Genomic DNA, 72089 nt, shown 5'->3' on the forward strand with positions numbered 1-72089 from the left:
AGATCTAAAGTTTTCTATAAGACTCAGAGGCGATATTGCACACCCTAACCTCAAATGCTGCTCTGCAGTGCTCAGTTCTTTGATACCAATTAAAGAGAAGCAGTGGGTCTAAACCATTCATTTCCTTTATGATGTTTATATAAAAAATGGAAAGATGTATGTATTCCTAGTTTTGACAAATAAATGCATTGTACATCAAAAAAGTGCCACATGTATGCCAGAAAAAAAACTCAGTTTTCTCCTACCTCAACGTCACTTGATTTTATTTTAAGCGTAAAACTCGAGTTTGTACAAAGATATTTTTTGCGAAGATAGTATCAGAATCTTCGGTCCTCCGACATTTCACTTCTAAGGACTTGAGACCACGGTAACTTATTCATGTTTTCTGTGCCTAAGGACAATAAGGAGGAAAGAATGAACACATGTTTCCGTCCTGTGTCAGAATTTTTTTCTTTGTAAGAGTAGTTTTTCTAGATTCAATTTGCTTGTTTTTGCTTCACTGTGTCTTTTCCAAAAGCAAAATCTGATGCCTAAGTTATTCGAGAGAAGTGAATTCATAGATTATTAACAGCTAAAAGCAATTAATTTTGAATCTTAAATATTCTCTATTATTCTCTATTAATTGCCTATGGTATCACGTTCAATTTCATTTTATGAGTTATCTTTAGAAACTTGATAATAAACATGATATACTTGTTCTTTATTAAACAGTCTTGAATTAATATTTTCTAATACTCATATCGAAAGTTTGATTTGGTCAAATTTATAAGTCTCATGCACTTTCCAATTCAAATATGTTCATTGCATGTAATATTTTTTTTTATCATTCTCGTTGTCATCCCATTAGGTTACATCTGCTCTCACTTCTACAACAGAGTCTGCATCATCATCATCATTGAAATGGTTATACAAGTCCACACAAAGCGATGACAAAACGGAAATTTTATCAGTAATAGTTAAAAAAGTGTGACTAGGTACCATTGCCTGTCACAGCTGTATTCTGATGCCCATGTTTACAGTCTCAGGCTGATATTGGTGTTCCTAGCTGTTTAGGGATGTAATGAAGACAAGGGTATGTATTATTATATTTATTACACACTTATTAATATGCAGAACACTTGTGCACAAAACCAATACAATTTAATAACCAACGACTTAATTTGCCATCTACACAACTTATATCAAATAATAAAGAATATATATAAACTGCAAAACGATGGCTAGAGTAGTTGCAGTTTTTCAAGGCTTAATAAGTACTTCCGATATCGCAGTGAAAATTGAATAGGTAAAACAACGATGAATAGTTTTCTTATTAAATGGACAGCTGTTGTAATAAATAAAGTAATTTTTACGTACACAAGTACTAGTATTCAATTTAACATAACAAGTTTTCAAATTATGAACCAGTTTTCAAATGTTTCTAACTTTTTCTCTTTTTTGAGAACATCTTTTGTTCTTGATTGTTCATCTTCACAAATGAAGCGAGAAAAATAAGTGGAGTTATTAAATTAATAAATATTATATTTCTCAGTGCAATTGTATTGCGGATCCATATAAACATTATGGGATCTTCATCAGCCCGGGAAACTGCATCGGCTGTTGCATTATAAGTTGACCCTCCGCACTGAGTCTCATATCAGTTGTTATTGCAGTAAAATATAATGTCAAATAGTACGCCAAAGAACAAGGAAATAAATGCACACCAAAGCCAAAGGAAAACTTGGAAACTATTAAAATAAAACTGCAGATAAGTAATTATGAGGATAAAAAAAAGTCATTCATGCAGTCAATTACAATACTTATTTTCAGCAAAATATCAAATCCGTTATGAAAATTGTCGCATTAAAATAAAAAATGTTATAAACGCATGTGTAGCACTGCTAATTACAAAGGTTTCATTTGTAGTAAGTAACTAAAACACACCGATAACAACTTTAAAAATCAAATATCAACTTGCAAGGAAAAATAACAAAGAATTCATGATAACAATACTATGTCCTTGAAATGAAAAACATTTTGTGACATAAATATTTATACATACTTGAAAATGATATCTTCACGTTGAAAATTTGAATAAAATATGAGAAACAAAATTAGAAAAATCACCACGAAACTTCACTAACGTGTTTCTTCATTGCTACGCTTAAAAATACCCTTAATTGATTTTTTTCTTCTTGAAAACGCCAAAACATAAAAAATGACTACAGATGGACTTTAATTATTACTTGTATGATTGTTATATTTTGCCCGATGATTAATACATTACTAGGCTAGTGGAAATAATATATATATTTAGACGACTAAAATTACATTTAAATTCTTTTTTATCTTACGCCATTAATTTGGTTGAAATACAGGTAAGTAACAAAGGATATTGTAATTAGTATCAAGTGAAATTCCAGCATTTGAAAATTTCAATAGAAATATCAATAGACAAAATGTACATTTTTTTATATTGTTTCTTTTTCAGCAGGAAATGTATACTTAGTTTTTGAGAAGTGAAAGTACTCATCATGCAGTTCGATTTATCTTAATATATATGTATATTCTAACTTTGTACTACACATAACAGATATTGATATCGAGAACACAGCGATAAAACAAAATAAAGTTTAGATTTTCGAAAAAGATAAAATATTATGCACCCATTGTGTAATAATCGAAACCATTAATTCGTAATGTAGCTGAATGTAAATTGAAAACAAAATACAATAGTGAAACTTTCTGTCATATTCTCATTGAGAAATTACAACATACCATTTCCTACTAGGTTCACAAAAAAGTACATTATAAGCGATATATGATTCTGTGCAAAGAAATCATGGGTCAGCCTTATCCTGATCGGGGGATACTCCAGCCTGTTGAACAAGATCTTTTGGAAATTGTCTGAAAACCTTTCTCAAACTTCTGATGACTTTTGCAGAAGAAGCAAAGCTTAAAAAAATAATAAATCCTTGGGAAGATGTAAGGAGGATTGTCAAGAAAGAAAAGGTAGAAATGGGTAGAAACCCATCGATAATCTGTAAAATCCATATCAAACCAGTGGTAGTAAACAATTTTAATATAGGGAAAATATAAGATTTATTCTCTTCCGTAGATTGTATCCTCTCTGAACATACAATAGCAATGGCAGATGTTACAAAGAAAACCATGTTGGTGAGACAGGTTAGAGTAAGTGGTAAAATGAAGGTTAAAACGTTTGAAATCATGTTCTCCACAAAACAAAAACTGGAACCATACCCAATCTCACCGCTGAAGATGTAACTTATACCAATGTTTCCTACTACCAAACACATAGGGAGTAAATAGGTGATTACAATATTTCTAATCACACATTTATGAGAACCTGTAGGATTAATTTTGAATTTAGATCCAAAAGACTGAAACATGTGAAGACAACAGAAGAACTGGCCACAACAAAGGCTTAACCAGAAGTAATGAAGGAGAATCCCAAAACTTAAACAAAGTGCTCGAATATACTGAAATGTATTTGAAATGGTGTAGGACAACTGCATAAAGAAAAGAGAGAAAAGAACATTCATCAGATTAATTCCTGGTATAGTTCTCAACTCTCGCACAATAATAAAAATCATAAATAATGCTGCTATACATATCATGCTTACTAAATTGCATATAGTCGTAAGCATTTCTAACCTATCTCGAAGAAACGAAAAAGAGAACGTTTCAGTGTCGGGGTGCATCTCGGAGCAAATACTTATTTTGCCATCCGCATGGTAAACATACTCTCCAATAAAGTACTCTAGATCGTCGTTGATTTTTAGAGTGAATTCCCTGAGTATCAGGAATCTCCCCCTATATCCAACAATTATATGGTGGCAAAGAAGAATATCTGAAATATGATTTACAACAAAAGGGACCCTGGCGTACATTTTATACTCAATTTCACAATATCTTAAAAATCTGACTTTTTCCGATTCAAACAATGTCGAAGACTTTTCTACCGTTTCCCTGAGAGTTGCTGATGATTTTCCAACCAGCTTGAAGGTGGTATTTGATATATTTTTGTTGATGGATAACAATTTATAAAGATCCCCAAATTTGTCTTCCACGGTCTCACGATCAAATCGAGAATAAAAATAAAGTCTATAATGAACATATGCCGAAAACTCATAAGCTAATCTTCTTTTGGAATCTGTAGTTGACAATATACTTCTTGGTGCAGGGAGAAAAAAGACATTTGTAATCGTTCCATCTTGTGCTTTATAAATTTCTGATAATTTTGCTAGCACACAGTCCCGGACATCTTTCATCCAAACATCTGCTTTCTTCTCCCATGTGCGTACTATCACATTAACCTCAATATTACCAGCATAGTTCATAGAAAATCCAACCGGTAAAAACAATTTGCATTTATCGCCAACCATTTTTCTTCCTGGGTAACATGTTCGATTTGATGTCTGAAATAAAGAATGAAAATCAAGCATTTTTGATTGATATTTAACCCAGGACCCCTTATTTGTATTATCTTAAATTTCCTTTCATAATGTTTGTATTCGCAGCAACGCGTAAGTAATGTATTTTTCATCTCTCTCTTAAGCAATAGGGCGGGAGATTATGGTAATATCCTTGTTAAATCTCTTGATCAACAGTCCACCTGCAAGGCAAAGTTTTTGAGATTTGTATGGGTGGCGAAAATGGTAAAAAAAGACCATTCATGCAAAACGAACAATTAATTTGCAAAAGCATTCTAAAATACTTAAACAAACAGCTTAAAACAATTAATGCACTGAATTGCAAAATGAAGAGAACGATGCAAAACCAACATTCAAAAGATAACTGAATCAACGATAGATGGCGCGCAAAATAAAAAAAAAAACAAAGTTGGATAGGTCCACAATAAAAAGCCGAGGATCAACAGGTTGACATGTATACATCTAGGAAATTCACATAACTCACTTTAATTGAAAATAATAGCTGACATATTGATGATATTTCTTGGGTATAGAATGAAAGTTAATTGACTTGACTATTCTATGCATTAAGATGGATTTCAAACATGAATTATACATAGAAACGTGTATGGGAATTCAGGTATTTTGGTGTGTTTACAATTTTATGTTTGCTAAGTGCAATTCTGAGGACTTGACGCCAGAAGCTTATTAATTATCAGCTGCAGCGACTCTACTTTTTAACACATATTTTTGAATATGAATATTTAGTTGACATACTACTCTTTCAAAAAATTGCAAGCCATGTGAAATACTTAGTTTGATTGATTAAGTCTCTATTTTAGTGACCTACGGATGTCCTACAAACGAGTGTAACGTATGGAAAGCCATTTACACGTTTATGTATAATTTGATTTTTTAACTTTCGTAGGCACCTGGCACATAGTACCAAAGCCCCCTTTTCTTTTATACATAATATTTTCCTGTTAATTTAGTATGAAAATATCAATTGAAAGGTCAGCTGTCCCCTCCTCTTGTAGTATAGTCAGTTTTTCCCATGTTAATGTATTTAAGAAAAACTCTGGTCTAAAAGGTTAGAACCTACTGCCCCCCCCCTCCCCCCCAAAAAAAATCATTCTTGAGTCTGGTCCACCCCCTGTTTCGCTTGTTAAGACCATTTAGGTAGGCAAGTGTTTTTCCCCCGACCCTCTCTCCCCCACTTTCAAAAACGATACCGCGTGCCTGGTAGCTATTGAGATAATGTTTTTTTTTGTTTTTATAAACTACTTATAAATATGTAGAATTATATGCAAATGGAAGCATTCTATATAGTTTTAGATTAATTGTTTTGAGTGCGTTTTCCTTTTCTTATCTTCAAACTCATTCAACACAAAAGACTATTTTTGCATTTATGAAATAAACTTCGTAAGATTCAAGGTTTACAAACAACCGAAAAGGAGTAATGTCATCTTCGCAGCCCTCAAAATTCCGCATCATTTTATTGATCTTTAAATATTGCATAGTAGGTATTTGAAAAACTTGTCTTTACTCTTTCAATATTTAACAGCTACATGTATGTTGACTATCTGATTTTTTTTTTTTGCCTTTTTTTTAATCTCCATACCAATATCTGCCTTAACATTTCATTTCATACCAAATCGTTTCTGTAGCAAGAGTGGTGTCTTTGAACATGAAATAGCATAAATTTTGAATTTCTTTTCATTTTATTTGTATTTACAGGACAATAAGAAATAAACTTTATCTGAATACCTTTAACATCTTACATAATATTACCTCGATACATCAACAATCTATATACATTGTTGCTACTTACAGATGATGCTGTCGACAAAGGCAAATCGGGAAGGGACAACTTTGGAAGAAATAATTCTTTCATAAGAGGAACTTTGAATATGATTCCGACACTTTTCTTAAACTTGCACATTTCAGGAAGTCCGGAGGAACATGTTTCACATTGTACGCAGTCATCTTGGTATGTCGAACAATAAATATAATCATTTACAAAAAAGAACCGGTTGTTTTCTGATTTTTTCAAGCTGCAGTAACAAGAATGATTTCGATCCTTTTGTGTAGTATTCAGGGGATGCAAGCCTGTCGATTTGCAACCCATTAATCTATTCAATGTTCGTAATTGTCCATACTTGTAACAATTATTCATGAATATCTCCTTCTCAGGACAAAGAGGCAATTCTAGTGTTCCAATCTGTATTATGCAGTTCAGCGATCTAGCAGCCTCAAAAATGTCGTCAAAATTAACAAAATACATGGACGGTATATGAAGTCCACATGTTAATTCTACAGTAGCTGTTTTGTATTCATCCATCATGAACTCGCTGTCTAGGGGATTAAAATTGTTGCAAAGAAAGCAGAAGATATTTTTGTAAGATATGTCATGATACATGACTGGAAAGGAATCGAATTTTCCAGTATAACTTGTGCAAAGCACGTTTAGTTTCTTGAACGTTGTATCATTCCTTATTTTTATGTCATTATTGAAGCAATGACTTATGACTGCAATCGGATTGTGCTTGACACCATTATATTCCTCTAAACAACTAATTGGATTTTTCAGTGCAGTATCAACACAACAATTACAGATATTGTGAAAGAAACATGTCGGAGTGCAATCACAAGAAACTGGAAAACTTGGGTGGCAAACACGCTCAGGATCAAGAGAGGTTAATATCTGAGTTAAGTGATTGAAATTGATAGTTTGCTTCCTGTCATAATCGGACGTATTCATCAGCAGCTGAATGCTTTTAGAAATAAACCTGGGATGGATTTTTATTTCATCAAAAATATGAAAAGTCTGTGTTTCTGAAATTCTTCCGTCTCGAAACGATGCTGAAAAATCACCAAAAGTAACTGTGGTGTTTTGAAACGGCATACTAGGAGTAGATGCGTTCAATAGCGGCAAGTTACATCGATAGCAGTACACATTTTTATAGGGAAATGTCACAACCGACACTGGATTCTCAAGACATGCTCTCTCTATTGATGAATCATAACTGTACCACAAAGACGTTACATTACACTCTGAGATCACTAAATCGAAATCAAATTTCTGATTCTTCATAAGATAAGACAGGTAGCAGAAAACATTTTTGTGTATTCTATAACGCAATCCATACGAAGATCTACATGCAGTAATAATATCGTCATTTCCGGAGAAAAAGTCATCAGAGGAAGACATATCATCATATTCCGAATAAGTTTGTCTTATCATTACCCTGTCCATTAAATCATTCGGGGGAGAAAATATGGCAGTTGAAATTGGCAATGATAATAGTTCAGAAAAAGAGGTGATGTAATTCAGATACGCTGATTCACCGTTGGTTAAATCAATTTCCCATTTTCTCAATTTATCAGACGTTTCATGGTGACAATCTGCACAACGACGGCTAGCATAAGAGTAATTTGTTAAGATTGACGTCACTGGAAAAATATCGTTGTTATTTTCATTGTCTGTAGAAAGTTCAAAGTTTTCACAAAGGAGTTTTGTTTCCAAATCTGCATCGGGGGGACAATAGGAGATCAAAGCATACTGGGCATAATCAGAAAGATCTGAATCCTTTTTAATTAGAAATGGAGTTTGAAATACTGAAATTTTCCGTTCGAAAAATTTATCAGGACAGCACCTGTTGTTTCTGAAGCAATCATATGAACAAGAACATGGAGAACATCGGTTTATGTCGGGATTATGTTGAGCTTTTGTCATACCTGGCCATTCTTTACAGAGGAATTCCTCCCCACACGCATTAATATAGATGTTGATAAGATTGGAAATGTTAAGGGAGAGACCCTGCACTGGCGAATAAACTAGCAGATGAACAAATAGAAAGAAGTGAATTATTTTCCCCATTTTTAGATATTCGTTTACTTAGATCCTCCGTCACTTTGATGCAATCAATTCCCTGAAATGTGAGGAAAAAATGTTTTATTATAATCATTTCCTTTATAGTTATTTTAAATTATTTTATTTTTGTCATTAAAGTAAAACAAAACCCTTTGAGATTATCATCTCGAATTGAAAGATGCTAAAATCAAGTGAAAGACAAATGTTGAAGAATACCCTCGTCCATAGTGAAACTTTCTACGAGACATTTGGCGGTGAAGTGAGATTTCCATCTGGAAGAAAACTAACTCTAGTGCAGGAGAAAAACCGAGGAAGTCTTACTCTTAACCACTCCTTCTGGAGGAATGATGCCCTTTGCCTAATCCTGCTCTATTAGGACTACATTTACCTCATAGTAATGTCACCCGCGTGGCGCAGTGGTTAGAGCGTTCGCTCTAGAGTCGCGGAGTAAGTAGTTGATCCTTACGTCGCGAGTTCGAATCTCATTGTGGGACGTGGAGCCCGGTCCTTCGGAAGAGACCGTGTCGCAGTAGGTGCTGGCACGAAAAGGATCCCTCTCTGCCGAATGGCAGAGTATAGGTAAAAAATTTGCAGCTCCATATGAGTGAAAAATTCTCGAAAGGAACGTTCGGAAAAAAAAACAAAAAAAAAAAAAAAACAAAAAAAACAGAAACCTCATAGTAAGTGTTTGAATACCCATACTTCATCCAACAAATGATTTTGCTTAAGTTGCTAATTATACTAAAGAAAAGGAAAATATCCATTAAATATAAAAGGTTGTTATCCTGTTTGCATTTGCTCATATTTTTTAACATTACATGTACAAAAGTTTTCGCATTAGTGCATTTTTCCCTCATAAGGGTTACAAAAATTTACCTTTTAAAATATATCTAGGAATTTTGAAAAAAATATAAAGTTAAATTATAGTCTAGGGTCAAAGAAAATATTTCTTCACAATTCTTCAGTTTTTAATGTTTTAAAATGAAAGAAGAATCACTGTGTGTGATTCATGAAAAGTAAAGCAATGAATGGAAAGAATCTGGGTGGAGGGGATAAGATGAACCAAATGCCCATCCTCGTTTTTGTGGCTATGCAAGTACGAATATCGGAAATATCTCAAATGTTCGAATTTACTTGTAAAAATGATGATATCTAGATTCTAAACAAGCTAAACAGTTGACCTTCATTTTCTGCCACAGAATGTCTAACATGGGTAGTGATTTCTTTTCTTTAATCTGTTTGTTTTGATTGTTAAATTGATTGTTGTATTGATTGTTAAAACCTATTGTGTATATATTATTAAAATTTGTACGTTCCATTTAATGATAATGGTGATCTTTTGGCTTAGAGGCAGTTGTATTAAAAAAAGATAAAAACGGGAATATTTTATCCATCCTTTTAAATAAATTATTACTTAAATTGGTTCGTTATTACATACATCTATTTTTCATTGTAAATATTTTATTCCTATAGCAGCATTTCAATTTAAATAGAAAGAAAAAATAAAATAGAATAATAATAACGATAGAAAACTTCAGAGCAGGTTTCGAACACTTTCCTCAATAAATGTCCGTTTTACTAGCCCCTCGCTGACCACTACACCATGTAGTCACATATACATTGTCAGTTAAAAAGCAAACAGTTCTCTGTATTTAGCACACGTATTTTGGCTTAGAAATTTCAAGACAATTGTGAAAATTAAAGTAAGTAAACTTACTATTTCATGTAGAGCGGGTCTTCAAACCAACTTTTTGCAAGTGTAAAAAGAAACATCTTTCCATTGTCTTTCATTAATCGTTCTCAAAAATATTGTGCAATGACCCGCTCTTTATAAAAATGTAGTTTTAACATCCAATTTATGTCATTTTCTATGAAAATTGAGCATGTTGCCATTTGTTTGTGTTAATCAGAATCGATTTAACGGTAACTGTATTCAGGTATTGTCAATTCTGTATGCAGATGGTCATAAACACCTAAATTTAAAAAAGTAAAATACCTAAATTTAACAAAAAGTGGAATTTGTGAGAAAAAAAAAATGTATTTATTTTTTTAAATCTGTCGTTATGTAGGCAGATGGCTAGGTTTTTCTCCCAGTTTCTTAATATACTAGCATTTGATCCCCACAGTTCAACTAATTCATTTCTTGTAAATCATTTGATTATATATATTTCGAAAGTTACGAATGAATCCTATCTTTGAAAATGGCTTACCTGCCTTGGTTTATAACTTAAAGTCACAACTCAAATCACCCTTTTGCATACGTATCAATAATCGGAAGAAACAAATAAAAGGACAGTAATTTGAAATAAATATCTTTTAGAAATAACTTAAAATAATCCCCAAAACATGAACACTTAATTAACTTCGTATTAGGCTAACCGTGAAGAAATAGGAAACTAATAAAGTGAATCATGTTTTACACTGTTTGATCTGCCTAGAAAGTGTCAAAAACATAATTATTCTTTTGTTAATCCGGACAAAATAAAAAAAAGTTTCAATATTTTTTTTTTAATTTTTCAGAAGTATATCTGTCTAGCGGATTTAAAAGCCATTACCTTCTCTCTCTCCCTCTGTGTGTGTGTTTGTTTTTGTGTGAAGCCTTTATGATTAAAATGCCTAAAAGGAAGATGTGAATTCTAACATACTAGTAATCATATATCCAGCTGTACAATAAATAGTTTACAAAGAATATCTTACCCTATTATGCTAATATGCAGTTAATATATTATCTCATCTGACAGTTGCAGCAGTATTATGAAACTGCATTTTACTCATAAGATATGTAAAATCAAAGAAAATGGTGTATTTCTATATGAAATTTGTAGGTAAGCCTTCACATGTCACATTTCTCAAATTATGATAAAAATTCCTCTGATACAATTTATTAATCAAGCCAGTACTCATGTTACTTTTTATCTTGATTTCAAATATGCCTGATATAACTTACCCCTGACTTTATTGTCCATCTATCTTAGAGACCCTTGAAAACTTTTATTCATATTTAGATCTTTGGAAGGACACTTGATTTTAGATATACACACTTCTTGTTCTTTTTTGTTGAATCAATATTTAATCGAATGTCACTGATTTCGAAACAATGTTTCTTTACCCTTGCGAAAAAAGTGTAAATTCTCTCCGTCATTTCTGGTAGTCAGAACATATTTTATAAAGAAATATAGTATATAAAAATTATATATATATATATATATATATATATATATATATATATATATATATATATATATATATATATATATATATATATATATAAATATAAATCACTAAAAACCAACAACACTATATGTCCTAAGTGTCGGATCTACTTAGTAGATACAAGGTTACGGATGGAAATTTATATAAAGCACTAAAAATGACCAACGACACGAACAATAATAATTGTCAAATTTTCGGAACGCCCTGTCCCTTCCTCAGGACGAAGAAAAAGTTAAGAAGTCATAAAAACAAAGGAAATAGAAAAACAAAAACGGCTAGCATTACTACTAAACTACCAAACACTATTTATTTACAATGTTACATGTTGAATTTGAGTTTTGTAATCAGTTGTAAAGAAATAAATCCGGACCGCTATGAAATACGTCCGGTCTTTCGGGTGTACTCAGGTGAAGTGCGATTTACATAATTGAACGAATTAATTATCGCTTATCAATTACGACCAATCAGTAAACTGTACACTGTCTTATTCTCTCAAAATAGCTTAACCTTACATGATAAAAAGAAACCAAAGAAAGATAATTTACATGTATTATAAATGTCATTTGGAAATGTTTTAGGACTGTTTATCGAAATAAAAGAAATAATAAACAAAAATGTAAGCAAAAAAGCTATGCGTGGGTTGTTCCAGAATTGATAATGCGAGTTAACGGTTAAGTTAACAGTCCTAAAACAGCTTTTCAGTAAAAAAAAAAAATGATCGTATCTTACAAAAATCAATATTTACCATACTAAAGTGTCAAAAAAAAAATCTCTCAGTTACTGTCATTTCCTTTATATCAAGATGATCAAAGGTTCCATCGATTAAATCTTACAATTATAAAACTTGGTCATAATGTAAGGTGATGTTCGCTTTTTTATTTAAAAGTGAGGTGATATAACGGGTATTTTGTCATTTATGACCAGAAATATTTTAAAATAAATCACTCACATGTACTCAATGTTCTCATATTAACATAACTTTGAATTGATACTTCTATCTAGATATACAAACATTTGATTAGAGAATCCTCTATTGCTTTTATGAAATTGAATTCATAGAAAGGATGATAGATATACTGTTCAAATACGGCAAAAAGTGTCGAATTGATCTATAATACTTCCTTACCTTTTAAATTTTTATTCATTTTGATTTTATTTATCATAGGTTGATGTATGATTATAGGCAGGTCAATTTAGGGCTACTAACTATCAGTAATATCAATTTGACTTTTATCTGGAAACTGGGACAAAGATCAGGATGACTGGGATGAGCAAAACCATAACGCTACATAACTGGAATGAAATCCCAATTATTGGACTGGGTACCTGGCAGGTTTGTAAGCTGTAATTATGAAAGGAGTGCTTTCTGGAGTCTTATGCTTTCCAGAAGACAATATTTTTATTCTATCCTTATATCAGCTACAGGATTATTAAGAATTGTCAAAGGTCAATGATCTAATTAAATAACGAACAGGGTTATATTTTCTCTTATTTTATCATTATTGCCTAGCTTGCCTTTGTCTAGATTTTTACAGAATGATGATATTTTTAGTTTCTATGCACTATGCTTTACACTTAAGCTACAATTAAAAGTATAAAAGAAAAAAAACCTTCTAAAGTGGATTGCAGTTTATTGTCTTGTGAGCAACAGTGTAGAACTTTTGACAAGGAAATAGGTGACTAAATATACTTGTCTTTAAAATTTACATTTCTGACATAAAGATAGTCATTAATCATTTGAAAATATATAAAGGGGTAACCTTTAGTGGTAAGTTTTAGGGAGATTCTTGTTTATCAAATAACAATTGCATGTATATTTTGGTAACAGACCCAGTTTACATTTCAACTTATTTCAAAATCGAGACTTGAGGAGGTAAAAGACCTGCAGATCACACGACTACTCCATGGAACCTCTTTTGCCTACTTCTTAGTGAAATCAATCGTCATTTTACTGCTCGCAAACTTCTTGTGCATTGTACATGTGTGTTTTTTCCGTCTAACTAACCGCTTCACTACTGGTCTTGTCACTTGTGATTCTTTTGCCTGATTTTACATTGTTTAATTATGTGTTACATTTTTTTACCATGATTTATTGTAAAACGATGCTGACCGCAGTATTTGTAGATTTTTACCTTATGATAACATAACTGTTGTCTTATTTTATCGATCTCATCGACGCACATAATTATGAAGTTACACTTCCATATTTATATATAATTTAGGAGGAGTCTTGATTTAAAACCTGATTTTTATAACAAAAACAACGTAATCTGTGATATTTTCATTTATTAAACTAAATGCATAGTTTTGTGTCCATATTTAATTGGTAATCCAGACAAGGCCCTGTACTGTTTAGCTTGTCCGGAAATCGGAAATTGTTCGGATTTTCCATAGGGCCGTAGAGCGTTTAGATTGGATAATAATTTTCAAGATAAAAAGGACAAACACTGATTGGTCATAGAAGGTTATATAAGGAATCCAGTCCCGGCATCTTCTCACTCTACACTCTTCATCCCTTTTGGGTTGCTTGATAAGATGCAAATCTTCAAAGAAAGCCTAAAGTATTCAAGATGATCAATCTTGTAGTAAATGACGCTAATCTTTTAGAGACTCTGCGCATTCGGATAGTGCAGAATACTAGTATAGAAATTTTTCAAGTTATATAGACCAGTAATTTATTTATTTATAGTTCGAGTTTAACTTATAAATCATGGCTTATGACTGTTACCGACTTTTAATTTTTTCGTTTAAGTGACGTTTATATATTTTAATAAATGTCTGGATTGCTTGTTCAGTCTCCAATAGTATTTCACTTAGGTTATTCTTTCCGAATTTTGTAAGTACTTGTTCGGATTAGTTTGAGCTTAAATGAATACATTTTAGAAACATACACTGTTTCAGAATAGGCTACGCATAATAAGTTAGCGATATCAGAATGTTCAGGACATTTTTGAAACAAATAGTTTATGTATATTCTGATGTCTTAATAGTTAGGACTGTCCCGATGGACGCATGTTAAATTATTTTTGGCGTACCCCCGTAATACTTTAAGTATTAAGCCTAAGAAACAACCATTTACAATAATTTACGGAAAATTGTTTTACTTCGAAATCGAGGATGATGGTCATTTGCAGATACTTGATAGAATACATTGATTATAGAACGAAGTCTGAACAGTCTGAACATTAACCTCCAAGTAAAGTTTAACCTCCACCCCCACCCCCATTTTTGTAATCTGTTTCTGAATGATCAGCATTTGCATGTCATTCCTTGTAATTGATGATTTTTCTTTCCATCATGAAAAAAAACTTGTTTTCCCTGACAAAGTTTTTTTTTTTATATTTTGTTACAAAGGCCAAAAAGTTGTAAACATAATTAGAATTAATTAAATGAAATTAATATCTATTATCTGAAATATATATCTTGAAAAAGTCACAAGGAGTCATGCTAGATATCTTCTTTAAACAATAATCAAGTGTTCCTTGAGTCAAAGGGCAGGTCATAAGATAACTAAAAGATATTCAACAGAAAATACATTAATATGTAATAGATTGCTATTTACTGTGATACATATATTACGTGTATATTAAAAGGCGTTTTATAAATTCAAAAGAATATCTATATCAGAGGAATATTCATTAGTTGCAAGATTCATTAGTTGTAATATTTTTAGAGGTCTTGTAACAATAAAACAAAACCAAAAAAAATATCCGAGATATGGCAATATTGCTTTTTTATGAAGTAGATTAAAGGTCGCTTCAACATTTCAGATTCACTGTTAAAAGAAATACACTTTGTAAACCTCGATTTCTTTCCAAAAGTATTGAAAAAGGTCACTGTAAGCCTAAAAGGATGACAATTTATTAAACAAATATTTTATAGGTCTTGTACATGTAATAGAAGCAAAACCTTTTTAAAAACTATTAGCCCAACTGGATAAGAATATTACTTTAAATGTAAAGGATTGACAAACAGGCAAACAAAACAATGAAGGATTGGAAGAGTGGGGGGTTGAGGGTTAGAATGATTAGTTAGTCTCCTTCTGCTTTAAGGAGATCATTTTTGAGACGAATCCCATAGAAAGGCTTATTTGTATTTCATTATAGGCCTGACAAAATTGAAAGCCTTATTAGAAGTTCTCAGATTTCAAATGTTGGGGATAAAATCCGAATTTACATAACGAAGTTCAACTTACAGACACTGTGATATATGTAATGCTTATTCCAGTATGATGGAAATGACAACAATATTTTCCCCCTAACTGAAGATGGACGCTGGAAAATAGCAGGAAAGTGTGACCCTTTGGGAACATGGAAGGTATATCTTACGAAAGCTTTTTCTCTCACTCTCATTATATTTATATAAATAAAATCAACTCAATATGGGTTTTACAGGCAATGGAGGAACTTGTAGTCTTTGGACTGACCAAATCTGTTGGAGTGTCTAACTTTAGTATCTCACAAATTGAAAGGATCTGCAAGATGGCTAAACACAAACCTGTTACAAACCAGGTGAGCTTGCCCTTACCTTTCTTAGAGTTTCACCATTCAGAAAATTCTCTCCAGTTAAAAATTTAGCTTTATAAGAAACACATTAAAAATGTATAGCAATGCTTAGGCTCAAACTAAAGACGAAATAAACATCACAAAAAAATCTCTAATTGAGTTTTTAGATAGGCCTTTTATTTTTCTTCTGTCAGGTGGAATGTCTCATATATTGTCCACAGAAAGAGTTATTTGATGGATGTAAGAAGCTTGAAGTTACATTGACAGCTTACAGTCCAATTGGTTCTCCAGGAAGGCCTGAAAATCTGTATGTATAACAATTAAACTTCCAAAACTGCACCCCTGGGAGTTGAGAATTTCAACCATTTGAAGGAAATCAATCAATTATCAAAATATTCAGATTTACCATTTCCCCTTCTTTCACAAATCTTACACACTTATCATTAGTTTTAACATAAGTTTGAATGTTGGGCAAATAATACTAGTTTTACATGTACCATGTATGTTTTGTGTTGGGTACAGAACGTTTCAGTCAGTTCATCCAATTGTAGTGTTTATTAAATAAATCAGATAAAAAGTCATAGAAAAGTCAGGGTTTTTTTTATTAATACATACACCAAACTAATTCTCAAATGTAAGAAATGTTTTGACACAAAACGGCGTTCCATAGGAAGAAAATCTTAAATCACTGGAATAGGAAAATCAAAAAATCTGAAAAAGATTCTATACCAAAATGATATTCATGGTATGCAAATACTTGAAGAAAGTGAACTACTGAGTGACATCCTATAAAATAAATCAAGAACGGCAAAAATGAAAAATAGCATGTTGACACCATTTCAACTGTAATTCATATGTTTGCAAATTTTGATTAGAAAAACTAGATGTAATAACATTCATATTTATTAACTGAAAAAACGTAATGATATCAATAAGATGACAATACATACATATGGGTGGTATATATACGGTTTCCAAAACGGAAATTTCCCGATGTATATATCAAAAATTTATATTTATATAATTAAGAATTATTTAAAAAAAATAATGTGGTATTCTTGGGATTCGAACTCAAACAACAAAAATCCTGAGTATCATTTTCCTTCGAGTCTCCTGTGATATGACCCTTGACTAAATGAACTTTTTTCTCGAAAAAAAAAATACGAATGTAGTGTCATAAAAACTTTTTTTTTAAGATATAGTGGGTCTTAGCTCTATGTTTTTGTTAACCAAAAATGCTAATTTGACGCATACTTTGAGGATAAACTTAAAAAAAAATGAAGCGAAGACCCACTCTTATTCAAAAATTGTTTTATAGTACTAGTATGAAGAAATGATCATTTTTGTCCTCTTTGGTGTATGTATGCTTTTTTATAGACAAAGGATTTGAATGTTTGTGAGATTTTTGCAAATTGTGGAGATTCTACATGATGGATTCTTTAATGTTAGATGAAGTATCAGAGAAAATTTTGTTAAAATTAAGATTTATTTTTTTCACTTTCATATTTGTCGCACAATAGAGATTTCTTTCGACCTGTTTGCCCAGTTTTTTGAAAAATTTTCACGTTTAGATGTATTTTGATATTCTAGAAAAGAGGCAGATGAACCTGTTGCTTTAGAAGATCCTTTCATCCAAAGAATAGCAAAGAAATATGGAAAAACGCCTGCACAGGCACACCAACAAAAAGATATCTCATACACTATATAGATAAGATAGGATAAGATTTATCGATACTAGTTTTGGCCCCTCAGGGCGTACAAGTAAGGAATAATATACATAAGAAGAAAGCTAATATTATATATGTACATTAGTAGAGATAATAAAGTATCATTCTGACGTTTAAGTGTAGAATGAATTAAAAAAGGTGCTTATATAGATAAATTGAAATTACTTTTTTTTTTTAAAATAAATAATGGAAATATAAAGTATTACCTTGTTCCGGATCGAGGTATAGTTTTAGATTAAAGTAAACAAATGCATATTAATAATGATTTCGACTTCTTTAAGTGAAAGAAATAAAAATCAAGGCTTTTACTATGGGTTCTCTATAAAATGCAATGTATTTCTTAACAGATTTTGCTTCGAAATCTCATCCAAAGAGGTATTATTGTAACTCCAAAGAGTGTGACTCCAGAAAGAATACGTGGCAATTTTCAGGTATCAGCAAATACTTATATTATCTTGATGTTATAGTTTTTGTCAACTTGTGAGACAAAAACTATCATTAATTGTTTAATTTTTCACACGGTTGGCTCTAAAGTGATTGAAGTTTTAGAAGAAATTAATCGCGTAAAGAAAACTTCTTTATAAATAGAGATTGGACCCATAGGACCGGGATCGGTTTTAATCTTTACATAAAGCTTTTCCACTTCTGTTCCGGTCAATGACTTTAGGCTAAATACATGTAATAATTCATTTTTAAAAAACATTTCAGTATGCAGAGATAGGAAGAACCATTCCAAAGACAATAACTATGAAGCATGAGTTTGTTATCTCGAACTTTTTATTTGATTTTTCCCCTTACTTTTCATTGTAGATAATGGTAATTTTTATACAGTTTCTTTTTTTCTTGATATGTGTTAATTTTATACAACGCATATCCGTGGATATAATAAAACATGACATTAATTTATGCAAATTATATAAATGAAATCCAAGGATATTTAATCCTACTGTTTGAAAACTTGAGATCTGAAATTAGAACATTGACTCAGTACATGTACATGTATATATTTCTTAATACATAAAGCTCAGATAATACAAGCAGTACGTATACCTTTCAGCGCAATAACGCAGACGAGTACTAGTAGATCAGACGAAATTAGAGAAATGTCATTCACTGAAGTGATTAAATTCTAAGGAATATATATAATAGAAGTCCATCGCAACTCGTTGCAGGCGAGAATACCTGTATCGAGTAGCAAAGAGTGGATAATTCTTGTCCTCGTAGAAAGTGTGCTATACTGAGGTATAGTTCCGCTTGACTGTGTTTTATGATTACATGTAGTTAAATGGAATTTACTATTTGCTTTCTCTTTAGTGTCTTTTATATCAAGAATGAAAATGCGTAAAAGGTAGATGATTTAACGAAATTACTCAAAACCCTATAAATGTAAAAAAAAAATAAAAATTAAATAGTCTTTGAAAAGACAAGAATTTAATACAAAAAAGTGTGGCACCAGGTGGATTCGAACAACGGCTTTAAAAAAGTAACTGCTTTGTTAATTCTTAGCTGTTTTACCAATCGTGCCATTCTGGCTTTGAAGAAAAAAAAATGATGCATAACTGTGAACCAGGTTTTTCAAAAACAGGATTCTTTATTTTTTTTTTTTGTAGTTTTTTTTTTGGTAGATTTAGACCCTAGGGCAGGGATGCCCCCAAACAAATCCTATCTTAAATTATTCCTTACAACACAACCTATCAAAATATCATAATTTTATATAGGGGCAGGCCTGCCCTGTAGACTTCTAGGCCAAAAGTCATGCAAAAATCAGTGCTTTAACGGACAAAATGCTGTTTTGGCCAACTTTGGGGGTTAATTTAAAAGTTTAATAAATTTGAGGTTTAAAATACAAATTTGAAAAATAAAGACATATATACAGTAGAAAACAACTAATGATCACTAATTTTTAAATGTGACTTTTCCGGAAAAGTTTTCTCTTCGATGGGTCAAATCTTTTGATATTCCAAATACATCCTTATCAGGATCCCACAACTTTACTTTTTTTACTTTAAAATCTGTAAGAAAAAATGCATTTGGATTATATTCAGAATTGCTCTTTGCAGGTTTTCGATTTTTCTCTATCTAAGGGAGAAATGGGATATATTGATCAAATAACAATACAAAGACGTTACTTTGACATGTCGGCAATGTGAGATATAAATACATTTTTTTTTCAAATTACAAAATCATTCTGTAAATCTTTGCGTTTGGGTTAGCTCTGATATCCTTTCCTTTTGTTTTTATGAGGCAAACGTTTACAGACGTTGCTATTGCAAATACGTACTTACAAACATTACGTTAAAAACTTTTTTTTAGGTTCAAGGATCACCCAGAGCGTCCATGATGAAGAAGTTAATACAAATAAAATATTGAATTTTTCTGATAGCCTTCATTATCTGTTAACTTATCATATCTACACTTACTCTAGAGAAAGCATATACATATGTACACTTTGGAGCCAGGCAAATATTTGTTTATGAAGATGAAGCAGCGATGTCATTTAGTGAATATTCAATTAAAAAAAATTAAAACCTATGAAAATTTCTATAGGCTAGGTTACATTTTTCTTATTGGGTAGTTTTGAAATGAATTGATTTATCGATAAATATTGCATTCTTGTAAGTACCGTAATGATGCAAACTGATATTGAACATTAGTCCTTCATTGTCAATACTAGTATTGATGAATCTGTATTGATATTGACTCAAGTTTGGTTTCCGAAGGCACACGTCTGAGAGTGTGTCTTAAACCCACCAAGTGCCAAATCGATGATCACCTATATAAATTCAGTAACTTTTTTTATGATAAGAGTTGAAAATTTCAAGTTGTATATTAAGTTAATGCCATTTTTAATTTTAAATGATTAACTGAAGAATAATTTATCTTTAGGATATCTCTGACAGATACTACTCAAAGTTACGGACCTCGTCAAATATCGATGCTTTAACATTTTGTAATATTGTAATATTTCAAATTCTTACAATTTACAAGAATTTTTTCAAACGACGATCGCATGTTACATTGTAAATTTTGTCAAATTAATTTAAGTGTTATAAAAAAACATGCATTATTAAGACAGTCGTTTTCACCATTCTGTTTGTTTTAAATGCGCAATGACAATTATAAACATTGTTTCTACCGTATATACAGACTTACAAAAAGCATTTTTAAGGTTAAATTTTGGTCCAAAAGTCCGACTTACCAGCTAGTCCTTAAAATATAATTTTGCCAGACCACAAAATAGAGTATTTTCTTGGAATGTCCAACAATTATCGTTGCCAAATATCAGGACATATTCTTAAGACTTTTTAAAGCATCTAATGTTACTATACGCAAATAGTACAGGTACTCACAGATTTTAATGATATCAATTTTGCTTATTATGTACATTATTTTAAACATTGTTCATAAGGAATAAAATACAATGTTTCGATGGCAAACCAAATAACACACTTTAATTTGAAACACAGGTACAGTACCAACCAGGCCCAACCTGACACCTAAGCAGTCCCAGAAAGCAGTCCCGGGACTGCTTTGGGACCGCTCTGGGACTGCTGTGGGACTGCTCTAGAAAGTAGACCCAGCAGTCTCTGGGACTGCTTTCTGGGACTGCTTTGTTCACTCATGCGTGAGAAAGGTTCTGAGTGACAAGATAGCTCCGTCTCTTGTGTATTCTGAATTTGCAGGCTCCCTGTTGTTGTTTTGTTTACTTTCTGCAGAGAGGTGTTTAAAAAAACAAGTATTTCTTACAAAATTTAAAAGTAGAGATAGTTATGCATGTAATTACTAAATGTCTTCAGGGGCTGTAAATTTACACAATTGTAGTCTAGAATTAATTTAAAAAAATGAAAGGAGTTAAAAAAGGAATTCAGGGGATGATATTTATCCCTTGAATTAAACTTCAATACAGGTACACTGTATTTAAAAAAAAATATCTAGGCCTATTTAATAAATAAATGCTATTAAATTATGTACTCAAAGTTTGCATTAGCACTATTAAAAAAAACAAACAAACAAAAACAAACTTGTCATTTCAGTAAGATATTTAGAGGGACGTACTGTACTGGATTTTTTTTTCCTTAATTGAAAAAGCTAATACCGTGCTTAAAAAGAGCACTCCATGCTATTTTTAACCGACCTCAAATAAAACCTAATAATTTATTAAATGACCATGAAATAAAATCATTCTACCATTCTTCTGTCACATAAACAATGTGAACAATTATTGGGAGATTTATTAAATATGAATTAGTTTTTAATTTATAAACAAGTTATTAAAAGAGTACATTTATTTAAAAAATAAACATTTGAAAATATCGGGAATTGGGACTTATTTCTTATTTGTTTTGTTTGTGTTTACCTGACCGATTAATAAAAAAGCAATACAAAATGGTATAAAATGGTTTTAATCGCCTTTGGGCATAATTAGCAGAGAGTCAATGCATGTTACTTGGGTATCAGTGTTACACATCACTGAACACGCTGGTCAACAATGACAATTATTTCAATCTATGTACTGCAAAAAATTTTTGTTTCAATAATTGTGTATAAATTCAATTTGGGATTAATTAATTTTGAATATAATCTGAGGGTTCCATTTACAGATGTACAATTGAGCATTTATATAATAAAACACTTAAAACTGAGAATCTAACTATAATTAAATTGGCAAGTCATTGAAAATAATCATGACTGAAATATAATACTCGGCAAAATTTTTCAAAGAATTTTTCAAAAGCTTCAATACTTAGTAAAATGCATTCAGAGTATAGTATGGGATCTGGCCTTGCTCTATAATTATAAGATCTATTTAAGGAGGTTGGATCCTGTTATCAAAAGTATTGAGAATTTTTTTTATCAAGTATATCTTTGAAATCTATACACATAGCTTAATTAAAAATCAAAACCAAAAATGAGGGTCAGTGCGCTTCTTTTGGCGCTACGGAGCATTTAATATGACCTTTTTGCACCGTACTTACGTCTAACACATAAATCAATTTTTCAAAGTTTTTCCTCTGATATCTATTTATTCAAATAAATTATGGGAACAAGCAAAGTCTTTTTTCATCTTGAATAGTCTCTCTAAAATGTCTGACAACAGAAAAAAGTTCAAATTATTTCGCATAGTCAATTATTTGACCTTTTTGCACTCATAAAATGTCATTTTTCTGGCATTAAAAATTCAACAAGCAATAGAATTATCTGAAAGTAATGTAATTTTTCTGAATTTAAGCATAATGGTTAAAATTAGCTTGTATATTCAGAAAAGAAAATTAAAAGTGGGGGTCTGTGATGTTAATTTTAAGATATAACTAAATTAGTGTTAATTCTTTGCTAAAAGTGGGCTATTTTTTCCCCAGGACTTTCACAATATGTTTGCTATATTTGTCCAATATGATGATAAAATTCATGACGGTTAATACATTATATTATTTTAATACCAGCATAAAACATTTCACTGCACAAAATAACTCTGTGTGCAGACTGCATGTAAAAATAGGAATCTAAACTTAACAATACTGTAAATATTTCGAAAGAGAAAAATTGATCATTTTCTTCTAAAATGCCTTCCGCTACAAAATATAGTTCCTCAATTAATTCTTTCGGTATGGAATTTACTCATGATGTTTTGATTAAATATCGTTTAATTAGCACTGTAGAATCCAAATTTACTGTAAGAACAAAAACATTATGCAGAATTTTTTGAATAGAGGTCAAGACAAAAATGTGCTCAAAAGCTCAGGAACGAACCTCGTTAAAGCTCATTCTGGTAGAAAATAAACAATTCAAATTCAATTTCTATAAAAAAAATAAATAAATAAATAAAAAAACCAATATCAATCACAGAAAATAAAGACATTGATTTATTTTGGTGAAAAATTAATATACCAAATAATTGTGTTTAAATATTCATGCTATGAATGGGTGTGAATGTCTTCTTTGTTCAAAAATTATTATTTATTTCTATACGCGCACTGTAATTTTCTTAACAGATCAGAAATGACTGTCGTTTAAGAATTGTAAATATTTGTTGATACTACTCAGAAAGAAATGATCATCAATTTCAACTGCCTTTTATAGGTACATTGTTTATTGGTAATCTCATTTCTGAGTAAGCTCCGCCCATTAGATTAATTAACCTCGCCCACTGAGACTGCTGGGACTGCTTTCTGGGACTGCCGGGACCGCCATGGGACTGCTGTGGGACTGCTTTAGCAGTCCCAGAAAGCAGTCCCTGGGACTGCTCTGGGACTGCTTTGTGTCAGGTTGGGTCTGGTTGGTACTATACATGAAAATACAAAAGAAGATTATTTGAAATTAAAAAATTGAGTTTGACAAAAAAATGTACAGACTTATTAGCGGATCAATGAGGAATTTCTGTAAAATACTGTCGATTGATGAGTTAAACGACTAATATGGTAGATGTATATACGGTATTTCAAAATTCCCCAAGATGCACCAAACCTGGCTCTATAATGTATATTCTCCATTCATATAATGTCCTCATATTTTGAAAATGTAATTTTTCCCGATTTTTTGCTCTTACTTAAAAAAAGCATGATAAAAAAGTCATCATTACTTTCTGAATCCATGTATAAAATGGTTGAATCAGATAACATAACAAATACTCAGTTTAAATGTTTTACATAAAAAAAAAATCAAATAGATCTCCATTAAGGATATTCATTGACCTGGTAGCACAACATGTGTGTACTGAGGGATGATAAACCTTATAGCATTTCTTTTTCACAAATAAACCTTTGTTGAACCTCGCAGTTTCCATCGCCCCATTTGAAGATCTTTAGGTTAGTAATCCAGTAGATCAGTACACAGCGTTCCTTTGGATACAGATTGGGCTGTCCAGGAGCAAAGTTATCATATGACAATATCTGACCGTTTGAAGACCACCTCCAAACTCCAAATTCTTGGAATGAGTTTGCACCTATGTAATATCTTTCTTTTTGGGCTACATTAGATAAATTGAAGAATATCGATTAGGAGGTTTTTTTTTTTAGAATAATACAAATAACGATATTCATAAAGGAATATAGATTCTTAAGATAAAATAGCCTTACAAATACAATTATGATATCCATATGATCTCTTCTGAAAAGTCTGTATTTGTATATAATTATTAATGGATATACGTAGTTTGCACTAGTTTTCTCACATCTTAATCGAAAAATTGGATTAATCAATCCGATTCTCTATTCTATTCGTAAAATATGCTTGATACTTACACAAATTATTTTTCGCTATATTTTCGATTATCCAGTCGTCTTCAACCTTGGAATCAATATCCACTAAATGTGCTCCATCGTTATTACATTTGTACTGATGAATAAGATGGGAGGTTACATGCAATAAAATTACATCCAGTAAAAGACAAGCTTATTTGATAAGACATTTAACTCTTTTCCCCATTTTGAATTAATAACTTCTTCAAATTAATGATATCATGAATATTTCGTAAAATAATGCATGACTTGCTAATTAAATTAGTTCTCTCTTCATTATTGTAACGATGCGTTTAAGATAAATAATATATATTTACATCCACTGAATATTATTTCCTTTATTTCTTATGAAAACGATTGCCGTTCATCAGTCAGTAAACACACTAAGCTAGCCACTGCATTGATTTCTTGAGCAAAGCCTGTTCCATCAATTATGGACACAACGACATCTTTAATACAATATTTAACATATTTAATTTCACTTTGAATGTTTTTATGCAGATATAAATATAAACAATAAAATGTCTTTCTTTGTTTGTTAGTAAGGGAATTAACGTCGCAGCTATTGTAGAAAAAATTTACATAACCCGCTTACGCGGGTTATTATCCAGTATACATTATTTGTATCATTCAAAAATAAAATCAATTTGCATATTAATAAGATTTGTTAAGACCATTTTTAATTTTAATTTTTTTTTAACTTTCAATAGATATTCATGTAAAACTCATGTATTATGGCGCCAACCTGCACCCAGGTGATCATAAAGTTTTATTTCCTATATACTCCCAAGGCATATTAAGGCTGCGCCATGATCAATATTTGGAAAAAAATTTTTTGGTATGTTTTGGTTACACCCAGATATTCTGACTTGACTAATAAGACGTCATTGTAAGCAATATGACTTGAACTACAGAGATAACGATAACCTAAATAGTTATATTTAAAGATTCTTTTTAAGTCCTGGAAATAAATTGAAACATGTGAAATATTATTAAACTAAATAATGACACAGCATAAATAACAAAGTATTTGTCACGGGGGATTAAATACCTAAACCATGACGTCATTGCTTTAAATCAAATATTCTCCGAGTGAAAATGAAACAAGACAAGAATTCATGTAAACAAATGTATGAAATGGGAATTTAAAAATGTACAGTGAATATCCCCTGTGTTTCATAAGGAATTTATGGTCAAGAATCAGGTATGATGATTTATTTTCATCAATTTTTCTTAGAATAAAAAGAGACAGTGTTTTTGGAATCCCTATCAGCCTTTCCCTTTCGTCCTCAACAACAGAGCTGCAAAAGTTCAACACTATACTGCATACTTTGAAACATGATTTTTGTCAATGTCTAAAACCTTTGTCCCATAGTTCTTGGAAAATGCTGCTAAAATCGTGTAGTTAACATGAATTCATGAAAAGTCTTCGATATTACGCGCAAATTGTAAAAGTTTTGGTTATGTTTTATGCGAAAGTTTGGAATAATTATTTCTGTGACAGGAGAGTAAAATTCTAGTAGCACTTTTCATCAGCAAGAGATGTTATAATAGGAATGACTCTAATCCTTGGCCAAATTATTCGAGTATAACCTGGTTTACCGCGAAGCAGATTATAAAACAGCGTAAACTGACCCAAACCAGGTTATACTCGAATAATTTGGCCAAGAATTAGAGTTATTCCTTATAATTTAATTTTAAAATCATTAATTAACCATGGGTGTAAAATTTCGTTGCTTTTTATTAGTTCAAATTTGCCGCTCAATAATACAATCGTAGTAACGGAAGTGATGGAAAGCTAGGGGAGGTAAAAACTGAAAAGCATATTTTTCTATTCATAGACGTCGCACGATGACTTCGTCGTCGTTGCTGTTGTTTAAGTCCCTCTCAGTAATATTTCATTCATATGGAGTCGTCACCACTTGCCAGTTGAGGGCTGCAAATTTATACCTATACTCGGCACTCAGGGTCATTGAGCAGTGAGGGATCTTTTTCATGTCAGCACCTACAGCGACACGGGACCTCGGTTTATACGGTCTCATCCGAAGGGCCGGCCTCCACGTCCCGCAGTGGCATCCAAACCCGCGAGGTAAGGATCAACTCCTTACACCGCGACTCTAGAGCAGACGCCCCAACCATGGCGCTATGCAGGCGACTGATAACGTCGTAGTAGAACTTCTTTTATAGCCTAAGACTCATTAATGATTATACAATGGATAATATAAGTAAATGTTTTATCTGTGGCTTTTCTGATTTATCAATGCTACATTTTACAAAAAAGTGTGACTTTCCCGAATAATGATCTGAATGCTGCCTTAACATATCTGTGTCGTTGTTGAAAATGTATTTTTGATCAATCAGCACTATTCCAAAATAAAACTATTATCAATTCTATAGACGTCTACGCCAAAAATGCTAATAGAAGCGCTCCAATCAATGTCATTATGTGACGTCTTAAAAACAGAAAAATAATCCTTAATGAAATGGTAAAAAGTTCGACACTACCCCGGAGTTAAGTCTTTTCTGTAAAAGTAAGAATAATTATATTAAAACTTCTCTGGCCTATAAAATGTGCAGCTAAAGTGGTACTGTCCTATCACAGAAATAATTATTTCACATTTCCTAATTTATCCTTACCAATTTCTTTTACAGTATATGCATATAATCAAAGAATTTTAACCGAAGCATGTTTACCTTTTTAAGTATATTATAGAACACAACTTTCAGATCTGGGCAAACACTGTGTTTCAAAATGGGCGGCGAGGTATTCAATTTTTGTATCTTTGTTTTCAAAGATGACAGAGAAATTGCTAATCAGGATTAGAAAAAATTGATTTCTTTAAAGAAATAATTGTTGAAAATAATTCAGCGTACCTGATTAAGAAACTTGAATTCCTTAAGAATCAAATAGAATATTCATGGTATATGCTTCTCAACCGATGTTTTACATATCTTTTTACATGTCGTCTTGACAAAATTTTCGATATTTCATTTTCATTGAAAAATAGTTTTGATAAACTGTTATAAAATCAATGTTTAAGTACTTTACCCCAATAAAAATTCCATCGCAAAATAACAAGACTTTGATTTGTATTATTTTTCTGAATGTTTCCATTAATTCTTAGTTCAGTAAACTCTTTAAAGGAGAATATTAGGAAATCGTTTGCTCTAGGGGTCACGTAATAAAGCTTACTGAGACGTGTAGATTTCGCCGTAAGAATATCTGGGTGTAGCCTTAACATTACCCCTGCATAAAATTTTATCCTCAATTGAAGCCTCACCCGTTACCCCAGGGTAATGTTTTGAACAAATTTTTTTTCTGCACTACCTAAGGATGCTTGCATTTATATATCACTCAACAAGTCCCAGATGCTCTTCAGGAGGAGATTTTTTTTAATTCATATTTTTTCCTGTATATTTCAATTTAAAACTTTGATCTCTTACTTGTACTGTATCTCCACATTATTCCCGGGTTGCTATGATTTTTAACAGTTTAGAATCTTCTCTGTCAGATTTTTTTCACAAACATCTTTTCTGACCCAGTTGTTTTTATTATATGATTCTTTTATGACCCTACCCAATTTTTGTCTACCCCTGATTATCTCCCAATGGAAGGAATCGCGGCCCTTCATTTTATTAATTTTGATCTCCCTTTATATAGTGCCACTTTTTGCTGGAATCGGCCGAGAGATTGTTCTAAATTAAAGAAGAAGTGAAAAAATATTAAGTTCACATACCGACAAACAAATAGGCACACAAACAAACGTGCGCCACACGGAGCCGGTGATCAGACAAGCTCACTTGAGCTTACAGATAGAGGTGAACGAAAAAGTTTAAAATGCTTTTTGTGAATTTGTATATGTAGAAACCTCATTATTGATTCCCCTTTAAGGACGTGTTAAAAGAAATTTCATAATACATAAAGAGTTGTGACTGCAATCTTTTCTATTTTATTTATTTATTTATTTATTTTATTTTATTTATTTTTTAAACTTTTTTCAGATCATGACCTCTTCAACAATTGGCAAAAAGGACAAACACACATGTAGATACATACGTTGTATTTTTATGTAATTATTGCTGAATTTTTCGTTAATGTGTTTAATTTATCCAAAAAGTATTGCTAGGAAGTGTAAAATTTACACATACTTTAGCTATAGTCCATTCCTCCAAAGTTTGATGGAAGAAATAGCAATGGTTTTCAAAAGGCATCCACCCATCTTCGCATCCTGTAAGACAAAATGATCATTAAAACTCTAAAGCATTTCGAATGATATTAATCTCACAGGAAATTAATATCGGCAGTTATTCACTTGCGAGAACATTGTTTCAAAAAATGTTAGAATTTCGAATGAAGCCTAACCTATAGCTTATCATTTTAATTAATGTTTATGTGTTAAATAAAAGTTGTTCATGTACATAAATAGAAACACTTGCATAAATAAATCGAATAAAAGTATGTACATACTTTAAATATAAGAAAACCTTCGACTAGTCATTTTCGTAACATTTTCAAGACAACAACAACAAAAAAAAAAAAAAAAACAAAAAACAAAAAACAAAAAAACAAACAAAACAAAACAATATACAGAAAAAAATTTCAAAACAAAAATAAGCAGAAGAAAGAAAACGAAGAAAAAAACGAATCAAATCCCGTACCCCTTGAACTTGAAACATTGAGACACACAGAAACAAAACAGAAAATATACAAAAAGATAAGAAAGCAAGCACGCAGACAAAATTATAAAAATCAGCTAAAAGATCATGATAATCATTATATGGCTAGGATATTTCAACATACTGCTTTGTTTTCTGAAATTTATCCATTGCATTTCTTCAGCATTGGGAATTTTAGCAACGTTGATATACATCATATAAGTTCGTAGAAGCTCACACCTCTGTAAGGACAAACTGAAAATAACTTCATTACACGCATTCTGTTTGCTGCATTGTATGGTGCACCACACCTTCGATACCTTGCTTGCTGTGTAAAGATACGCGTAAGTTTCAATGGGCTTGAAATTGTCAAATTTAGATTCCTTTGAATAACCATGTTCACGAAGTTGTGCCAAACAACTATAGCAAAACATACACAGCAATCCTATACATAGAACGCTCATCTGGGACATACTTTTGCTATTTAAATTTCATTTAGCTATAGCGTATTAAAACAACTTCGGAGATGAAATTTCCAATTTAGTTTGAGATTATCCAATGTTTCATTATTTGATTCTTTCTTCAAAGAAGCAATTGAACACATTATTTCGGAAACAGAAATACACTTGATTAACCTCTTTAAAGATTAAATACGGTCCGTATTAGCCTTAAAGTTAAAAAAGGAAATGAGATCTTTTTGAATGTGCAATCTTTCCAGAATCAAATACAGTATATTAAGTCTTTGGATAAGCTATGAAAGACTTATCAATGCTTCATCGATCAATTATAATTGGATTAAAATATGTAAATTACCGGTAAGTAAAGGTAACACCGGATGCCAAAAATATATACATTGATTTAAATGCAGTCGCCAATGTTATGAGATATTAGAAATATTTTATTTCCTGTACCAAATTATTACCTAATGTTGAGGCATTATACATGAAGTGCTTTTAAAATGTAAGGCAGGACCTACCTTTTTTAAATCCCTTATTAGTCTGCATTAAATGTACATTTTTGCTATTTGAATATTGCAAATATTCGTTGTAGAACAAATCATTCAACGGATGTCCTAAAAACCTCAGTCTCAAATACTGAATAAATGAATAAAGAAGACATGCAAAATGCTAAAAAAGTGTCTACTTTAACCCATCCTGCATGTTTTGAAAAGGTACTATTTTAAACGATTCAAAACCGTAGCTTTTAAATTGAAATTAAATTATGCTTTTTTGAATGTGTACTTTAAATATTACTAAAAACATAATGGATCCAAAGTCAAAATTCTACAAATTTGAATCCCTTTTATTGAAAAGCGATCAATCGATTAATAACATAACTATGGTAGAAATATTCTAAATGATTTTATGACTCATTAATTTTAGGATGTTTTGAAAACCCGTCACGGTAATAGAAAGAAAACAAGTCAATGTTGATGTATCAGGAAAGTGTTAATTTCTTCTTTTAAAATAAACATAGCTGATATGCTTCAAAAGTTTCCGAAGTGCTGAATGGTTCTTTCTCAGTTTTAACTATCAAGAAGTTGCAAGCATATTAGGAATACAATTAAAAATAATAAAGACTCCATGAAATAGAGATAACGACGCTATTCAAGCTTTAAGTTCATTAAACAATACAAATTCGGAGCAGAGAGCAAACGCAGACCTCTAAAAACATCATAGGTGGGATCACGTGCCATGGAGGAGTAAGGATCCCCTGCCGACTGTTCAAATCCACCGTACTCTTGTGCTCCTTGTCATAATCGGTAAAAACGGAAAAGTTCGTAGACAATTCAGTGTGTAAGTAATGGCCTAACAATTAGTATGAAAAAACGTCAGTCAGCTTTCCACTTAATGATTGATTGATTGATTGTATGTTTTTTTACGTCCCATTCGAGAATTTTTCACTCATATAGAGACGTCATAATATACCGGTGAAGGGCTTCAAATTTAGACCTTTACTCGGAACTTAGGGCCATTGAGCAGTGAGGGTTTTTTTTATCAGCCAACGCCTACCATGACACGGGGCCTCGATTTTTAAGGTCTCATCCGAAACACCCGCAACTTTCACTTCAAAGTGCCGAGCGCTTATCAAAAAGAAACGGTTGCTATCTATTTTTTAATCGACTTAGGTCAGTCGAGGCCGTGATTCGAACACACGACCTTCGATTACGGAGCGAGTGCTCTACCGACTGAGCTACCGTGATGGTTCATTCCATTTAATGATAGATAGCATTTGCTGACAAGGTCATTGTATCACCATAGAGCTTACTAAATGATGGCTTCAATGAGACTTTTGATATCCTTGCATCATCAACTTGTTTGTCAATAGCTTGTCTCGTTTTAGAAATTGTTTATACGTAGAGAATGCTCATGGGTATCGAATCAACTTGGAGACATAAACCCCATATGCGGGTTATAAGGGTATATTGCTATTATATAAGTAAGGGAAGTTGACAATAGAAAAAATGAAGTCATCATGTTCATCATAAAATATTGTTGTTAGGTTACCATTAACGCTTTTTTAATATCCAAAAATATGAAACGGATGTGCCAGACTCTGTGGCATCTTTTATTTCAAGTTCATTGGGATATATATGAATGACATATGAATGGAAGTAAATATGACATATGAATGGAAGTAAATATTGTTAATTGATAATACATCGTCGAAATTTTTAAATGTTGCTTTGAAGGACTCAGCAAGTGTTTTCTTCTTCTCATGTACAAGGTTTTGAGTAAATTCTGCTTCATATGAATATAAAAATAGGTCTGCTTATATTTTTGAATGAATATAGTAAAATTTTACGTATATGCAGTTTACATAGAAAGACCGCAAATAAATTTGAGGACAAGGACTAGAACCTTAATTTCAGTCAATTTCTAGCTAGCAACTAGTCCCGTATCTTAATTCACTTGATTAACAGGTGTGCTCAGACCTGTAAATTTGGAGCCTATTTTCTCCCCTTTAAGATCTTAGAAATTCTTAATTTAATTTGTGTTCAATAACAAAAAATTCAAGGATGTTTATGAATGAAAAGTATACTGGGATTGAAACTCTGAAAATATATTTTTTTTATTTTTATTAAATTTCTTTCAATATTTTTTTTGTACATGAACATACATGATTTTTATAGTGCAAATGTATCATTACAAATGTTTATCAAATCCTTCTTGGTTTTCTAAAGCCATTCTTATAAACAGGATTATGCTTTGAAAGAGAGCTATGGTCTTTTGTTTTGATTTGCTTGTTTGTTTGTGTGTGTGTGATTTTTTGCCGCCGTTATTGGTTTACAATGGAGCTTTCGAATTCCCTTCCCATGGACATTCTGGGTGATTTTGAAGCCTGAAAATATATTAAGATAATGTTGACATTCTAATGAAAGAAATTGATACTGTTGATATAAATGTTTCGCAATGAAAAAAGACATACTGCTGGAAAAAAATTATTTTAACTTTAAGTTATTCTTTAATATGTAAGTAAATATGACATACTTCGGAGAAAGTGTTGTTTTTCATGATTAAACAAGGACACTTACCCGGGTGTGAAATCAACAAGCTTTGGATACTGTCTAATGGCAGCTATTTTCTGCATATCCTCTTCACTCAAAGAGAAATTAAATACCTGCAATTAAGAAATAAGATAACATACACATACGAAGAATAGAATTTCGTAGAACGGTTGGGCTACATAAAAGTAGACGAGACCTTATTTATTATGGAAATATTACCAATGACATCACACAAAAGAGCACTTAGATAGTAGAATCTTATTTATTCTCACAGCACTTTCACAAACTACAAAGGATGTTAAAGATATTTATAAATTAAACTTAGATCTTTAACTTGGTTATGACGTAGCAATATTGGGATTTATAGATAACTTAAATACTGCAAGTATATTTGCATAAATCACGAGACAAGTAGAGATTCTTATCTCCCAAAAAGTAGTTTTTTTTTGCCAAATTACATTTGTCTGGTAAGAACTCAAAGAATAGCCCATCCTTGTAAAGAATGCATTTTCCATATTTTGAATAAATCGCTGATATTTTATTGTGCTCCTGAACTGTTCTAAGTTATGGCATGTCATTTGTTAATATTTTCCTCAAAAATTACTGTTAACATCGTGTGATTTTGTAATTACAGATATGTATTCATATGTTGTGCGTAAATCTTTTCCTGGAGAATAAACACAGTAGTTTGAAAATGTTTCCGTTTTGCATGTTTTTCTCAATTTAAATTTACAGGTGAAAAGATAGAATAGCTTATGCCACCACTTTTAAGGAGTTATTTTAGTAGTGGCTGGATAATCTTTATTTGAATATATACTCTGGTGTAAAGAAAATATCTCCAGTAACACTCAACTTACATCAAAATTACTTCTTATTCTCTCAGGATGTACGCTCTTTGGAATGACTACAATTTCTCTCTGCATAAGATTTCGAATTAAAATCTGAAATGAATTTATTTTACAAAAATATTTCTGATCAATCACATTACAAGTCTTTTTTATGGCAAACCTTAATTTTTTTTATATCCAACAATTCTCACCCAATCATTTGATGACTCTCTATGCATTAAAGATGTATTTTTATGTAGTTATAGAGATAAAATAAATGGAAATCTTAAGAGTATTATTCAATTTGTACTCAATTCAATTATCCTTGCCATTTAATTAGATAAATTAATGGAACATTTTAAAATGTGTTTTTACTATTCACGTTATTAATTGATATATGTTTATTAATACCTTGTTATCCTTGAACATTTCCTTGCATTTAAACGACTAGTACTATAAGTTATTTAAAAGAATATACCCAAAAGTTAATTTTTTTAATGATATATTTTTCTCAACGTCCAAAAAACTTTTAATTTTTGTTATTAGTGAACAGAGGATCCTTAGGCAAGCTCATATTAAACACTGATATTTGTTTTACCTTGAGAAAATTATGTTATATTAATGTGTACTAATTACGTAAATCTAGTTCATTTTCAAAATAGGATACCTGCAATATTTCTCCAGGAAAATATTCAAAGACATTGAATTATTAGTGTTTACCTATAGTCCTAAAATGTATATATATACAAATAATGTTTTAAGTTACTTTTGTATTTCTATGGCCTTGGGTAAGTAAATTACAATACAAGTATTGCTGGGTTAATTCTTATTACCTTGTGTTTTCATTTGTTACATACGTAAAACCCCTTTATTATTTGTCTTTCTAACTGTAAATATTTTTTTATGCGTAATTACGCGAAAATTTCAGTCTCGCGTATGTTATTATTGAAGATTATATAGAGCAATGACCGAAATTTGTGAAAATTTTGTATCTAAAATAAATACCAAATAACAATTAAGCGAAAATAAGATATCGCGAAAATTAAATGATCTACATCAAGTTAGACCATATGTTGAAATTCCACATGTTTTACTTTATAAACAGGCAGTGGCGTCTATGTCGGCATTCTTTTCGTAGCATATTGATAGCTGTGTTCTGTTTGGATAAGTTAGTTATAGGATCTTCGATATGCATTAGTTTTTATTTTGGGACCTATTCAGGATAGCTAAAGCCGTGATCGCATTGTTGGTTTGAGGAACACCACCTCATAATTTCCTCTTTACAGTGTTAGGAAAACCTCCTAGTTCTCTACTCAGTACCATTTACTCGTCTAATAAACCCACCTAGTTTAACAGCATCTAGGTCTTAATTAAGCGGCACGTTTTTCACCGGCCTTTGATAGTGTAAGGCATAAGCTACATGTAAGATGTATGCTTTATAGAGTTAACTTAAGTTTCCCCTTTCCAAGTCCAGTCTTGTCTGTGGAAATTTACATGTACATGTAGGTAACAGGTGTATATTCTGGAACCACTAATCACTATTTATTATATACCCTTCACATTTTTTTTGTGTTAGTTTTGTTAAGAAATAGTCAAATTCAGTGACACTTTTCATAGTTCAACTCTAGAGTGTTTTTAATGTTTATAATAGAGTTCATATTAGGTGATATAGTTCATTTTCCATATATTTTCCATTTCGCTGTTATATATTCATAGTATTCATTATTTAAAAGAAAATGTTCATTCATACTTTGAAATATGATCAACATTCCTACATTTTTTTTTTCACTTTTTCATATACTTCTTGTTTTTTAATTGAGAATATTGTTACTCACTTGCCAAATCAAATTATATTTTAAATAAAACTTTATCTATTCCTTTTCAGACTTTACTCTCTGTTGATTTTTTTTGTAATTTATTTTTACTACCATTGACAAAGGTTAATTCTTACTTTAATTAATTTCTAAAACTTTTGTATATTGCTGCATAAGTAAGGGAAGATGACGATTGAAAAGTTAAATTCATCAAGCTTATAATAAAGCTTTGTTGTTAAGTTACCTGTACCACTAACGTCTTTTTCTAATAAGATATCCAAATATGAAACAGATATGTCAGACTCTGTGGTATCTTTATTTCAAGCTCACTAAGATGCATCGTGTCGACATTTGAATGGAAATAATTATTGTTAATTGATATATCTAATACATCGTCGATATATCTAAATGTTGAATTGAATGCTACAGCCAGTGTTTCTATCTTTTCATGTATAAGATTTTGAATAAATTCTACTTCATACAAAAAATACAAAATAGGATTGCTAATTAAGGAGCGCAATTGGTACCCATGGGAACTCCAACAGATTGTTGGATGACCTGGCCCCAAGACCATAAACTGAGAATAGACTTAAGTCAAAATTTTGATTTTTAATATCTTGAGTTTTCTTTAATGTATTTGCTCAATACTGTGCAATTTTATATAACGTTTAAATTTAAATATATGATGAAAATTTTGGTTCAATATCAAAATTATTTCAAAAGTTATATTGGTTTGAAATTTTGACTTAAGTTTGTTCTCAGTTTATGGTCTGGGGCCTGGTCTCGTCAATCAGAAACTAAAGCATCTTTCCAATATCAATTTCAGAGTACTTGTGTGTAAAATCAGAATGATTTTTAACAAAACAATTTTGCAAATGACCAATGACAAGGTAAGTAAATTAACGAGTTCCATCTTTAATGAAAAAGCAGCTGTCATTGATGTCAAAAAGCCTGGACTTTAATTTATCGTGGGGAATGGTTATATATAGAGTTGAAATGTCGTGATTTCAAATTTTCCAAAAGTTCCTTGGAATTTTCGTGTATCCTCATCTGATTTACGCGACTTCTCGAATGTATTGTTGCACAGTACTCCTGAAGCTACTCTTTCACTGCTGTTAATATTTTAGTGAGGAGTAAAGAAAGAGGCTTGGTAAACATTTACTGGAACCCGCTATGTATCTTTTTTTTTTGTGAGGGTTTTTATGAAGTTTCGGAATCCAATATAAATATTTTAATTAAAATTCAATTTTATTGTTGGGAATATAAAAAATCATATGCATATGATTTTAGATATTTACCTGAGCTGGTGTTTTTCCATACTCTTTTGCTATTTCTACTATGAGTGGATCTTCGAGGGGAACGGGATCGTTCGCTTTTATTCTTAAAGAAAAATCAATTAGTTTAAAACACGAAAGGCATAAAAAAATTATTTGTTCACACCTCATTACTATCATCTATAGCTAGAGTGTTCCAAAGAACGCATATAGCTTCATTAAAGATGTAAAAAAAAATCTAAGTGTGGTCAATTATTTATATGCTACTAGCATTATAGTTATGCCTGCAAAGAAAAATAATATCCACATGATAAGACTGCGATATAATCTGACAATCAAAAGAGCTATAGTTTCCCAGCCCTCAAAAATTAAAAATAAAGAAATTATCATAAATAATTATTTTATCATTGTATACGTATTAATACGTGTTTTTAACAATCCTTCAAGCGAGGTTTCAGTCTGTATTTACTGCAATAGTCAGTCTGCAGGAGGATTAAACGTATGCTCAACTAGGACCTCAGGTCACCCGCAAAAAGTTCGTCATTTTGCGTAGTAATAAAACACTATATGAACTCTTCAGGCATTAAAGGCACAAAAGTAAATTCATCTGTATCAATATGGTGACCTCAGGTCACCCTTTATTTTGATTGAATTTTATTTAAAAAACAGTTTTCTCTGTCTTACTCCAATACAATTATATTAATAACTTTATATAGATCTTTCTAATAGATTAACAGAGATGTGAAGGTATGGTTTTAAACATTACAACAAGTTGATGTCATAATTAAGGCTCGGTGTCGGACGCCCCCTCCCCTCCTTTCACAAATGTTTCACTGGTCAACTTTATCAAACAATACATGTATTATTATCAGCAGTTTGAGAACCAATGTCTTTGTTACTGTGTTAAAATTTACACACAGGGAAATTGAGACTTTTTCTTCATTCGTTCACTCATAGACCTAAAGTGTTCAATTTAGGTCAATGGTTCAGTATTATCATCAGTCATCTACGATACTTAACTCTGCTTAACTAAAAGACAACGAAAAAAAAAAAATAAAGGTAAAAAGAATGAAAATATTCCCTTCACTCTATAATTTATCCTATCTTACATTTGTTCCTATAGAAAAAGGAAAAAGGAAAATCCACAGACTTTAAAAACTTTAAATGAGAATAAAATAAAGTCCAAATTTAGTTTTAATATCCTGAATTTGTTTTCAAATTAACTGATTTTCAACTACAAATTCAAATAAAAAGGTTGAGATACCAAACAGAGATTGATCTCAAAAATCCTATCAACAAAGGAATTTGAAAACAGAGTATAAAACACAGATTCCTAAATTTTTGAGATAGGATCAGATGCATGGGAGGGATCATCCCTGGTCACATCAAATTTATTGTCACAAGCCTGCTTTGAGCAATATCTTGCATATGGAAAGATAAAATAATGTGTCATATCAATGCGGAGACCGGAGGTCATCAGGTATTGTATATTAATAAGGAGACAAGAGTGTGCAAAACAGTCACCAGATACCACCAATGTGGAGACTAGTGGTAAACTAATGTTTCACATCAAAACAGAGACTAGAGGTCACCTTATATTGTACATCAATAGGGAGACCAGAGATCACCTTCTATTGCACATCAAAACGGAGACCAAAGGCCACCTTATATCGTACATCAATAGAGAGACCAGAGGTCACCTTTTATAGTACATCAATAGGGAGACCAGTGGTAACCTTATATTATACATAATTAGGGAGACCAGAGGTCACCTTCTATTGAACATCAAAACGGAGACCAGAGGCCATCTTATATTGTACATCAATAGAGAGACCAGAGGTTACCTTTTATAGTACATCAATAGGGAGACCAGAGGTTACCTTCTATTGAACATCAAAACGGAGACCAGAGGCCATCTTATATTGTACATCAATACGGAAACAATAAGACACCTTATATTGTACATAATTAGGGAGACCAGAGGTTACCTTATAATGTACATCAATAGGGAGATCAAAGGACTCCTTATATTGTACATCAATAGGGAGACCAGTATTCAACTTATAGTTTACATTATTAGGGAGACCAGAGATCACCAATTATTGTATATCAATAGGGAGACCAGGGGTCACCTTATATTGTACATAATTAGGGAGACCAAAGATCACCTTATATTGTAAATGGTACATCAATAGGAAGACCAGAGGTCACCTTATATCATACATCAATAGGGAGACCAGAGGACACCTTATATTGTATAGAATTAGGGAGACCAGAGGTAACTTATTTTGTACATCAATAGGGAAACCAGAGGTAACTCATTTTGAACATCAATAGGGAGACCAGTGGTCACCTTATATTTTACAGAATTAGGGAGACCACGGATCACCTTCTATTGTATATCAATAGGGAAACCAGAGGTCACCTTATGTTGTATATCAATAGGATGACCAGAGGTCACTTATTTTGTACATCAATATAGAGACCATAGGACACCTTATATTGAAATTAATAGGAAGACCAAAGGTTACCTTATTTTGTTCATCAATTGGAAGACCAGAGGTCATCGTATATTGTACATAATAAGGGAGACCAGAGGACACCCTATATTGTACATAATGAGAGAGACCACAGGTCACCTTATATTGTACATCAATAGGGAGACAAGAGGTCACCTTATATTGTATATTGTACATCAAGAGGGAGACAAGAGGTCACCTTATTATATACATCAATAGGGCGACTAAAGTTCACCTTATATTGTACATCAATAGGGAGACAAGAGATCACTTATTTTGTACATCAATAGGGAGACTAGAGGTCACCTTATATTGTACATAGATACGGAGACAAGAGGACACCTTATATTGTAAGGAATTAGGGAGACCAGAGGTAACTTATTTTGTACATCGATAGAGAGACTAGAGGTCACCTTATATTGTACCTAAATACGGAGACCAGAGGACACCTTATATTGTAAAGAATTAGGGAGACCAGAGGTAACTTATTTTGTACATCGATAGGGAGACCAGAGATCACCTTATATTGTACACAATTAGGGAGTCCGGAGGTCACCTTATATTGTACATTAATAGGGAGACCAGAGGACACTGTATATTGTACATAATTAGGGAGACCAGAGGTAACTAATTTTGTACATCAATAGGGAGACCAGAGGTCACCTTATAATTGTACATAATAAGGGGGACCAGAGGTCACCTTATATTGTACATCAATAGGGAGACCAGAGAACACTGTATATTGTACATAATTAGGGAGACCAGAGGTCAACTTATATTGCACATCATTGGGAGACCAGTGGACACCTTATTCTGTACATAATTAGGGAGACCAGAAATCACCTAATATTGTATATTGTACATGAATAGGGAGACCAGAGATTACTTTATATTGAACATCTTGTTTCCCTATTAATGTACTTTATAAGTTGATCTCTGGTCTCCATAATGATATCTTTCAGTTGATGCAATACGGAAGAGCATGTTCTACGTATGAACAATTTTTAAAACGAGGTAAGTTATTGACAAAGAAGTTGATGAAACAAGAATATCAGTAGTCTCGTTTAAAGTTATCATTTCCTAAGTTCTATGGTCGATACAATGACCTTGTTGGCAATTAAGTCAAATGATGACTGCCTTTTTTCAAACTGATTGTTAGCCCATTATTCACACACTGAGTTGTCCTCGGATTTTTCCGTTTTTTCCCAAACATGATAAGGAGCACACGGCGGGTGTGACCGGTCGGAATGGGATGCTCACTCTTCCATGGCGCCTGATCCCACCTTTGATATTTAGGAAGTCCGTGTTTGCTCCACTCCTATTTTGTAATGTTTAATGGACTTTTGAGCTCGAATACTGTTCGTTATCTCCAAATATTTCATAATCTTTATTTGTGTTATGATATAAAAGAACTGTTGCAATCTTTGTTTATGTGAGATATGAGAAATTATGGAGTGAAAGAAGTGTTTTTTTCTTCACATGATTAAATGTTCAGAAGCTTATTTCCATAATTATTGCCTTTATTTTGTTTTTGAGTTGTCTTTTAGTTAAACAGAGTCTAGTATCGTAGAAGCCTCATCTCTGCATCCATATAAACTTTTTGTGATATCTGGTCTCCCTATAACACTGTAATGTACAATATATGGAGACATCTGGTCTCCGTATTCATTCAAAACTTTACGTGACCTCTGCATTGTCTCCCTAATTATGTTTTATATAAGAGGACCTCTGGTCTTGGCATTTGAATAAAATCTATATGACCTCTTGTCTCTCTAATGATCAACATAAGGTAACCTTTGGTCTCCACAATGAAGTACAACATAAGCCTACTGATATACAACATAAGGTGACCTCTGATCTCCCTAGTGATGTACAATATTAGGTGACCCCTGGTCTCCCTAGGATATAAGGGGATCTCTGCTCTCCCTAATGATGTCGGATATAAGGGGACCTTTGGTGTTCCTATTGATGTACAATATAAGGTGACCTCTGCTCTCCCTATTGATGTACAAAAATAAGTTACCTCTGGTCCCCCTTATTATGTACAATATAAAGTATCCTCTGGTCTCCCTATCGATGTACAAAATAAGTTACCTCTGGTCTCCCTAATTCTTTACAATATAAGGTGTCCTCTGATCTCCGTATTTATGTTCAATATAAGGTGACCTCTAGTCTCCCTATTGATGTACAAAATAAGTGTCCTCTTGTCTCCCTATCGATGTACAATATAAGGTGACCTCTGGTCTCCCTATCGATGTACAATATAAGGGGACCTCTGGTCACCCTAATGAAGTACACCATGAGGGGACCTCTGGTCTCCGTATTCATATTATACACAACCTTATGTGAGCAGTGGTCTGCAAATGATGAACAATATAGGGTGTCCTCTGGTCTTCATATTCATACACAACTTTATGTGTCCTCTGGTCTCTTAAATAATGTACAACATAAGATGCGATCTGGTCTCCGTATTAATAAACACTTTTATATGAAATATGGTCACCCCAATGATTAATAAAATAAGAGGACACCAGGTCTCCGTATTCATGTATAATATAATGTAACTTCTGGTTTCTCTACTTAGGTGACCTCTGGTCTCCCTAATGATGTTAAATATAAGGTATCCTTTGGTCTCTCTACTGATGTAGGATATAAGGGGATCTTTGGTCTCCCTATTGATGTACAGTATAAGAGATCTCTGGTCTCCCTTTTGATGTACAATATAAGGTGTCTTCTGGTCTCCCTATGGATGTAGGATATAAGGGGACATCTGGGCTCCCTGTTGATGTATGATATAGGAGACCTCTGGTCTCCCTTTTGATGTAATATATAAAGTGTCCTTTAGGTCTCCTTACTGATGTAGGATATAAGGGGACCTTTGGTCTCCCTGTTGATGCACAAATGATCCCTGGTTTCCCTATTGATATACAATACAAGGTGTCATCTGGTCTCCCTAAAGGTATGACCTCAAAAGGGAAACCAAAGGACACCTAATATAATTTATTACCAAATAATTATTCCATTATCTTTAAGGATCAGTGAAGAGTCCGAGCGGGGTGGGGGGCAAGACCTACAATGTACCTCCTCCCCCTGCATGTTAGATCTGCGAATGCAGAGACAGGAGGTCGCCTACCCTGATATATTAATAAGATCAGAGGTTAGGTACTGTGTTAAATAGATACTGTTGCCTTACATGGAACAATAATATCATTAGGGAGACCACAGGTCACCCTACGTAATCCATTGCTGTATAACTTATATTTTATAATATATTGCAGTCAATGTTGCCCCCCCCCCCCGTATCTTTCCTCATATCAGATGATTATTCCTTTGACAAAAATAGATTTTCTGTTTGTTATTTTACACTGTAAAGGCTTCACAGTAGTGCGATTTATTCTATTTTCACTTTACGGTTGCAATGCACTACATTTTGTCGCAGAGTAAACAGGTTTGATAGTTGTGAACTGAGCCGGCGACCTAAGGTCCTAGTTGAGCGTACGTTTTATCCTTCTGCTAGTCAGTCTACGCGATCCATTTTCGGATACCAATCCCGATGTTTTTTCATAGAATTTGAATTTGGTTTGTGTGGTATCCGTATATCAGACAGTTTCAAAGTACAGCGACATGAGCTCATAAACATGTGTAAATGCTACATGTAGTTATCAAAACCCTCCCTTCAAAAATTACAAAGTCACGAGCTAAACTACACTGTCCGGAGTATATTTTGCAAAGTATGTCAAGGAGTCAAGAGCAGGTGGACTGTAACGTTCGTTTCAAGTATTTCATGACAAATAGTGCACATGCTAAATAACATAATCTTATCTCTTAAATGCCAAAAATATGATGTATGTCTGCAATATGAGCTATTTTGAAAAGAAGGTCAAAGGTCAAGTTCAAGGGTCACGAGATCGCTAACCATGGTATATTACAAAAACCATAATAACGAACAATACATGTGCAAAATAACAAATCCAAACCTCTTACAGTTCTTGAGATATGATTAAGGTCTGATAAATGAACAGGAAGACAGAAAGACATAAAGACGTAAAATGATCCCTAAGTGTCGCTCTGCTCTGTATGCGAAACAAAAACCCTTTATCCGATATAGTACATATATAGGCACTTTTGTAATTAATAAAATGAGAAAATAAGTTACATGAATATGAATTTATGTGAATTAAAATAAATTTTAACAAGATTCATATCTACTTGTGGAAAAATCTTGTTGCTTTTCGAATGTTATTCTAGAAAACCCTTGCAATCCTCCTGGGAAAATAATAAACACACTTAAGATTGACATACTTTATACTCAAAGATGTACAGGAAATCAATTGACAAACATGGGTAAGATAATCCACATGCCAATTTTGCTTGTATTGATTAAATGACTTATTGTTGTTTAACGTCCCGTTCAAGAATTTTTCACTTGTACAGGGACGTCGCCTGCTTTAGGTAAAGTGCAACAAATTTTGATCAATGCATGGCGCTTACGGCAATGAGAGATCTTTATCATGCGAACGCAGTGACACGGGACTTCGGTTGTTATTTTTTCACACGAAAGACCCGTGACTTTCACTTGTAGTTCTTGGCGCTCTGCAAAAGAACAATTACTGTCTATGTTAAACATCTTAGTTTTGACGCGGCGCCGAGAAGGAGAATATAACCCAAGACTTCCTGATCATTAAGTAAGCGCCCTACCGCTAGGCTACCGCGACCGGTGTGCTTAAATTGAAATACTTGCATACAACACCATCAATAGACGACACACGATAAATTACCCCACAATATAGTATTTATAGTATAGTACAATTTTCCTTTGTTGGCTTTAGTCATTAATTGTTCTTACAATAAACTGTAATATGTAAGTAAGCTTCTTCCAAATAGAGCAGAATTATAAACAGTCAAAAAAGTAGATAACATGCCTTAAATACAAATAAAAAATGGAAAATATGTGTCCATGATACTTAATGTTTAACATACAATCCCTCCATCCGTTTAGGACTTCCTAACGGGGAATAAGCTGTTAGAACAACACCAAGCTTTTTGCAACATTCGTACAATTTCTTTTGTTGGAAATAAATGTGGCATTCAACCTAGAAAAAAACAGAGTTTGACAAAAATATAGACCTTGGCTAAATTGCATTAAATTAAATTGCCACAAGTTAATAAAATTCAAACATATTTTCCGTTACCTGGTTCACAACAGGTTTGTGTTTAGCGAAACTACAGATTCTTTCTACTTGGGACAACAAGAAGTTAGATACGCCAATAGATTTGGTCAATCCCAGGTCGACCAAATGTTCCATTGCCTTGAAAATTACGGAACCCCTTGGTTAATTTCAAAATGTTATATTAATTTTTTTCTATGGATTAGAAATCAAAATTAAATCTAGGGGATCCAAAATTGAGTGTGTATATTACATTCACCTTCCAGGTCGCTATTAGATCTGATTTCGGATCTGCTTTTAAACATCCATTTTCATCCTGCGGGAAAAGGTTATTGTCATCTCCGTCATACTGAAACATAAAAAAAATTATAAAAAGAGTGATATTCAATAAAAAGAATGCATGGACACACTTGCATTATCGTTTTCTTAACAATTTTAAATTCGCATGTTCTTTTTTTTTTTTTTTTTGAAAAGATAACTTGAGATAAATGATTTGAACCTACATGGAAATTCTTAATATACAATAACAACAATATTCTTCTTAACCTTATATCAAATATCATCATCACGATCGCGAGCTCTGCCATTTTTTTTAATACGTTTTCTCGGGTATATATATATATATATATATATATATATATATATATATATATATATATATATATATATATATATATATATATATATATATATATATATATATATATATATATATGATCTTTTAACAATATACATCTCGCTTTTTAAAAAATATTAACGATAATCTTAGTTTGTATATAAGGGTGTATGTCAAACAAACACGCTTTCCGTTTTTTTTTATTGTGAAATAAAAAAAAGTTTCCAGTCATGCTTTTATACCACATCGATCTCAAACGCTCTTGCAACATGTTAAGATATGAAATTTTACGGAAAGTTTTGAAGGATATGAACATTAAAACTGTATCCCCTTTAAATTAAAGCAAAGAATACTTTCTTTCTACAAAAGAACCACTTACATGATTTTAAGTATGCAGTTTCTATAATGTGTAACATATCAAAGTGGTTTCTTTGATGAAAGTACAGTAGCCATTATAGTGAAATCTCAATTTTTGTTCAAGGATTATTTTGTGTATAGAATTTTTTATCCAAATAACATATTTTGGACAATAAATAAAACCTCAGATCGTCGAATATCCAAAAAGCCGGACCACATCTCGTTGTCTGGCACGGATCATCATATCAAACTCAACGCTCATCGTCTCGTTTGATCTGCTGGCAACTCAAAGTGATCTGGCTCTTCAGATCAAGTTACAGTATATAATGTACAATCCTTATTATTTATCTTTATTTCTTTATCTTTATATTTATTAATAACTGTAAACATACGACGCAATTAAAATTCAAAGTAGATACTGAACACTCCTAGAAGGTGGTGGCAAATTTTGCAGTGAATAAACATGATAATCGACAAAGTTATGAAAAAAAGTAGAATAAGCAAGTTTACTACCACAAGCTGACAAGGTAAGTGGACAAGATATAGGTCAACGTATGACAACTTTAGGTTCTTAAGACTCATCTCTAATGACCTTTTCACCAGTGACGGATCCATATGAGTAGGAGGAAGCTAAAAATAAAATTTAAAAAAACCCAACACTTTTCGGGGTTAATTTAGACGATGTAAGAAATGTATAAGAAATGTCCAGAAGAAATGATTTGCAATTGAAAAATCCTTCAATATAAGATAACAAAAGAAGCAATAAATACATATTCAGATTAGCTAGATGATTATCTTGTACAAAAATAAATGACACTTCCTATGTTAGAATTAGTTTAATAGAAATGTCAAACAATAGCATAATTTTAGAAATTCAAGACAAATGTTCCGAAAGAATGAAAACATGTACCTTTGTAACAATAAAGAGATCTTCTCTTTTGACTTTCCCACGTTTCATATAGTCCTGCAGAATCTCTCCGATAGCATCTTCATTTTGATACATGAAAGCCGTGTCAATGTGGCGGTATCCTACATCTAATGCTGCATGAACAGCAGTTTGTACCTCGTCTTTGGAACACTGCAAAAATACATTCATTGTTATGCCATGTAGTTGTCTACGGGTTTTTTTTTTGTTTGTCCGATTATGACAACGAGTACAGGGCGGATGTGACCGGTCGACAGGGAATGCTTACTCCTTCGTAGCAATTTATCCCACCTCTGATTTTTTTAGAGGTCCATGCATACACGTATGTTTGTTCTGCTCCCAATTTATTGTTAAAATGGACTTTTGAGCTATATTACTGTTGGTTATCCTCATATTTATATTTCATTCAAGAAATTTAAGGTTATGTTAAAAAATAATAAATAGATGGAAAAAAAATTAAAGACTCAACATTAAAAAGAAAATCGTAGACAACACTCTCTAACATAAAAGACTTCTTATGAAGATGATTCGGAGTCTTTCCGATTTATTTTCTCTTCAGTTTTGCTCTACGTATGTTTTCGAATTGGTGCTATTAAATGTTTCATGTATGCGGATATGTAATTCTTTAAACAAATATTTTAGACAGAGAGTTGGAAATATTAGCATCTATTTGTGTATACAAAATAGATGCCTTTATTTTACGAGAAAAGTATATTTGCAGGGACCTATATACTAGTATATAGGTCCCTTGTACGTTGTCTTTTAAGAGTCGGGCTTGGATGACACAGCAAGTGTTGTCTATATAAAGGGTCGGGTTTGTTCTTCACATTCCTTTCTGCTGATCCTTTCAAAGGTAAAGATGCATAACAAATGCTTGCAAAAAATACATCTAATTTCTGCTTTGTAATTTTAAAAAATCGTATAATTTTCCATTTATATATTGTTTTGCAACCATTTTAAAGCTTTTATTACTGTTGATGTTTATTAAATAAGGCGGATGATGTTGGATTCAAAATTTTTACGAAGCAGACGACGCACACGCGGTTATGCCAAAAAATAATTAATTTACCTTTGTATTGTTATTAAATGATCAAATATTGGTTATCAACATTAATTATTGTCTTTTTGTTTCATACTGCGTCGAAATCGGAAAATGCAAACCCAGAATAGCGGAACAACAATATGGAAACTCGGTCGGACCTTTTTTGTGGACACTGTGAGGATGGGCCCAAACATACGTCAAAGAAAAGAATAGCAAATAATCTGTGAACAAGTTGGAAAACCAGACATTGAATATATGTATCATCACAATCCAATATATCAGGTACATCCACCACTTTTGAAATACATAAATAAGTTGAATGTGTAGACTCGTTTAATCATTGCCATTGTAGAATGAGACCAAAATATAAGCAATAGTCTGCTTATATAGTGTATAGATATTGCTTCTAAAAAAATCTTGCTTAAAGTGTTACCTTTCAAGCTTAGACTGTAGAATTTATTTCTTTTTTCTAAAGGAAGGGGGGGGGGGGGGTTACAAAGGAAAAACTATTAAGTTTCAAACAAAAGTACCAGAAAGTCAAGCTGAAAACAAAATATATTTAAATATAACTACCAGTAAATCCTACAAAAATATGTCATAATAAAATAATCTTTCAAAAATACATTCAAATCATATTATAATTTTACCATAGAATTCTCTCAAAATGAGGACAAAAGACTTGCAGTTGCCTGGAATTGTTCACAACTAAGGTCAAAATAATTCAATAGATTGCATACATGTTATTGATAGTTGCAAATTGTACAGCAGCCTCAACTTTGCCATATGTCCGGTTATATTAGTAGAATGTTCTGGACCTATTATACATTTATATTAGGTTTCTATAAAATTTGTGAGAGGATTAAATTTAGTTTTTATATAAATTCAGGTAATATGTAATATAACAGATGCAATGTTCTGTGTAATTGTAAAAGTAGAACTTGATGAATTTTTCAAATCCAACTATTAGGCACTACTTAAACAGGGTTCAGACTAAACAATGATTTGTTTGGAGAAACAATTAATTTATGAAAGCATCAGAACCAAAGAAAGCCCTAAAATTCTTGTTTCATGAAAGAATTTGTAATTAAAGTTAGAGCACTAGATTATTAAAAAAAAGAAAAAAAAAAGAAAATCTGTAAGCAAACCTCCTTATTATATCTCTAGTATGTAATGAATTTAAATAAAAGGGAGAATGAAACCACCTATCTTGCCCAGAGAAGAGTATTGTTATATTTATTCAAATGCTCTAGAGTTTTCTTGGAGTTCAGTGCCTTGTATTCATGAAATTTTAGACTAATGTTGTGAAAATGAGACACTGATATATAGGTAAGTCATAAAATCAGTTGCATATCATAAGTTATTACAGATTTACACTGGAGTTTAGCTTCCAACTCAATATATATGACTTGAAACAAGGGGATCTTAATTGTGTGGGGTCTGGGAGCAGTAAACCTCTAGAAAGGGCCTTTCTCAAGTCTCGTATCTTTAGGTGCTCTCGTTGAGGATTCTATTTGCTAGCTACTAAAATTGGAAATGAAATGATCTTATAATACAAAAAGGGGGGATTTATCATTGTTTAACCACATAACTTATTTGATTAAGTTTGAATGAAACGGAAAATGCAAACTATTTTTATATAAAACATCCATTTTCTATTACTGGAATTAGGATATCTTTGTTATGAGTGCAATTTATGAAAGGTTGGAAATTGCAACATCTTGTACAAGAATGTTTTGTGATCACTTATTAATGAATACATGTATATCTTAATGACCAATTATTAAATCAAAAAAGTAAATACAGTCAAACCTCATTGTCTTGAACTTATGGGACAAGATATAACTTGCAAATGAGATGTCGGATATTTGAGATGTCAAGGGTAGAATGCTTGAGGAGTAGGTGTCGATCTGAAGTAACCATGTTATTTAAGATATCAGTGTTCCAAATACCAAAGTTAAAATTACAATTACTTCTGTAAAGCAATTAAAACTTATAGAACATTCATCAGATTGTATGTTGCAAAATGAATATATGGTCTTATCTGAAATATATATTTAGTTGTCTTTAGACATCAGAAGTGACCCAAAGAAAGACTTTGTCAAGTACATGTACCTTAAATTCTTAATAATATAGCAATTATTTCTTAGAAGAGTCCTAGAAGGATGCTTAAATTTTGTAATTTTACACAGATAATAATGATTTTTTGACTTCGGGCATTGAGCTTACATTTTAAGGTATTTGGATCTGAAAACTCCTAGCAGGGTGCTTATATTTTGTAATTTTGTACATGTATATAATGCTGATTCTAAGACTTCAGGATGTGCATTTGGTTTACATTTTTAATGAGTTTGGTTTTGTTTTTAATCAGAACACCAGAAAAATATTATTTCCTTTTTGGATCAAGTCCATATTGATAGCAGTACTAGTTATATTCAGGTTCATTGCATATGAAAATATATATCCAATTGGTGTCATTAATAATCAAACATCTATACCTAAAAGAATTTTATACTTTGCTACGCATTTTGTACTACACTGGAACAATATGGTCATGCAGAGCTGTATAGAGTTCTGATGCACATACCTGTGTCACAGGCATTAATAATGTTTATTGAAAGACTCTTTATCAGAGGTAAAGGAATTAACACATAAATATGATTAGTTGAGTATACTAGTATTGCAAGCATCTGTAATAAAATTGCAGCCTAAGCACAGGTTCAAATTGGCACCGTCAAAGTGCCAGATATCTTCATTGCAGCTAAGCTGGTTATTGGTAAGTATAAATTTGAATAAACTTGTTACATGTATCAGGTAATGTATCTTTTTCTAGGAATATCATTTAGATCAGTATATGTTTTCAAAATATCAATGTTATTATAATTGACAGTTCTACAACCATTGGTGACCATCACTAAGTAGTGTGATATATTCTTATAAATATGTAATCCACATTTGGGTTGGGAATCTCCCAAGAAACTACATATTTGGGTATCAGTAGGAATATAGTAAGATTCAACCTTGTATTACAACCATGTATATAAAACTTGCCTAGGCTAATGGACAATTCAAAACAAAATTAACAAGCAGTGGTAAACTTTTTGTAAATGCATTGCAAGGTGGCATATACATTTGTGAAGCAGGGTAGTAGAGACGTTTCTTTCTACAAGCCCAAAGCTTTATTAGTCATTGAGGGAATAGGTGAGATACATCACATTATATATATGATATCATATCACAATATCAAGTCTTGTTTAAAGTCATCATTTTGTAAGTTCTATGGTCGATACAATGACCTTGTCAGCAAATAAAATCTATCACTAAGTCAAATGCTGACTGATGTTTTTCATACTTCCTGGTAGTTGTTAGACCATTATTTACACATTGGATTGTCGACGGATTTTTCCGTTATTTCCCGGTTATGACAAGAAGCAAACGGCGGGTGTGACCGGTCGGCAGAGGATGTTCACTCCTCCATGGCACCTGATCCAACCTCTATGTCTTAGAGGTCTGTGCACATGTTTGCTCTGCTCCACATATTTCATTGGCACGTTTTGATTACTTAATGTGTTATAGCACCTCTCTGAATAGAGGGAAATTCAAAATTTCTTCCAAGTGTGCTGAAGGATTAACACATCCATACATCAAGATGTGTGTGAGTATCCAGCGGGTAGGGGGGTCTTGGGCAGTATTGGTCGTGGAACAGTTGACTTGTTTTGCTTCCCCCAATGTGTGGGGTGACTGCAATCTGTGCCAGCTTGCAGCCATGTGGCGTCTGCGCACACCAAGTCAACTGATAACTGAATATTTGTGTGAAACTTGTACTGAACTGTCTCCTTGTTGATATGCTAATGCTAGTGTAAACTAAGCTAATAAGCTTACTCTTGGTGACAGTGATATATACTTTAGAGCTGTAATATATAGTACAAGTTTGAAATATGAAAAAGTTTGATATTTGAAGTTTGAGATGTTTGATCTATGAAGTTTGAGATATTTGATACATTATGTACAAGATTTGATATATGAAGTTGATATGCTTGATATTTGAAGTTTGAGATATGACTTTGATTTTGAACAGTTTGTATGTTGATTTTGAACAGTTTGTATGTGTGCTGACCCTCCGCGGTGAACCCGGGACGGTTAGACTTTGAAACACACATGACGTTTGAATTTGGTGGGATTGCCCAGTTGAAATGGCATCCCACAATGTTTGTATTTTCTTGTGCCACGGCCAATACTCGCCAAAATAAATAAGTATAAATTCTATATTGAGTTTTGTGTCATTTTCTCTGTATAAATAAATAGCTTTAGAAAAAAGAAATTGTTAAAATAAAGTAATTTTAAGAAAATTTTCTTCCAGATGCGAGATGCTAATTTATTTTATCCTTTCTGATATTCCAAGCAAAGTTTTTGCCATGTTGATGAGCAGATATATATATAATTTCTCAGTGATGAGGATTGGTGCCGAGTATAATTAGGTAAAAATTTTTTAGCTCACCACCGGCAAGTGTTGGCGTCTCCATATGAGTGAAAAATTCTCGAGAGGGACGTTAACCAATAAACAAACAAACAAAACTTACTAACTCCAATATATGACATCATACAAGCAAGATGCAACAAAAATATGTTGAAATGTGACTCATTTATGTTAACATGCAAGATATTTATGTCAACATACGACTTATTTTTGTTTACATGCAACATAATTATGTACATGTAGACATGCGACTTATTTATGTCAACATGCAAGATAATTATGCAAACATGCAGCTTATTTATTTCAATATGCGACTTACTTTTGTCAACATGCATGTAAATTATTTATGTTAACATGCGAGTTATTTATATCAACATTCGAGTTATATTTTAACATGCAACGCATGTTGGCATAATTAACTTGCATGTTAAAATAATTATATTGAATGTTGAAATAAATAATATGCATGTCTACATAATTGTCTTGCATGTTGACACAAACAAGTCGCATGTCTACATAATCATCTCGCATGTTAACATACATTAGTCGATGTCTAAATAATTATCTTGCATGTTATCATAAATAAGTCGCATGTCAACATAATTTGATTGCATCTTGCTTGTATGATGTCATAATCTATAATGTCGTTAGTACGTAAGTTAACAAACATTAAAATGAGATTCTCTAAAGAGATTGGTGACTTGCATGTCAACACAATTATTTTGCATGTTGACATAAATAAGTCGCATGTCTACATAATTATTTTGCATGTTTACATAAATTATGTTGCATTTAGGGGGCAGAAATATGCCACCATACAATCCATTTCCTAGCATTGTTATTAATTTACACTTAAGTGAACACAAAGCATGTAAATGTATACGTATGCAGTATCATCCTAAGATTAGGATAATCATTTCTATCTTCGTGGAAACAGTGTATGTTCTATTCCTTTTTAATCTTACTTAAATTCACTGCAGAGTCTAATAAAATTAAAATTTAATATCTTACCATACATGTAAGCATACAAAAAAAGAAAGGTTATTAAATAACATACTGCAACATGTTGACCAATGCCTACACCATATCTGCTTCTAGAATTATACGAGTCCAATTCATACAATGTTAGCAGAAGCAAAAGAAAAAAATGAAATAATTAGTAAGCTTACAATGAATGATTCCTTTGTTTGGAATCTACGCAAACAAAGATTTTACTATTTCTATATCCCAAACATAAGAATAAATTTAAATATTTGCAAAAAATTCACCTTTCCACATGTTATGTACACACCCCTTTCACGTAGTAATATATCATATATTCGATAATAACTACAAACCTGCCATGTTCCTAATCCAACAACTGGAATGTTTTCACCATTATTCAACTTAATAGACGTTTTAGGAACTTCCATTTGATCTTTGTTGGAATTTCTCTTCGTTAGGATTTAATTCAAACAACCATATGCCCAATTACATCTATAGCTGTCATATTGTGCATCGACATGATAATTAAGATAAACCGCCAGATAAAATAAAAACTAGGCCAGTTCGTGCATACAATATCCTCCTGCGAAAACACTTGATGTCAAACTAAAAAAACGCTTCTTTTGTTTACTTAGTGCATTATACGACACTCAACCAATCTTTATCAAAGTTATTTACAATGAGTATCTTTTGGTTTTGTAATGCAAATAAAAATCATCTAATGTGATAAATCCTTTTAACCTTAAGCATTTCGTATAGCCTAAATAATGAGATTATTGAATTTTATGTCAGCAAAGAATACAGAATACTAATGCCAGATTTTATAATCTTCGCGATTATCAGTGATGACGAAGTGCATAACTTTTTTCCCTACCTTATTTTCAATATTTGGTGAAATGCTAATTTATAGCAGATACAAACACTTGATTTAAAACAAAATATATCTAATTGTCATGTAAAATTTTGGCTTACATTTAATCTATTGATCGACTCTCTGTTACCTTGTCTAATTACAAATCAAGGATAGATGCTGAATCCTAGAATTTGAAATTTCAACGGAAAAAATTCAAACTTTGTTCGATCAAGATCAAGATAGTGTTATCAATCATCATATAATGTAATCGTCATTATTTAATATATCAAGAAGCTACCATTATAAATGAAATAAAATTTTCCAACTTAATGAAAATACTTCAAAGATATAAATTTTGAGAAAGGTAAAATGGCAAGATATTAAAAATTACACAAAAAAGTTTCTTAATCTATCTTATATCAGTGATGATGAAGTACTGTACGTTCTGTTTCGGTTTTCTTTAATCTTATTTGTAAAACAGATCAATTCTAGTTAAAGACGGAATTTTTATGGACAGCTTGATAATCGATAATTAACTTGTTCTGACTCAGCGTCGTAAGTTAAAACTCCTTATAATTATCTTTTTTCTTCTTCCAGTTTTACGGTTTGTACTTTGGTTAGTTGTTAGTCTGATAATCAGGAATTAATAAGATATTGAATTAAAGTTAGAGAAATGTTTTGTGATTAGATTTAAGACCTTGAATTAAGTCCTTGACATATATTTTGGTCATAACAGGATTGAAAGTTTTAACTTAATAGAATCAACTCCATTGCGTTTTTTCAAGTAACCTTGACTAGAGATATGAGTCAAATCATGACTCTTTAGTTCTCATCAAAACAAAATACTCAGATTTAATACATTACAGTCATGTAATCTACTTCTATAGCAGGACACAGTTCAGTCTCATTGCCCATAAAATTTCACATTGGCCATAAAATTTAGGATCCTGTACAACAATATACTAATTTTGAATCTAATTGCGAAAAGTGTGTCTGTGAAAGAATACAGGTCAAAGGTAAGCTTTTGTGAGTTGTAAGTACAAGAATTTCATTTCACTCTTCTAAAAGATTTCTAAAAATTCATTAAGATAGACTATTTTAAAAAGAGTAATAATACGGTATATCTTCAAGACAATGTTGTTCTAATGGACACAATGTACAATTTCATTAAACTTGGCTTAAATTCGCCTTGGGTAAACTTAGAAAAAAAAATTGAAAGTTTTCCTCAAGCACCCAAAACTTTCTTAAAAGAATATGTAAAGCAACTTTAGTTTATGGGTAACCTATTTGTTAATGTTTAAAGTTTATCAAAGGGTTACGAAGAGTGGATTAGTGTTACCAACCTAAACGCGTGTTTAAATTAGTTAAGTCATCGCTCAGCAGTAAGCATTACAGTTATTTTCATCGCAGCACAGTTAAGGCTGCAATAAGGAGGCGGGGCCTAATTTTTACGGTAAATGCTTACTATGACATCACACAAAAATATATGTTCTTCAAATTACCACAAAACGAAATGATTTGCTACTTTAAACTGTTGGATAGCTTTAAACTACATCAATACTTACTATTGCATGTATTTTTGCTGTTGGTTAAATCCCACACAGCAATATATAAACAATTCACCGATCGCAATGCACTTGTCAATGTGACGTCATATCGCAAAATTTGACGCAGTTTGTATGCAGTGAGAGGCGGATCAAGTTATATTTTATACAATGAAAAATGTATTTTGTAATTAAATAAAACATATTTGCAGATATATAAGAGGCTATTAACTTGGATACGATGTCTATTTTATGATTTTATTCATATACTTCCAGTACATTTACTAGACAAGCGATACTGCAGTATATTTGTATGCAGATTCATTGACGGGTGATAGAAGGGTCATAATAGATCGATATATTGCAAGGGCATACCCTCAATGAATTATGACAAGCTTTTACACATAAACTTAAGAGGTATGAAGGTAATTGAAAAGTGCTGCGAACCTGATGAAATCTTGCAAATGAATTAATTATATCTATATTTAATGTACTTGACCAGCAAAATATTCAACATACGGTCTAACAAACGTAATTTGAGCAATTATGTAGTAGAATCTATATAAGTTCGCAGCACTTTTCACAAACTACAAAGAGTGTTGAAAATAATTATAGATTAAACTTAGATTTTTAACGTGGTTATGCCCTTGCAATATTGGAATTTATAGATGACCTCAATACTTCAGGTATATTTGCTAAAATCACGTGACTGCCACATTACGTCACAAGTCTAGATAAGAAATCTAATCGTCCCCAACATGTAGTTTTCAACCACATTACATCTGTCCGATAAAAGTAAAGTCCTAAAAAGAATCGCCCATCCTTGTAAAGAATGTATTTTCTATATAAAAAATTCGCCGATATTTCCATTTGTCACCTTAACTGTACTGCGATGTTTCTTATCCTCTCAAATCCAGCTTATCACCGCAAAGAATATTTGGGAATAAGCATTCTCACCAGCGAGGATCACACCAGAAACTTTCGTTTAGTTGGTCCTTTTTTCCGCCAACATCTCTCTGGTAGCTTTATATGCTATATATTGGTATAAGTCTTCAGCTGTTTAGACTTTTAAAAAAGATGACAATCTAGTCTGAAATTCACGAAAATGTTACTAGTCTAAAATCACATTACTAAACTCGTAAGTTCAGTACAGCCTTTTAGAAAAGGTTACACGAAATAAGAGCTTATTTTTATAATGATATATTTCACTAAAGAATCGAGGATTTGCTTAATTATGCCCCTAACTGCCAGTTTTCATTTTCTGCAAGTCGAAAGTCCCTTTTGTATCCTTTTTACTATGAATCAAATAACTTTCCAAAGGTGGCAAGCATTTCTTCCCGTTTTTGTTTTAAAAATTGCTACTGAAATTTCATTCATGTGCATATCACATTCTGATTTATGTAAATTTTATATGTAATATGGTGTGGTGTGTGAACATTTGCACTCACTAAGAACACAAATCATAAATGTGAAATCACTAATTTTCATAGGGAGGAGGGGGTAATTTTCATTGTTCCGTGGTATGAAGAGACTCATGAATTCATGTCCTCCGCGAACTGTAAAATTTAAGTGATTAAGAAAGCTGGACTTCTTTAACCACGAAATCAATTCCCTTTTAACCAATATTTTTTTCTTCAACCTCGAGATTTTAAGCCCTAAAATATGTGATTTTACGTAGTTTGTAGACTTCTTGGACTTCTTTAATGTGTGGATTCCTTGGGGTCTACTCCACTGAGAAGTGGTTAGAAAAATGCGAATTTGACAATTTAAAAATATAGGACGGATTCCATTATAATAAGAACAATATTGAGGGTATGTTAAAGCTACACTCAGATATTCTACTTGCCTATATAATATGACGTCATAGTAAGCTGTATGACGTGATCTTTAGAGATATCGATTTCTTAGTATCTTTATTCAAAGTTTTATTTCAGGCCCAAGAAATGAATGGAAAAATGTAAAATATAATATAAACTAAATTTTGTCATTTTTGGATGGTATGAATAGCGAAGTAATTGTTAATTGTCATGGGGGGGGGGTACCGAACTCATGACGTCACACGTGTTGATCAAATATTTCCAGAGTGAAAATGAAACTAGCGAGAATTCGTATAAACAAATATATGATATAGGAGTTTAAAAGTTTATTCTGTGAATATCACGTGTGATTCATAAGGAATTAAAGACTGAGAATCAGGTACGCTGATTTATTCTTATCATTTTTTTCTTATAATGAAGAAGTGTTCTGAGATCCCGATCAGTCTTTCCTCTGTCGTTCGTAACAATAAAGATGCAAAAGGTCAACACTACGTCGCATACTTTGAAACTTAATGTGTGTTTATATCGAAAGCTTGTATTCTATAGTACCTGGAAAATGCTGTTAGAATCATGTGATTAACATGAATTGATAAAAATTCCTCGATCGTATGTACAAAATGTACAAGTTTTGGTAAGGTTTCAAGCTAGACTTTGGAATAATTTTTTCTGTGAAAGGATAGTAAGATTCTAGCAGCACTTTTCGTGACCCAGTGATGCTTTTACGTATTTTTTTTTACAAAGAGAAATGAATTATTCCTGGGATAGTGTTGAACTTTTCACTTATTCATTAAAGCATTTTTATATTTATAGACGTCACTTGATGACGTCGTTGTGGAGTGCTTCTTTTAGCCTAAGATTAAATGACGTCTAAACAATGGATAATATTAGTAAATATTTTATCCATGGCTTTTCCGATTTATCAACGTTACAATTTACAAAAAAGTGTAAATTCGCCGATTAATGATCTATATGCTGCCTTAATACCTGAGATATGATTAATTTCTCAAATGGCCCCTCAAAATGATTGTCTTAATTTGACTTTATATATAGCTGTACTGTGCACAGCCATACTCGTGTGAAGTTTATCCGTGATTCAAACCTTGATCAAAATGCCATTAATTTAGAACTATGACATCATAAACCTTTTCCCGCCATTTAACATTTTTTTTGCTAAAATTGCTTATTTTCAGGCAGTTTTTCTTCAAGAAAATATTGAACGCAGACTTGAACAAACTTATGTTTTCACCAAAGATGTATCTATCCACGACTGATTAATGAAAGAAAATTTTTTCTTGTTCTAAGCTGCGCTCCATGTTTCCATATAGAAAAATGCACATTTTGTCCATGTTTTAATAGTTTGCAAAAATAGCACCAATTATGACATCATTTACAGCCAGTGAGTGCATATAAATGAGGGAAACGTTTTAAAAATATCTCTAATATAAACACTTTTACAAAATAAAACAATTTAACGTATCTTAATCACTTATAAAAAATTTTATTTATGGAGGCCAAAATTGACTCTTATCATATATAGTCCTTTTTCTCACTTTTTTGCTATCTCCTTTCTAATCATCTTATCAAGCTCAAAATCGAGCAAACGGAATTGTAATTTTTAGATAATTTTTTTTTAACATAAAAACTAAAAACTTTCACATTTTTGATTGATATTGAATGCATTTCATGGTGATTATTTGCAGAGATTCAAGGGGTAAAAAGATGATTGAAAAGAAAACAATAAAAGTAATAATAATACTATAATATAGATATTTACCAATTTTGAAAAAAAATTAAAAATAGTTTAAAGCAGAATGCAACAACGGCACATGTTTATGGTAATCAACTGGGGTATTCAGTGCACAATATTTCGCACAGTTTATTGAAAAACAGAGACTCTTTAAATGGAGATTATAAAAATTGTAACGAAAGATGAAGTATAAAAAAATATATGCTTTCCAATTTTCAAAATTTGCAAAGAGTAAAGAGTAAATCTTAAGAGCGAGAAAACAAGATCCCGAAATTACATGAAAATGAATATTTAAAATAATCTGATACACTCTCTTCAATTTCAAAATGTTTTAATGTCGCATGAATGAAATTAATCAATCTTATTTCAGCAAAGAAACCATTGTCAGAATTTTTCCTTTATCATGATGAGGTAGGTTTAGTAATATCTTTTTTATTTGTTTTCGTTTTATTAAATCTTATTTGTACAGCCGGAAAAAAAAGATTTATACTGAATATTTATGGACCGCTTGATAATCGATAATTAAATAATCAATTAATAATTAATAATTTTGACAAGTATCTTTTCACCAACATGGATATCAAAGTCATTTGACTTAAAAAGTAATTTCCTAACAGTTTTATACCTTTCTGATCAAAGAGAAGATATTTTTCATAAAAAGAATTTATAATTCTTAAAGTTAAGCTCGTCTATTGACGTTTTTTTATCACGAATAGTGCATTAATTCCATTACACGCGTATGATAGATTTACAGAATCCACCAAGATAGTGTACTTTTAAAATGACGATTTCTTTGAGTCTAATTTATTTGTTAAAAAATACGAAATTATTTTTTTTTAAATCTTGGCATAAATGCACCTTGGATATAATCAAATAAATATTTTATTTACCGTACCTATAATTCCCTAGTTAATTCACAAACCTGTTTATTCCACTTGTACATTGCAAAGAATATTTTTTGGACAAAAATGGACGTACATCTCATCCAAATCTTTCATTTTGCTGCCAGCTTTATATTATTTTGTTTACAGCTTAAAATATACTATTGGTATACAGGCATGTGTATCTCAACTTTAGTTCTTAGGAATTACTTTTGAATGTAGGTTATAATCAAATTAGAAAATTAAGTAAATTTTATTCTAGCGAAATAGCAAAAAAATATTGATTATGAAAGTTCTGAATAGCCTTTAGAAAAGATTACGTGAAATTAGAATTTGATTTTATAATGACCTCCTGTTTTCACTGAAGGGAGCTTGTGGGTTTGCTGACATCTCTAAACGTCGGTGCCTAACGTCTACAGGTCAAAGTCCGTTTTGGACACATAAAATAATGAAGACAAGCAAGTCACAAAGGTAGTGTCTTATTTATTCCAAGAATTCATAGCGTACTTTTACAACCTGAATAATGAGAATTTCATATGTTCATGTATATGTATGATGTTTGTACTGTTGCACTCAATAGCAACACAAAGAATTAGGAAATTTTTCCCAAATCAAAGTATTCAAGAAATAAATCAGCATAACTGATTGTAAAAGGTAATGTATTCACCCAGAAGGTTAATTATATAATATATTAAATAATTTATTAAAAAAAATATTCTCAAATAGCTAAATTTAAAAAATAACGATCAAAATAGTTCGTAATTGTGTAAATAAGAATAAGGGAGAAGTAGCTATTAAAAAAGTTTAATAACGTATAATTGCTTCTATTGATGTGGAGTTATATTTGATCCTATTGCTAGTTCAGTTTGTGTGTGGATATCATGGTATCCTGGGGACTACAAATATACGAAATTAGTGAGACATGTAGGTGTGAAGTTAATTCAAAGAACTTCAGAATAGCGTCCTCTTACAAATTAAACTTCCCCGTTATATCAACGATAATCATGTAGCTAGATGTATGTATGGAGTTTTCGCCCTGTTTACGAATCAAATAGTCGCACGCGTGATGCAGCGGTTAGAGGTCTGTTCTAGAGACGCCGAGTAAGAGGTTAATCCATAGGTCGTAGTATCGGTCTTCAAAATTACTATACCCTGAAATGTATGACTTCATATGGGGAAAGTGGCAAAAAGCCAAACAAATAAAAATAATAATAATAATAATAATAACTAGATGAGACCTCGTTGCGAGCAACGAGTAGGTCTTCCGTCCGATTTTTCGATAAGATGAGATATGATTTTGACTATGATCTTTGTTAAAAGATAATCATATATAGACTTCCCTAATTAGATTTCATTCTTTTGATTTATATAACATTATCAAAGAGCTATAGATGACATGCTTTTGGCCCCTCTGAGCCCCTAGTTTAAGGGGTCAGCCCCTTTTTCTTGATATCAATTGAAAGCTCTTGTGATTTTGAAGACTTTTTGTTCAAGAAATATTCAGAGATTTCTTTTCGTCGTGGAGATATGCTGAATGGAAATATTTAGGGGCCACCCCTCCAAGTCCTTAATGGGGCCGTTTGACAAAAATTGAAAGGGTGCATATTGTTTAGAACATTATTCTGACCATCTTTTGTTCAGTATTGTTATCAAAATATTTCCCCTTTTCGAGATATAAAGCGTCAAAGATTCAGCATTCTGGCCCCATGTGACCCCTTATTACGTAACATATGATCAGAATCTTATCATACATTGTTGTAAATCGTTAAGATAAGCATCTTTGCTTCAGTAATGTATTACAAATTATTGATCGTTAAAGAGTTATAGATGAAAGACTTTTGGCCCCTCTGAGCCCCTAATTTGAGGGGTCAGCCTCTTTTTCTTGATATCAATTGAAAGGTCTTGTGATTTTTAAGACTTTTTGTTCAACAACTATTCAGAGATTTCTTTTCGTTGTGGAGATATGCCGAATGGAAATATTTAGGGGCCACCCCTCCAAGTCCTTAATGGGGCCGTTTGACAAAAATTGAGAGGGTGCATATTGTTCAGAACATTATTCTGACCATGTTTTGATCAGTATTGCTTTTCAAAATATTCCCCCTTTTCGAGATATAAAGCGTCAAAGATTCAGCATTCTGGCCCCTTGTGACCCCTTATTACGTAACATATGATCAGAATCTTATCATACATTGTTGTAAATCGTTAAGATAAGCATCTTTGCTTCAGTAATGTATTACGAATTATTGATCGTTAAAGAGTTATAGATGAAAAAATTTGGCCCCTCTGAGCCCCTAATTTGAGGGGTCAGCCCCTTTTTCTTGATATCAATTGAAAGGTCTTGTGATTTTGAAGACTTTTTGTTCAACAACTATTCAGAGATTTCTTTTCGTTGTGGAGATATACCGAATGGAAATATTTAGGGGCCACCCCTCCAAGTCCTTAATGGGGCCGTTTGACAAAAATTGAGAGGGTGCATATTGTTTAGAACATTATTCTGACCATCTTTTGTTCAGTATTGCTTATCGAAATATTCCCCCTTTTCGAGATATAAAGCGTCAAAGATTCAGCATTCTGGCCCCTTGTGACCCCTTATTACGTAACCTATGATCTCAATTATATAATATATTGTTGTAAATCGTTAAGATAAACATCTTTGCTTCAGTAATGTATTACGAATTATTGATCGTTAAAGAGTTATAGATGAAAGACTTTTGGCCCCTTTCAGCCCCTAATTTGAGGGGTCAGCCCCTTTTTCTTGATATCAAATGAAAGGTCGTATCATTCTACACAACTTTTCTTCTATATATTATAACAAATTCTTAACAAGTATGAAGATAAGAAAGAAAAGGTGTAAAATTTTGTGAGATGTTTCTGAGACATTTGTTGAGCCCTACCGAGCTTCGGCGCCATTTGCGGTATCGAGATTTGGACACCTGCCTGCAAATCTACAATCCTTCCCCTACCTTCACTGAAAACCTTGACTCAATATCTTAAGTCGTTTCGGAGGAGTTTCCAGGACAAGCCGACCCTCTGAAAATCAGAAAATCCTAAATATCTCGAGATGGAAAGTGAGGTCATCAACGAAAAAAATTTCCAATAAGGTTCAGATGAATACCTATCAGATCTGAAAGTTTCATGAAAATCGGCCAAGACGTTACTGAGAACTTGCGTGCACAAAATCGGTAAGAATAATAATAATAATAATAATAACTAGATGAGATCTCGTTGCGAGCAACGAGTAGGTCTTCCGTCCGATTTTTCGATGAGATAAGATGTAATTTTGATTAAGTTTTCGTTAAAAGATAATGATATAAAGATTTTTCTCCTTAGATTTTATTCTTTTGATTTATATAACATAATCTTGAACATCTTTCGTTCAATATTGCTTTCAAAATATTCCCCCTATTCGAGATATGAAGTGTAAGAGACATAACATTCTGGCCACTTATGGCACCTAATTATGCAATAGAGAATAAAATTTTTAAACATATTGTTGCATATTGTTAGGTTAAGCATTTTTGCTTCAGTAATTTATAACAAATTCTTGATCATTAAAGAGTTACATTTTAGTCTTTTGGCCCCTAATTTGAAGGGCCAGGCCCTTTTTCTTAATACAAATGAAAGGTCTTGTCATTTTGAAGACTTTTTGTTTAACAACTATTCAGAGATTTCTTTTTGTTGTGGAGATATGCCGAATGGAAATATTTAGGGGCCACCCCTCCAGGTCCTTAATGGGGCCGCTTGACAAAAATTGAAAGGGTGCTTATTGTTCAGAACATTATCCTGACCATATTTTGTTCAGTATTGCTTATTGAAATATTCCCCCTTTTCGAGATAGAATGCATCAAAGATTTAGCTTTTTGGCCCCTTTTGACCCCTTATTACGTAAAATATGATCAAAATTTTAAACCATATAGTTGCAAATCGTTAAGATGAACATTTTTGCTTCAGTAATTTATAACAAAATATTGATAGTTCAAGAGTTATACATAAAAGACTTTTGACCCCTCTGAGCCCCATTTGAGGGATCAGCTCTTTTTTCTTGATATCAAATGAAAGGTCTTGTTATTCTGAAGACTCTTTGTTCAACAAGTATTAAGAAATTTATTTTTGTTTTCGAGATATGGTGAATTGAAATATTTAGGGGCCAGCCCTTAAAGTCCTTAATGGGGTCCTTTTGGAAATTTTGAAAGGTTGCATATTGCTTAGAACATTATTCTGAACATCTTTTGTTCAATATTGCTTATCAAAATATTCCCCCTTTACGAGATATAAAGCGTCAAAGATTTAACATTCTGGCCCCTTGTGACCCCTTATTACGTAACGTATGATCAGTATCGTATCATATATTGTTGTAAATCGTTAGGATAAGCATCTTTGCTTCAGGAATGCATTACAAATTATTGATAGTTAAAGAGTTAAAGATGAAAGAGTTTTGGCCCCCCTGAGCCCCTAATTTGAGGGGTCAGCCCCTTTTTCTTGATACCAAATGAAAGGTCTTTTGATTTGAAGACTTTTTGTTCAACAACTATTCAGAAATCTATTTTCGTTTTCGAAATATGGTGAATTGAAATATTTAGGGGCCAGCCCTCCAAGTCCTTAATGGGGCCCTTTTGCAAAAATTGAAAGGTTGCATATTGTTTAGAACATTATTCTGAATATCCTTTGTTCAATATTGCTTTTCAAAATATTCCCCCTTTTTGAGATATAAAGCATTTAAGATTTAGTATTCTGGCCCCTTTTGGCCCCTTATTACGTAACATATGATCAAAATTTTAAAACATATAGTTGCAAATCGATAAGATGAACATTTTTGCTTCAGTAATTTATAACAAAATATTGATCGTTCAAAAGTTATACATGAAAGACTTTTGGCCCCCCTGAGCCCCTAATTTAAGGGATCAGCCCTTTTTTCTTGATATCAATTGAAAGGTCTTGTGATTTTGAAGATTTTTTGTTCAACAACTATTCAGAAATCTATTTTCGTTTTCGAGATATGCTGAATTGAAATATTTAGGGGCAGCCCTTCAAGTCCTTAATGGGGCCGTTTTGCAAAAATTGAAAGGTTGCATATTGTTAAGAACATTATTCTTAACATCTTTTGTTCAATATTGCTTTTCAAAATATTCCCCCTTTTTGAGATATAAAGCGCCAAAGATTTAGCATTCTGGCCCCTTTTAGCCCCTTATTGCGTAACATATGATCAAAATTTTAAACCATATAGTTGCAAATAGATTTGATGAACATTTTTGCTTCAGTAATTTATAACAAAATATTGATCGTTCAAGAGTTATACATAAAAGACTTTTGGCCCCTCTAAGCCCCTAATTTGAGGGATCAGCCATTTTTTCTTGATATCAAATGAAAGGTCTGATCATTTTACACATCTTTTGTAATACATGTTTTAACAAAATATTTACAGGTAAAAAGATAGAAAAGAAAACGTGTCAAATTTTGCGAGATGTTTGTGAGCCTATTTTTCGAGCCCAGGCGAGCTTCAACGCCATTTGAGCTGGAAAGATATAGATGCCCAATTGCACATCTACAATCTTTCCTCTATCTTCACTGAAAATCTTAACTCAATAGCTTTAGTCGTTTAGGAGGAGTTTCCAGGACAAGCCGACCCTCTGAAAATCAGAAAATCGTCAGTATCTCACGACCGGAAGTGACGTCATCAAAAAAACAAAAAACCTATCAAGATCAATTGAATATCTTTTACATCTGAAAGTTTGGTGTAAATCGGCCCAGCCGTTTCTGAGAAATCGCGTGCACAAAATCGGTTGGAAGAAAAATAATAATAATAATAACTAGATGAGATCTCGTTGCGAGCAACGAGTAGGTCTTCCGTCCGATTTTCCGATAAGATGAGATAAGATTTTGACTATGATCTTTATTAAAAGATAATATATAGACTTCCCTCATTAGATTTCATTCTTTTGATTTATCTAACATTATCAAAGAGTTATAGATGAAAGACTTTTGGCCCTTCTGAGCCCCTAATTTGAGGGGTCAGTCCCTTTTTCTTGATATCAAATAAAAGGTCTTGTGATTTTGAAGATTTTTTATTCAACAACTATTCAAAAATTTCCTTTCGTTTAAGAGATATATAGAATAACAATATTTAGGGGCCAGTCCTCCAAGTCCTTAATGGGGATGTCCTGCGAAAATTAAAAGGGTGTATATTGTTTAAAACATTATTCTGAACATCTTTTGTTCAATATTGCTTATCAAAATATTTCCCCTTTTCGAGATATCAAGTGTCAAAGATTTTGCATTCTGGCCCCTTATGGCACCTTATTACGTAACATATGATCCTAATTTTATAATACATAGTTGCAGAATGTTAAGATGAACATTTTTGCTTCAGTAATTTATAACAAAATATTGATCATTAAAAAGTTATAGATGAAAGACTTTTGGCCCTTCTGAGCCCCTAATTTGAGGGATCAGTCCCTTTTTCTTGATATCAAATAGAAGGTCTTGTGATTTTGAAGATTTTTTGTTCAACAACTATTCAAAAATTTCCTTTCGTTTAAGAGATATATAGAATAACAATATTTAGTGGCCAGCCCTCCAAGTCCTTAATGGGGATGTCTTGCAAAAATTAAAAGGGTGTATATTGTTTAGAACATTATTCTGAACATCTTTTGTTCAATATTGCTTATCAAAATATTTCCCCTTTTCGAGATATCAAGTTTCAAAGATTTTGCATTCTGGCGCCTTATGGCCCCTTATTACGTAACATATGATCCTAATTTTATAATACATAGTTGCAGAATGTTAAGATGAACATTTTTGCTTCAGTAATTTATAACAAAATATTGATCATTAAAAAGTTATAGATGAAAGACTTTTGGCCCTTCTGAGCCCCTAATTTGAGGGGTCAGCTCCTTTTTCTTGATATCAAATAAAAGGTCTTGTGATTTTGAAGATTTTTTGTTCAACAACTATTCAAAAATTTCCTTTCGTTTAAGAGAAATTAAGAATAACAATATTTAGGGGCCAGTCCTCCAAGTCCTTAATGGGGATGTCCTGCGAAAATTAAAAGGGTGTATATTGTTTAGAACATTATTCTGAACATCTTTTGTTCAATATTGCTTATCAAAATATTTCCCCTTTTCGAGATATCAAGTTTCAAAGATTTTGCATTCTGGCGCCTTATGGCCCTTTATTACGTAACATATGATCCTAATTTTATAATACATAGTTGCAGAATGTTAAGATAAACATTTTTGCTTCAGTAATTTATAACAAAATATTGATCATTAAAAAGTTATAGATGAAAGACTTTTGGCCCTTCTGAGCCCCTAATTTGAGGGGTCAGCCCCTTTTTCTTGATATCAAATAAAAGGTCTTGTGATTTTGAAGATTTTTTGTTCAACAACTATTCAAAAATTTCCTTTCGTTTAAGAGATATTAAGAATAACAATATTTAGGGGCCAGCCCTCCAAGTCCTTAAAGGGGATGTCTTGCAAAAATTAAAAGGGTGTACGTTGTTGAGAAGATTATTCTGAACATCTTTTGTTCAATATTGCTTATCAAAATATTTCCCCTTTTCGAGATATCAAGCGTCAAAGATTTAGCATTCTGGCCCCTTTTGGCCCCTTATTACGCAATATATGATCCTCATTTTATAATATATAGTTACAAATCCTTAAGATGAACATTTCTGCTTCAGTAATTGATAACAAAATTTTGATCGTTGAAAAGTTATATATGAAAGACTTTTGGCCCCTCTGAGCCCCTAATTTGAGGGATCAGCCCCTTTTTCTTGATAGCAAATGAAACGTCTTGTCATTTTGTGCATCTTTTGTAATATATGTTTTAACAAAATATTTACAGGTAAAAAGATACAAAAGAAAACGTGTCAAATTTTGCGAGATGCTTGTGAGCCTATTTTTCGAGCTCAGGCGAGCTTCAGCGCCTTTTGAGCTGGAAACATATAGATGCGAAATGGCACATCTACAATCTTTCCTCTATCTTCACTGAAAATCTTATCCCTTTATCTCTATTCGTTTAGGAGAACACCCCAGGACAAGCCGACCCTCTGAAAATCAGAAAATCGTCGATATCTCACGACCGGAAGTGACGTCATCAAAAAACAAAAAAACCTATCAAGATCAGTTGATTATCTTTCACATCTGAAAGTTTGATGTAAATCGGCCAAGCCGTTTCTGAGAAATCGCGTGCACAAAATCGGTTGGAAGAAAAATAATAATAATAATAATAATTAGATGAGATCTCGTTGCGAGCAACGAGTAGGTCTTCCGTCCGATTTTTCGATACAATGAGATATGATTTTGACTATGATCTTTGTTAAAAGATAATAATATATATAGACTTCCCTAATTAGATTTCAATCCTTTGATTTATATACATTATCAAAGAGCTATCGATGAATTGCTTTTGGCCCCTCTGAACCCCTAGTTTGAGGGGCAGCCCCTTTTTCTTGATATCAATTGAAAGGTCTTGTGATTTTGAAGACTTTTTGTTCAACAACTATTCAGAGATTTCTTTCCGTTGTGGAAATATGCTGAATGGAAATATTTAGGGGCCACCCCTCCAAGTCCTTAATGGGGCCGTTTGACAAAAATTGAAAGGGTGCATATTGTTTAGAACATTATTCTGACCATCTTTTGTTCAGTATTGCTTTTCAAAATATTCCCCCTTTTCGAGATATAAAGCGTCAAAGATTTAGTATTCTGGCCCCTTGTGACCCCTTATTACCTAATATATGATCAGAATCTTATCATATATTGTCGTAAATCGTTAAGATAAGCATCTTTGCTTCAGTAATGTATTACAAATTATTGATCGTTAAAGAGTTATAGGTTGAAGACTTTTGGCCCCTCTCAGCCCCTAATTTGAGGGGTCAGCCCCTTTTTCTTGATATCAATTGAAAGGTCTTGTGATTTTGAAGACTTTTTGTTCAACAACTATTCAGAGATTTCTTTTCGTTATGGAGATATGCTGAATGGAAATATTTAGGGGCCACCCCTCCAAGTCCTTAATGGGGCCGTTTGACAGAAATTGAAAGGAGGCATATTGTTTAGAACATTATTCTGACCATCTTTTGTTCAGTATTGCTTATCAAAATATTCCCCCTTTTCGAGATATAAAGCGTCAAAGATTCAGCATTCTGGCCCTTTGTGACCCCTTATTACGTAACATATGATCAGAATCTTATCATATATTGTCGTAAATCGTTAAGATAAGCATATTTGCTTCAGTAATGTATTACAAATTATTGATCGTTAAAGAGTTATAGGTTGAAGACTTTTGGCCCCTCTCAGCCCCTAATTTGAGGGGGTCAGCCCCTTTTTCTTGATATCAAATGAAAGGCCTTGTGATTTTGAAGACTTTTTGTTCAACAACTATTCAGAGATTTCTTTTCGTTATGGAGATATGCTGAATGGAAATATTTAGGGGCCACCCCTCCAAGTCCTTAATGGGGCCGTTTGACAAAAATTGAAAGGGTGCATATTGTTTAGAACATTATTCTGACCATCTTTTGTTCAGTATTGCTTATCAAAATATTCTCCCTTTTCGAGATATAAAGCGTCAAAGATTTAGCATTCTGGCCCCTTGTGACCCCTTATTACGTAACATATGATCAGAATCTTATCATATATTGTCGTAAATTGTTAAGATAAGCATCTTTGCTTCAGTAATGTATTACAAATTATTGATCGTTAAAGAGTTATAGGTTGAAGACTTTTGGCCCCTCTCAGCCCCTAATTTGAGGGGTTAGCCCCTTTTTCTTGATATCAAATGAAAGGTCGTATCATTCTGCACAACTTTTCTTCTATATGTTTTAACAAATTCTTAACATGTATGAAGATATGAAAGAAAAGGTGTAAAATTTTGTGAGATGTTTCTGAGACATTTTTTGAGCCCTACCGAGCTTCGGCGCCTTTTGCGCTAGAGAGATTTGGACACCTGCCTGCAAATCTACAAACCTTCCCCTACCTTCACTGAAAATCTTGACTCAATATCTGAAGTCGTTTCGGAGGAGTTTCCAGGACAAGCCGACCCTCTGAAAATCAGAAAATCCTAAATATCTCGAGATGGAAAGTGACGTCATCAACGAAAAAAATTTCCAATAAGGTTCAGATCAATACCTATCAGATCTGAAAGTTTCATGAAAATCGGCCAAGACGTTACCGAGAACTTGCGTGCACAAAATCGGTAAGAATAATAATAATAATAGGGAAAAAGAAACCGAACGAAAACAAGAAGGTCTTCCGTTGGAGACGGAAGACCTTAACTAGATGCGATCTCGTTGCGAGCAACGAGTTGGTCTTCCGTCCGATTTTCGATAAGATGAGGTAAGAATTTGACAGAGATTTTCGTTAAAAAATAGTTAGATAAATAAATGTTAAGACAAACAATTTTCCTTCAGTAATGTGTAACAAAATATTGATCATTAAAAAGTTATAGACTAAACACTTTCGGCCCGTCTTGGACCCTTATATGAGTGATCAGCCCTTTTTTCTTGATATCATCTTAAAGCTCTCATAATTTTGAACACTTTTTGTTCAACAACTATTCAGAAATTCTTTTTCGTTTCCGAGATATATGCAAAAGAAATATTAAGGGCCCTTTTAGTCCTAAATGGGGACGTCTAGCAAAAATTGAAAGATTGCATATTATTAAGAATATTATTTTGGACATCTTTTGTTCAATATTGGTTATCAAACTATTCTCCCTTTTCAAGATTTTTTGCGCCAAAGATTATACAATCTGACCCTTAATGACCCCTTATTGCATAGGATATGATGTAAACACCATGTTATATACTTAAAGAGTGTGAATATGAACTATTTCGCTTCAGTAATATATAACAAAATATTGATCATTAAAGAGTTATTGATTAAAGACTTTCGGCGCTTTTAGCCCCTATTTTGAGGGGCCAGCCCCTTTTTCTTCATACCACTTTAAAGCTCTTATGATTTTGAACACTTTTTGTTCTAAAACTATTCAGAAATTCTTTTTCGTTTCTGAGATATATGCAAAAGATATATTTAGGGGCCAGCCCTTCAACTCCTTAACGGGGACGTTTAGCAAAAATCGAAAGCTTACATATTGATCAGATCATTATTTTGAACATCTTTTATTCAATATTGCTTATCAAATCATTTCCCACTTTCGAGATATAGAGTGACAAAGATTTGGCCTTTTGGCCCCTTATAGCCCCTAATTATGTAACATGTAATGTGAATATCATAATATATAGTTGGAAATAGTTGAGATAAACATTTTTGCTTCAGTAATGAATTACAAAATATTGATCATTAAAGAGTTATTGATTAAAGACATTTGGCCCCTCTCAGCCCCTATTTTGAGGGGCCAGCCCCTTTTTCTTCATACCACATTAAAGCTCTTATGATTTTTAAGGCTTTTGTTCAACAACTATTCAGAAATTCTTTTTCGTTTCTGAGATATTTGCAAAAGATATATTTAGGGGCCAGCCCTTCAACTCCTTAATGGGGACGTTTAGCAAAAAACAAAAGGTTACATATTGTTTAGAACATTATTCTGAACATATTTTATTCAATATTGCTTATCAAAATATTTCCTACTTTGGAGATATAGAGTGCCAAGGAGTTGGCATTCTGGCCCTTTATGGCCCCTTATTATATAGCATATGACATCAATATTATAATATATAGTTGTAAACTGTTAAGATAAACATTTTTGCTTCAGTAATTTATACCAAAATATTGATCTTTAAAGAGTTATTGATTTAATACTTTCGGCCCCTCTCGGCCCCTAATATGATAAGTCAGTCCTTTTTTCTTGATATCATATTAAAGATCTTGTCATTCTGCACAAATATTGTTCAATATGTTTTAACAAAATAATTATACTTTAAAAGATATGATACAAAATATGTCAAAAATTCACTCATGATTCGTGTCCTGAATTTTGACCCCTACCGAGCTTCCATACTTATCACTTCCGGAAAATATCCAAACCCAGGTGCAAAATGGCAACATGTCCTCTATCATCACTGAAAATTTCAGCGCTCTAGCTTAAGCCGTTTTTGAGTTCCATCGCAGACAAGGAGGTCCTCTGAATTTTAATAAAAGGGCGATAACTTCCGACCGGAAGTGA

At 32.3% G+C, this 72089-nt stretch overlaps 2 protein-coding genes across 2 annotated transcripts; one reads left to right on the forward strand and one right to left on the reverse strand.

Moving 5' to 3' along the window:
* The first annotated feature begins 15893 nt into the window (after nucleotides 1-15893).
* Nucleotides 15894-20072, forward strand: LOC133195311 (aldose reductase-related protein 2-like). The gene is made up of 6 exons (XM_061331162.1): nucleotides 15894-16010; nucleotides 16199-16311; nucleotides 17595-17676; nucleotides 18079-18162; nucleotides 19792-19877; nucleotides 20045-20072. Exons 1-6 carry the CDS (start codon nucleotides 15897-15899, stop codon nucleotides 20070-20072), a joined length of 507 nt encoding a protein of 168 aa, XP_061187146.1. The 5' UTR covers nucleotides 15894-15896.
* Nucleotides 20073-32752: 12680 nt separating this feature from the next.
* Nucleotides 32753-53613, reverse strand: LOC133194825 (aldo-keto reductase family 1 member B7-like). The gene is made up of 10 exons (XM_061330732.1): nucleotides 53484-53613; nucleotides 46616-46783; nucleotides 46219-46335; nucleotides 44992-45081; nucleotides 44757-44873; nucleotides 44545-44657; nucleotides 37070-37151; nucleotides 33988-34071; nucleotides 33158-33243; nucleotides 32753-32964 (listed from the first exon to the last, which is right to left on the reverse strand). Exons 1-10 carry the CDS (start codon nucleotides 53556-53558, stop codon nucleotides 32910-32912), a joined length of 987 nt encoding a protein of 328 aa, XP_061186716.1. The 5' UTR covers nucleotides 53559-53613; the 3' UTR covers nucleotides 32753-32909.
* Between the last annotated feature and the right edge of the window lie 18476 nt (nucleotides 53614-72089).

Source organism: Saccostrea echinata, unplaced genomic scaffold (genome assembly GCF_033153115.1).
Source record: "Saccostrea echinata isolate AGI-Se365-2 ecotype Australia unplaced genomic scaffold, CSIRO_AGI_Sech_v1 ptg000029l, whole genome shotgun sequence".
Lineage (NCBI taxonomy): Eukaryota > Metazoa > Mollusca > Bivalvia > Ostreida > Ostreidae > Saccostrea > Saccostrea echinata.

Coding starts and splice junctions, on each gene's coding strand:
- LOC133195311 (XM_061331162.1), top strand. CDS start 15,897: ATGGAGGAACTTGTAGTCTTTGGACTGACCAAATCTGTTGGAGTGTCT. Junction 16,312..17,594: donor CCAGGAAGGCCTGAAAATCT/GTATGTATAACA, acceptor TTGATATTCTAG/AAAAGAGGCAGATGAACCTG. Junction 18,163..19,791: donor GAATACGTGGCAATTTTCAG/GTATCAGCAAAT, acceptor TGCTCTTTGCAG/GTTTTCGATTTTTCTCTATC.
- LOC133194825 (XM_061330732.1), bottom strand. CDS start 53,558: ATGGAAGTTCCTAAAACGTCTATTAAGTTGAATAATGGTGAAAACATT. Junction 46,336..46,615: donor ATCTCTTTATTGTTACAAAG/GTACATGTTTTC, acceptor TTTTATTTTTAG/CTTCCTCCTACTCATATGGA. Junction 33,244..33,987: donor GAATAAGAAGTAATTTTGAT/GTAAGTTGAGTG, acceptor TCTTAATTGCAG/GTATTTAATTTCTCTTTGAG.